The 72,089-nt window shown below is 44.0% G+C and overlaps 3 protein-coding genes across 3 annotated transcripts; 2 read left to right on the top strand and 1 right to left on the bottom strand.

Annotated features, from left to right (window-relative positions):
* Positions 1–33,821: 33,821 nt before the first annotated feature.
* LOC311108984 (proteasome maturation protein-like) lies at positions 33,822–35,916 on the top strand. The gene is made up of 6 exons (XM_084151765.1): positions 33,822–33,872; positions 34,748–34,848; positions 34,968–35,028; positions 35,184–35,285; positions 35,415–35,508; positions 35,685–35,916. Exons 1-6 carry the CDS (start codon positions 33,870–33,872, stop codon positions 35,750–35,752), a joined length of 429 nt encoding a protein of 142 aa, XP_084007891.1. The 5' UTR covers positions 33,822–33,869; the 3' UTR covers positions 35,753–35,916.
* Positions 35,917–40,671: 4,755 nt separating this feature from the next.
* On the top strand, positions 40,672–42,849 carry LOC311109142 (NADH dehydrogenase [ubiquinone] 1 beta subcomplex subunit 4-like). Its single transcript, XM_084151964.1, has 3 exons — positions 40,672–40,886; positions 41,474–41,617; positions 42,683–42,849. The coding sequence occupies exons 1-3, from the start codon at positions 40,710–40,712 to the stop codon at positions 42,743–42,745; spliced, it is 384 nt and encodes a 127-aa protein (XP_084008090.1). The 5' UTR covers positions 40,672–40,709; the 3' UTR covers positions 42,746–42,849.
* Positions 42,850–42,924: 75 nt separating this feature from the next.
* On the bottom strand, positions 42,925–58,136 carry LOC311109141 (homogentisate 1,2-dioxygenase-like). Its single transcript, XM_084151963.1, has 14 exons — positions 57,979–58,136; positions 57,021–57,092; positions 51,488–51,576; positions 50,064–50,169; positions 49,861–49,920; positions 49,650–49,741; positions 47,293–47,327; positions 47,119–47,198; positions 46,885–46,984; positions 46,659–46,783; positions 44,382–44,486; positions 44,067–44,193; positions 43,682–43,863; positions 42,925–43,599 (listed from the first exon to the last, which is right to left on the bottom strand). Exons 1-14 carry the CDS (start codon positions 57,991–57,993, stop codon positions 43,456–43,458), a joined length of 1,332 nt encoding a protein of 443 aa, XP_084008089.1. The 5' UTR covers positions 57,994–58,136; the 3' UTR covers positions 42,925–43,455.
* Between the last annotated feature and the right edge of the window lie 13,953 nt (positions 58,137–72,089).

The following is a 72,089-nucleotide window of genomic DNA, read 5'->3' as shown; positions in this document are numbered from 1 at the left end:
AAGCTTGTGGAAGGCTACCCGGAACGTTTGACCCAAGTTAAATAATTTAAAGGCAATACTACCAAATACTTATTGAGTATATGTAAACTTCTGACCCACTGGGAATGTGATGAAAGAAATAAAAGCTGAAATAAATCATTCTCTCTACTATTATTCTGACATTTCACATTCTTAAAATAAAGTGGTGAACCTAACTGACCTAAGACAGGAATTCTTACTAGGATTAAATGTCAGGAATTGTGAAAAACTGAGTTTAAATGTATTTGGCTAAGATGTAAACTTACGACTTCAACTGTATATTTAAAACCAAATACTTTTACTCTAGTATTTTACTGGGTGACTTTCAATTTTACTTGAGTAATTTTCTATTAAGGTATCTTTACTTTTACTCAAGTATAACAACTGAGTACTTTTTCCACCACTGCCTATTTACTTATAATGCCTGGTGATGTCACCAGGCAAGCCAAAATGTCACCCATGCAAAACTTGCTGTTTAGAAGGTACTGTGTAAATAGATTTTCAACCAGCAACTATCAGGAAATTACATTGATCACATTTTTTCACAGTTTTACAGTGTTAGTTTCATCAGTTGTACAATATGAAGCAAAACACAGGAAAAACAGCATGTTGACTTCACTGGGCCTTTGAGCAAGTCTCTCTGGTCGTTGTGGTAGGATGTGGCCACTTTGGACGGTTCTCAAATTAAAAAGACATTTCCCTGTGGGCCCCTATTGCTCCAACAGCTCTCCCTACAGCCGTAAGGGCTCCCTCAGGATCACAATAATAAATTTTCATACAGTCATAAAAAACTCCTGACTGCTCTTAGTAGCACAACCACAGGTACTAAGAGGATAATGTATGGTGATGTTTCAGCTGGAGGAGAGGTAGGGATTGACAGAGGTAAGCCACAAACCTGACACCATACATGGAGACAGATGGACTGACACATCAATCAAGTGTAGGTGACTGTGGGTAGTCGGTTCAAAGCATTGATCAAACATTGTGGAACTGTCTGTGCTCTGAATATATATAATTTTATCCAAATGTATCCAAATTATCCAACATATCATAAAAACCGGTGACTGAGTGTACAAAACATTAGCAACACCTTCCTAATATTGAGTTGCACCCCCTTTTGCCCTCAAAACAGTCTAGGGGCATGGATTCTACAAGGTGTCGAAAGCGTTCCACAGGGATGCTGGTCCATGTTGACTCCAATGTTTCCCACAGTTGTGTCAAGTTGGCTGGATGTTCTTTGCGTGGTGGACCATTCTTGACACAGATAGGAAATTGTTGAGTGTGAAAAACCCAGCAGCATTGCAGTTCTTGACACACTCAAACCGGTGCGCCTGGCACCTACTACCATACCCCGTTCAAAGGCAAGTAAATATTTTCTCTTGCCGATTCACCCTCTGAATGGCACACATACACATACACAATCCATGTATCTACACTGATTGAAGTGGATTTAACAGGTGACATCATTAAGATATCATAGCTTTTATCTGGATTCACATGGCCAGTCTGTCATGGAAAGAGCTATGTTTTGTACACTGTGTATTTCAGGGGTTTTCAGAGCTAATCTCAAGGCCCGTTTACAAGCAGTACTTACCCCTTGACCTCTGATAATTTAACAGGTGCTCTTTTACAAGGCATCTTAGATGTATAGGAAACATCTGTACAGCTAAATGTAAGGTATTATTGAAGTGTCCTGGCTTGTTATAAGAGTGCCCCCCCCCCCCCCCCCCCCCCCCCCCAACTCCAACCCTGCAGAGCACTACGCAATCCTGACAATAATCAAACAACAAACAAAGCAGAAATGGAGTGATTATCCAGGTCCTGAATCTGTCTCTCAGCCTGTTTACTAACAAATTAAGCCCCCGAGTGATTGTGTCCTCCCTGATTATCCTTTGTGATTACTTTTTTTGGGAGACCATATAAAAACTCAATTATGCTAACTACAAGACGTGCCCTGAATGGCTCTCCCTCAATGTGGCCACTTTAAAAAAAATCAATTCTGGGTTATGAATTGGCCCTGTCTGAATCCCTCCTGGAGATAATGTATTTTTAAAGGCCTGACGGCAATTTATGGATCAGATGACAAGATGGGCTTATGAAGTATGTAAAGCCTACCTGTCTCAGTCTGCCAACTACACCTCACTCACTCACACACACACATACACCACCACCACCTCTTCATTCCAAATAGGTTTGTGGCATCAGTCACAACAGAACTCAAATGTCTTTATTTCTGTCTAACTCTCTCCATCTCTTCCTTTTTGCCCCCATCATTGATTAACCCTGATGTATAGTATAGTACATTTACGTCATTTAGCAGACGCTCTTATCCAGAGCGACTTACAGTTAGTGCATGGCATTTTTTTCATACTGGCCCCCCGTGGGAATCGAACCCACAACCCTGGCGTTGCAAACGCCATGCTCTACCAACTGAGCTACCTCCCTGCCGGCCATTCCCTCCCCTACCCTGGACGAATTGTGCGCCGCCCCATTGTCTCCCGGTTGTGGCCAGCTACAGCAGAGCCTGGATTCGAACCAGGATCTCTAGTGGCACAGCTACGATGCAGTGCCTTAGACCACTGCGCCACTCGGGCGTATAATGCATATAATGCATAGTGTCTTGCATTATATGCATTTGTGGTGTAGGAGCATGTGGTGTACATCTGAGTGTCAAAGAAAGTCTCAATGTGCATGTATTTGTGTCTACTTGTCTGTACCCGTGTGTGTGTGTGTATTTCTCATTGGGGATAATGAATGGCTTCCAGCGATTCGATACAAACAATTATTAGCCTCCTCGCATCATCAATCTCCACAGAGTTATCCTGAACAACAGCAGAGGCACCACCACACACACACACACACACACATACACACAAATCCTGATTTCTCAGCTGGAGAAAAACAGCTAAAAATCAAACCGTGTGTGTGTGTGTGCAAGATGTAAAAATGCAAAAGCCTCTTCGAATCAGCCCAGTGTGGCTGCGTCCTCTAGTGTCTATTCAGTCACATTACAGTGCGAGAGAGAGCGATAGTATCTATTAACTTGCTTTGGCTATGTATACATGTTTCCCCTGCCAATAAACCTATTTTAATTTAATTGAGAGCGAGCGAGAGGGGGGAGGGCGGTATGTCTCCTGTTCTAAAGGTGAAATTCCTTCCAGATTACCTATTATTTACTCAGCGCCAGACTGTAGCCTATTTAAAGAATAAGAAAGTCATTCAAATCCGCAAGTGTAGAAATTAGACTAGCCTACTTTAGGAAGACGTTTAGAGCTCGAAAACGTTTTATCGCAAGTGTAGAAATTTGACTAGCCTACTTTAGGAACACGTTTAGAGCGCGAAAACGTTTTATTGCCTATAAGGCCAAAGCAAATTCTTACTGAATGTCGGTTTGTTTAGAAGTCTGCGTACATTCAGCAAGGAAATGACCCTCACCTTATCTCGGTAGTAACCTTATCTAATCGATTCCCTAACGGTCTTTTGTTTTCAGAAAGTGAAACTCTTCGCTGCACCTGTCCTGTCCAGTTCCCATGCTCAAAGGTGACCTTGGGTCACACCCAAGGGCGGGAGAGAGGAAACCCATTTCACTCGGAGAGTGCCAGGAATGTCGGATCTGCCTCAGGAATGGAGATGTGCGATGTATTTAAATTCCTTTCTGCATTTTTACCGCCTGTGTTTTAAGCCTCCCTCCCGCCTCAATTGGTTAACGGAGGCTAACCAAACGGGAGCCGCCAGCCAGGAAGTCTGATAATGTCAACACATGACACAGCGAAGGTAGAACTCAGATTTCTCCGTGGAGAGAAGGATAGAAAGGAAGAGGAGACAGAGGGGCCAAAGGTTCCTGGCCAGAGAGACTCGAAGAGGACGAAAAAGACAACAGAGTAAGTGTCTTGATTAATTTAAAACGTAGTTTAAAAAAAATAATCAAGCTGTAATTGCTTCTTTGCAAATGATATACTAGGGAACTGTGAAGTCCATACATTTGCAGCAATTTTAGGTCAGTGGGCTGATATCATTCCATATAATTTGGACACGTGTTTGGTTTTACTATTGTTTTGTGTTTTTTTGTTTTATCTTTTAGCCTTCTTGTTCAGCCTAGGCCCACTGCGTTTGAACTTGTATTATTTTATCAAATGCAAGACACGAACTTTCGAGGTGTTTTATGTAACAGTCAGATAGTTCAGCTCTGGTTCATCTGTAAGGGACTAGCTCACACATGCATGCTCCCTGACATTTAAAGTAACTGTCCAGTGTTTCCGATTTCTATTAAATATAACCTATAATTATTTTAAAATATGAGTTAAATAATTTATCTTCCAAAAAATGGTAATGAAGTATTATAAAAAGCAATTTTGGAATGGTGTGGGCATACCCCAACAACAGAATGGTGTGGGCATACCAGTCATAAAGAATATTCATAAAAAGGCGTGGCTTAACGTGACCACGCCCCTGAGTAGGGTACAGATGAAGGGTACTCCCGTTACTCCCATGTATTTAGCCTAACTTTGGCATCATCCTAAGCAAACTACTGACAGTTTTTTGTCATTTCAATAAACGTTTTCAGCAGCATCACGTGTAGTTATTAACAAAATGATTAGCATGATACTTATTCTGCCACTCTAATGTGTTACCCGACCTGCTAACACTGACAGTAAAGCTATTAAAGCTGTCGCATAATACTTACCTCACTGTTTGTTTACCACTAGCTTTTTCGCCAGTTAACTGACATTAGCTGGCTGGCTAGCAAGAGAAGTTAATCTCGATCTAATTTGCTAGTCTTAGATATGCCACGTAACTACTTCCAGTCTTTGCCTGCCCTTGAACGGTCTAGGTATTTAGAAAAGTGTATTATTGTTCGTTTGCCTATTTGTTCTTTCAACTTACCGGAAACCAGCTGTGCAGACAACCCTACCAAATGGCCCAAAGTAGCCTATGGCAATATTTACACCTACTTGGTGGAATTTCCAGGTTTGCACAGGTAATACACATAGCTAGTTAGATACAAATAAGTGTTAGCTAGTGACTTATCATGAATGAAGTGCATAGAACACACAAATGTATTGAGTAACCACAGCTCACGGCTTTCCATCATCATCGCGGCATATAGCATGAAACCATGAGGTTCGTCTAACCTGGTCCTTGGGCAGTTGATTAAACTTAATTTGGTGGTCTTTTCTCCTACTATTGTTCAAACAAAACAGTACGCAACAGTTTTTCTTCATTTTAGCTATAAAAGCAGGGTTAGTTAGCTAACATTAGCTAGCTGAAGAAAGTCTATTGGAATCGGCTCTTTGGCTGATAATCATCATAGACTGTAGCATGGAATGTTCATGCTAATCTGTTCATGCTAACATTTTTATGTTTAGAGTCAGTGTTTTTAGGTATGATGTAGTTTATTGATTAAGACGGCATGGAAGTATGTTAAAAACAACCAACCAAGCATATACAAAATGTTTATAGAATGGAGTAACGGGAGTACCCTACGGCTGTACCCTACTCGGGGGCGTGGTCACGTTAAACCATTCCTCACCGTGTGTATCTATGCGAGTAGACCGCTGATTTGCCAGCTCAGTCAATGAGCCAACATAACATAGCAAGCATTTTTGAAACGGTCTGTTTGAGATACAAGTTTGAGGTGGGGTTTTTGAAGAGTTTTTGCTTTGGCCACAAATATGAGTATAGGACTAGTCAACAACATTATATGGGTATGAGTTAACAGAATATTAACTTTTAAAAGTGAGATTTTCACTGGACAGTTACTTTAAACGTCACCTAGGAAACATAGTTGTGCTGGCAGTTGTATATATCCATAGGCCTCCATGCATGTTCAGATTTGTTCCTTTGCCAAATAAGTCAACCTTCTTAATCCCATACCAATCCCTCTACAAACGGTCAACAAATCTGTGCTATAAAGCATTGACTTTACTGTACAAGTATTGAGTTGGGGTGGGACTGGCAGATGGTTGTGACATTACCAATGTTTGCAGTGAGGTCATAGGCTAACCTATTGCATAGGCGAAATTGACAACAGGTCAATTTGTCCCCCCCCCCCCCCCACAATAATGTATTTGTGTTTCCAGATCATCCTGTGTGAGGAAATAGCAACTTCCACTTATCCTTCCACTTATAGTGTGTTTTCAATATACCCCTCGAGGGCCATAATAAGTCATGTCAAACTGTGTAGAATTGCAGGAAATCTGTTTTAAAATGTCGGACCCCCCCGTCTACTATTCGTCCCCACCAGTATCTACACCACAATTTCGGCCTTGACCTATTGTACAGCTAAATCCCCTTGAAGGCTTAAAAATCCTTCTTTCATCTGTCTCCTCCCCTTTATCTACACTTTTAACAAGTGACATCAATAAGGGATCATAGCTTTCATCTGGTCAGTCTATGTCATGGAAGGACCAGGTGTTCCTAATGTTTTGTACACTCAGTATACATCTGTGAAGATCAAAATGGACAGCCATTATATGGCTTTACAATAAGCTTACAGAAATGTTGATTCATGCAAATCATTTTGAACGTCTTATGACAGGACTATGACCTTTCATGTAGATATTATCTTGCATGTCGTGCTGGGCTTGTTAGACATGAAGAGAAGAAGCCTTGAAGCACATGCATGCAGTTATGGAGTGCAGAGTGGTTTGACCAACTTTTTTATTTACTCAGAACGGAATGTGAAGCTTTCCTTTAGGATAGATGTTTGCTTTGGCTTGAGGTGCTCAGTGCTGTAAGCATGCCAGTTTAGTTTGATCATCGTTTGGAAGATTTAGACCAACCTCACCAGCAACCAACAACAGTGTGGTGTTTCTGTGAATAGAACATGTTCACCTATTTTTCCTTGTTGACATCAATGCCAAGAGTAAAAACATTGAGTGAATCTGCCCTGCAGTTTGTTGAATTTGGCATTAATATCCAGTTAAAGGAATGATTACCACAGAAGAGATCTACTTATAGCATGTCCTGCCACGTTGTCCTGTTATGATACAGAGCTTAGTAAGCCTTACAGCCAAACAAGTCTTTTCTAAAGGAAAGGCGTAACAGCTTGTGTAATGGCTTGTTTCACCCACAGTATAGGGCCACGCCTCTGTATTGGGAGGGAGAAAGAAAATGAAAGAAAGAAAAACAGAAGAAGGGCAGACTGAGAGGCAGACTGAGAGGCAGACTGAGAGGCATACTGAGAGGCGGACTGAGAGGCGGACTGAGAGGCGGACTGAGAGGCAGACTGAGAGGCGGACTGAGAGGCAGACTGAGAAGCAGACTGAGACAGAGAATCCTCGTGTGACTTCCATGCCAAAGACAGCCAGAGGCTTTAAACTGTAGTCACATTGGATTTGAACTTGGCCCATGCTAGTAGCCGCCAGCCAGGCCAGAACAGGACAAGACAGTGTAGTTGAGATGGTAATCACTGCATCTCCCTGAGGTATAGTACTCTCTGGTTACTTTGGGATCTTTCCCAGTGACCAGATAATGTTTAGAATCAGGGTGAATAATCAGATCTTTAGTGGGATTATTCTGACAGGTTGTGATTGGTTACATTAATCTGTGCAGAGACAGAGATCATCAGATAGATGTGTGTCAGATAGTTGCCCTGTAACAGCCTTGTGAGCGTTATGGGCATATTTATGTTATCAGATTTCTGTCTGTGTTGGTTTTTTAGCTGGTTTATCAGTCAGCAGTGTGTGGCTGCCTGGGCGTGTGAGAGTGTTGAGTGACAGGAGCGGATCATTATAAAATAAATCAACTGATTTTATATGTCAGGTAAGGCTGATAGACAGATAATGTGAGTGGTAGAATCACAGTCACTCACCTGCTGCTATTGCCTATGACTGATTGGACCTTGTCTTTATGGTCCTGCTATGGTCTAGTTCCATATTATTGGACTTAGGTTCTGGTCATACCTGGTCTGGTTTCTATGGATACTTAGGTGTGTTGTTCCCTAGGAGACCCCAGGATGTGAGGTGGTCCCAGGAGAAGAATCATCATGGAAATGAAGTGGAAACTGACCAGTGCACTCAGACGCCGCTCAGTGCCAACAGTGTGGGGATAGAACAGACAGGTGAGACTACTCATACCCCTTAGAGACACAGGGGACTAGTGCTGAGCGATTATCAGTTCAATTACTTGAATTCCATTTAGTTCTGTGTTTTTGTGAGCCCAACGCGCCGTTTCTCTAGAGAGAAATCAAATCATTCACGAGAGAAATTGGAGAAATCAATTCAAGAACTATGTGGGCTGAAGGGAGTTGTAGTTTTCATTAAGTAAACTCAACCTAGGTCGGCGCAGAAACTTGGTAATTAAATACAATGACCATAATCCATTGCGCCAGTTTTTTCTGTCTCAGAGACAGATCAGAGAGGAAGAGGCGAAGCGAGAGGTTTCACTCTCGCCAAAATCTGTCCAAAATAAGCCCAATGTGTTTCTATGGGCTTATTTTGGACTTAAGCTTGTCGACTGCCTTCACGCCTTTGGAACAACGACTCCCATTGTTAGGGAATAGACATGAGCATCTCGTCATTGTATATAGATCTCTGGACGGATACACTTTTACGCCTGCTACATTAGGTTAGATACACATAGACCGCATAGACTGCATGAGAAAGGAATGTACACAACACAAGGACAAGAGGCACAGAGACAGTTTGTGAAAGTATACCTTATCTACTTTGAAGAACTAGTAAAATGATTTAGTCAGACAGCTCTGCAGCATACTCAGACAGGCTAGTTAAATAGGATGACTAAAGATTGTACAGTATGGGGAGCACATAACGTTAGATGGCCTGGCTGCCTGACTGCTACTGATGAGATGACTTTAAGGAATGAAAAATAATAGTAATTAAATAAAAACTAAGTAATATACACAACTGAAATATTTTTTATTTCATAGTAATTTCCTATTTCTCTATTGATGTCTACCCAATGTGGACCTGACAGAGCCAATGGAATAATTGAAGTTTTGGCAATTAAATGTTCACTATTTTTGACTTTGTAACGTCATTATTTCATAATAGGTTTCATGTTTTTTTTTTTATAATCGAAATCGAAACAGTGATTCTTTTTTAATAATCGAAAAGAACCGACCTCAAAAAGCACTACACGCTCAGCACTACAGGGGACACAACTGAGAGAACTTACAGCACTGTGCAGTGATATACCTGTCTGCTGCAGATCCACATGGACTGTTATATTAGGACCTATTACCTATTACAGGCGTAGCTATAAACTCTAAAAACTCTAATATCATATGTAATGTTTGTGACCAGAGCTAACTTTGAGGACCAGGGAGGAGAGTCACTGCCAACCTGCAGTTCTGACCAGGAACCCCAACCAGACCTGTTTTACATCCTCCCTCTCCTTCAGACTCTCCTCTCCACACAGCAAGAAACACGACCTGGAAAAACTACACAGGTGAGGCAGAGCATTTTTAGAGATTATACAGTGATGCATTTTTTTTTTATGGCCTTTCTCTTAAAGACACTCTATCCTTCTATCAGCATCTATGTACAGTACCAGTCAAAAGTTTGGACACACCTACTCATTCAAGGGTTTTTCTTTATTTTTACTGTTTTCTACATTGTAGAATAATAGTGAAGACATCAAAACTATGAAATAACACATATGGAAGAAATGTTAAACAAATTAAAATATATTTTAGATTCTTCAAAGTAGCCACCCTTTGCCTTGATGACAGCTTTGCACACTCTTGGCATTCTCTCAACCAGCTTCACCTGGAATGCTTTTCCAACAGTCTTGAAGGAGTTCCCACATATGCTGAGCACTTGTTGGCTGCTTATCCTTAGCTCTGCGGTCTGACTCATCCCAAACCATCTCAATTGGGTTAAGGTTGGGTGATTGTGGAGGCCAGGTCATCTGATGCAGCACTCCATCACTGTTATTCTTAGTCAAATAGCCCTTACACAGCCTGGAGGGGTGTTGGGTCATTGTCCTGTTGAAAAACAAATTATAGTCCCACTAAGCGCAAACCAGATGTGATAGCGTATCGATGCAGAATGCTGTGGTATCCATGCTGGTTAAGTGTGCCTTGAATTTTAAATAAATCACAGACAGTGTCACCAGCAAAGCACCCCCACACCATAACACCTCCTCCATGCTTTACGGTGGGAAATACACATGCAGTGATCAAAGGACACATTTCCACCTGTCTAATGTCCATTGCTCGTGTTTCTTGGCCCAAGCAAGTCTCTTCTTATTATTGGTATCCTTTAGTAGTGGTTTCTTTGCAGCAATTCGACCATGAAGGCCTGATTCACACAGTCTCCTCTGAACAGTTGATGTTGAGATATGTCTGTTCCTGGAACTCTGTGAAGCATTTATTTGGGCTGCAATTTCTGAGGCTGGTAACTCTAATGAACTTATCCACTGCAGCAGAGGTAACTCTGGGTCTTCCAGTCCTGTGGCGGTCCTCATGAGAGCCAGTTTCATCATAGCGCTTGATATTTTTTGCGACTGCACTTGAAGAAACTTTCAAAGTTCTTGAAATGTTCCGTATTGACTGACCTTCATGTCTTAAAGTAATGATGGACTGTTGTTTCTCTTTGCCGATTTGCCATAATATGGGACTTGGTCTTTTACCAAATAGGGCTATATTCTCTATACCCCCTCTACCTTGTCACAACACAACTGATTGGCTCAAACGCATTAAGAAGGAAATACATTCCACAAATTCACTTTTAAGAAGGCTCACCTGTTAATTGAAATGCATTCCAGGTGACTACCTAATGAAGCTGGTTGAGAGAATGCCAAGAGTGTGCAAAGCTGTCATCAAGGCAAAGGGTGGCTCCTTTGAAGAATCTCAAATATAACACTTTTGTGGTTACTACATGATTCCATATGTATTATTTCATAGTTTTGATGTCTTCACTATTATTCTACAATGTAGAAAATAGTAAAAATAAAGAAAAACCCTTGAATGAGTGGGTGTGTCCAAACATTGGACTGGTACTGTATGTGTACAGATAGATTAACAATAACACGGCTCCATAAATCAATGATATTAATGTAAACAGGTTTAACCAAGGTTAATTAGTTCCTTGGCCTGCTGTACTGAGGAAATACTTCAGATTGATTTCTTAGATATACTGTGTGTGTGTGTGTGTGTGTGTGTGTGTGTGTGTGTGTGTGTGTGTGTGTGTGTGTGTGTGTGTGTGTGTGTGTGTGTGTGTGTGTGTACACATACATGCGGGCATGATTCCGCGCGCGCTTGTGTAATATGTGTCAGAGATTAATGCAACTCTTATCAGTAGGAGTCATTTATCAAACACTGTCCCTTAGTAACAGACAACCTTTAACCTGGCTATCTCGTCACCTATCCATGTCAGCCCTTTAGACTGAGGCTACACACCTCTCAGCATCACGTTATATAGTAGCACTGTGGCCCTGTGTGTGTGTGATTTAAGGCATTCAGTTATTAGTTCCTCTGTTCCACTATTGCTAACACAACCGTGCTGAAGATGTCTATATGGTGTCTGCTAAAAGAGGACTAGTAAAGGCCCTTGGCACTACTTTTATGATTTTTGTTTTTTTAACTAAATGTATTTGTATTTGAGTGTTTACCAGCATTTGTAACTTGAGTCTGATAATTATCTGTACCAAACAGTTAATCTGATAATACTTGTGGAATATAAAAACACTTGTTATGTCTCCCAGTTTCTTGAAATACTTTGCAAATGCAACTTATTTCTATGTGAAAACTGAAATGGTCTATTCATTCCTTTTACATTTTAGTAGCTGCTCTTATCCAGAGCAACTTACAGTAGTGAGGGCGTACATTTTCATACTTTTTTGTACTGGTCCCCCGTGGGAATCAAACCCACAACCCTAGCGTTGCAAGCGCCAAGCTCTACCAACTCAGCCACATCATCACAAACCACTTGATGTCTCAATGTACTCAATTACTGTGTTGTGCATTGTTTTTCTTCATGGTGATGGAAAGTACAATACAGTAATGTACATTTACATTAAGTGGTTTGTAAGGATGGTAAATTAATACTGCACAAAAAGTGGTTGTTTTCCATGTTATTTGATCAATACAAATATTTAATTTAATGTATTTAATGTTTTGTGTCTTTTCCCATAACTTTGCACCTTTTGATGTAAATGTTTGAGGACATGGTTTTGTTCTTTCTGGATCCCATTAGAATGACAATAGCAGAGAGAGGGACAATTCCAACAATTGAATCTTGCAAAATACTGTTCTTAATTATACAACTACCTTTTTTTGCCAAAGCGGAGACGCTAAAATTTTTTTGTCTGTGCTACAGACAGCTACATACATCCATATCAGTTTGCTAATACCTCCTGAGTGGCGCAGTGATCTAAGGCAATGCATCGCAGTGCTAGCTGTGCCACTAGAAATCCTGTTTCAAATCCAGGCTCTGTTGTAGCCGGCCGCGACCGGGAGACCCATGGGGCGGCGCACAATTGGTCCAGGGTAGGGGATGGAATGGCCGGCAGGGATGTAGAGCATGGCGTTTGCAACGCCAGGGTTGTGGGTTCGATTCTCACAGGGGGCCAGTATGAAAAATAAAATTAAAATAATGTATGCACTCACTAACTGTAAGTCGCTCTGGATAAGAGCTTCTGCTAAATGACTAAAATGAAATTAATGAAATGTAAAATGTCTAATACTAGTAAAGGCCCAGTGCACTACCTTTGTGAAAAAATATTTTCTCCAAAAATATTTTATTTTTTAATATTTTTTATTCTGATATTTGAGGGGGTGCTGCATCACCCTCAGCACCCCTACTTTCCGCGGCTATGAGCCCAGGTAAACATAAATCATGAAAGAAACAGTGAGAAAGGGAGAGATTGAGGAAAGACGAGGAGGGAGAGAATGAGTAATGGAGGTAAAGAGAGAAGATGGAATGTAGTTGATCCTTTGGATCGGGTGAATGTGTAACGTGTGACGCCTGTAATCTTTACAAAAACATTAACACCCAGGAGGTGTGTCTGTGCATGCTTGTGTGTCTTACCTATGTTAGTGCATTCGGAAAGTATACAGACCCCTTGACTTTTTCCACATTTTGTTACGTTACAGCCTTATTCTCTGCAGATCCTCTCAAGCTCTGTCAGGTTGGATGGGGAGCGTCGCTGCACAGCTATTTTCAGGTCTCTCCGGAGATCAAATCAAATTTTATTTGTCACATGCGCCGAATACAACCGGTGGGTAGACGTTACCATGAAATGCTGACTTACAAGCCCTTAACCAACAATGCATTTCACAAAATAGTTAACAAAATATTTACTAAATAAACTAAAGTAAAAAATTAAATAAAAAGTAACACAAAATAACAATACCGAGGCTATATACAGGGGGTACCGGTACCGAGTCAATGTGCAGGGGTACAGGTTAGTTGAAGTAGTTTGTACATGTAGGTAGGGGTAAAGTGACTATGCATAGATAATAAACAGCAAGTAGCAGCAGTGTAAAATCAAAGGGGGAAGGTGTCAATGTAAATAGTCCGGGTGGCCATTTGATTAATTGTTCAGCAGTCTTATGGCTTGGGGGTAGAAGCTGTTAAGGAGCCTTTTGGACCTAGACTTGGTGCTCTGTTACCGCTTGCCGTGCGGTAGCAGAGAGAACAGTCTGACTTGGATGACTGGAGTCTTTGACAATTTTTTGGTCCTTCCTCTGACACCACCTAGTATATAGGTCCTGGATGGCAGGAAGCTTGGCCCCAGTGATGTACTGGGCTGTACGCACCACCCTCTGTAGCGCCTTACGGTCGGATGCCGAGCAGTTGCCATACCAGGCGGTGATGCAACCGGTCAGGATGCTCTTGATGGTGCAGCTGTAGAACTTTTTGAGGAACTGGGGACCCATTCCAAATATTTTCGGTCTCCTGAGGGGGGAAAAGGTGTTCTCGTGCCCTCTTCACGACTGTCTTGGTGTGTTTGGACCATAATAGTTTGTTGGTTATGTGGACACCAACGAACTTGAAACTCTCGACCCGCTCCACTACAGCCCGTCGATGTGAATGGGGGCATGTTCGGCCCTCCTTTTCCTGTATCAGCTCCTTTGTCTTGCTCACGTTGAGGGAGAGGTTGTTGTCCTGGCACCATACTGCCAGGTCTCTGACGACCTCCCTATAGGCTGTCTCATCGTTGTTGGTGATCAGGCCTACCACTGTTGTATCGTCAGCAAACGTAATGATGGTGTTGGAGTCGTGCTTGGCCACGCAGTCGTGGGTGAACAGGGGGTACAGGAGGGAACTAAGCACGCACCCCTGAGGGGCCCCCGTGTTGGGGATCAGCGTGGCAGATGTGTTGTTGCCTACCCTTACCACCTGGGGGCGGCCCGTCAGGAAGTACAGGATCCAATTGCAGAGGGAGGTGTTTAGTCCCAGGGTTCTTAGCTTAGTGATGAGCTTTGAGGGCACTATGGTGTTGAACGCTGAGCTGTAGTCAATTAACAGCATTCTCACATAGGTGTTCCTTTTATCCAGGTGGGAAAGGGCAGTGTGGCGTGCGATTGAGATTGCATCATCTGTGGATCTGTTGGGGCGGTATGCGAATTGGAGTGGGTCTAGGGCTACCGACGTTAGTGCTACGGGGCGGAAGTCATTTAGGCAGGGTACCTTCGCTTTCTTGGGCACAGGGACTATGGTGGTCTGCTTGAAACATGTAGGTATTACAGACTCGGTCAGGGAGATGTTGAACATTTCAGTGAAGACATTTGCCAGTTGGTCCACGCATGCTCTGAGCACATGTCCTGGTAATCCGTCTGGCCCCGCGGCCTTGTGAATGTTGACCTGTTTAAAGGTCTTGCTCACATCGGCTACGGAGAGCGTGATCACACAGTCGTCCGGAACAGCTGGTGCTCTCATGCATGCTTCAGTGCTTGCCTCAAAGCGAGTATAAAAGGCATTTAGCTCGTCTGGTAGGCTCGCGTCACTGGGCAGCTCGCGGCTGGGTTTCACTTTGTAGTCCGTAATAGTTTGCAAGCCCTGCCACGTCCGACGAGTGTCAGAGCTAGTGTAGTAGGATTCAATCTTATTCCTGTATTGATGCTTTGCCTGTTTGATGGTTCGTCTGAGGGCATAGCGGGATTTCTTATAAGTGTCCTGATTAGTGTCCCGCTCCTTGAAAGCGGCAGCTCTAGCCTTTTAGCTCGGTGCGGATGTTGCCTGTAATCCATGGCTTCTGGTTGGGATATGCACATATTGATGAAGCCGGTGACTGAGGTGGTCACTGGTACTTCCAGCTTTAGTTTTTGCTTGTAAGCAGGAATCAGGAGGATAAAATGATGGTCAGATTTGACAAATGGAGGGCGAGGGAGAGCTTTGTATGCATCTCTGTGTGTGGAGTAAAGGTGGTCAAGAGTTTTTTTTCCTCTGGTTGCACGTGTGACATGCTGGTAAAAATGAGGTAAAACAGATTTAAATTTGCCTGTATTAAGGTCTCCGGCCACTAGGAGCGCCGCTTCTGGATGAGCATTTTCTTGTTTGCTTATGGCCTTATGCAGCTCGTTGAGTGCGGTCTTAGTGCCAGCATCAGTTTGTGGTGGTAATAGAGATAAACTCTCTTGGTAGATAGTGTGGTCTACAGTTTATCATGAGGTACTCTACCTCAGGCATTAGATCGGGTTCAAGTCCGGGCTCTGGCTGGGCCACTCAAGGACATTCAGAGACTTGTCCCGAAGCCACTCCTGCGTTGTATTGGCTGTGTGCTTAGGGTCGTTGCCCTGTTGGAAGGTGAACCATCGCCCAGTCTGAGGTCCTGAGCGCTCTGGAGCAGGTTTTCATCAAGGATCTCCCTGTACTTTGCTCCGTTCATCTTTCCCTCAAACCTGACTAGTCTCCCACAGCATGATGCTGTCACCACCATGCTTCACCGTAGGGATGGTGCCAGGTTTCCTCCAGACGTGATGCTTGGCATTCAGGTCAAAGAGTTAAATATTGGTTTCATCAGACTAGAGAATCTTGTTTCTCATGGTCTGAGTCCTTTAGGTGCCTTTTGGAAAACTCCAAGCGGGCTGTCATGTGCCTTTTACTGAGGAGTGGCTTCTGTCTGGCCACCATAAAGGCCTGATTGGTGGAGTGCTGCATAGATGTTTACCCTTCTGGAAGGTTCTCCCATCTCCACAGAGGAACTCTGAAGCTCTGTCAGAGTGACCATCGGGTTCTTGGTCACCCCCCTGACCAAGGCCCTTTTCCCCCTGATTGCTCAGTTTGGCTGGGCGGTCAGCTCTAGGATGAGTCTTGGTGGTTCCAAACGTCTTCCATTTAAGAATGATGGAGGCCACTGTGTCCTTGGGGACTTTCAATGCTGCAGACATTTTTTGGTACCCTTCCCCAGATCTGTGCCTCGACACAATCCTGTCTCGGAGTTCTACGGACAAATCCTTCGACCTCATGGCTTGGTTTTTGCTCTGACATGCACTGTCAACTATGGGACCTTATATAGACAGGTGTGTGCCTTTCCAAATCATGTCCAATCAATTGAATTTACCACAGGTGGACTCCAATCAAGTTGTAGAAACATCTCAAGGATGATCAATGGAAACAGGATGCACCTGAGCTCAATTTTGAGTGTCATAGCAAAGGGTCTGAATACATATGTAAATAAGGTATCTGTTTTTTAGTTGTAATACATTTGCTAACATTTCTAAAAAACAGTTTTTGCTTTGTCATTATGGGGTATTTATTGTGTGTAGATTGAGGAAACAATCTAATTCAATCTATTTTAGAATAAGGCTGTAATGTAACAAAATGTGGAAAAAGTCAAGGGGTTTGAATACTTTCCGAATGCACTGTATAACCATTAACGGTCTTTCTAATGATGTGTTATGTTTTTCTCTACATTTCCCTGCTGCGCCAGTTCTCAGGGAGCTGTAAGGAACACACCAATAGCTCATGCACAGGTAAACAAGCATGACCATTTAGTGACAACACAACAGTCATGTTATTAATAGTCATTACAGTTAATGTCACCAGTTTGTGTCATTACAGTGTTGCCATTAGCCAACATCAACTGTCATGACTGCTAATGGCATCTGCTATATTAAGTCATTATAACAACAGCGCCATGGAGGCCATATTATAAACGGTTCAATTAAACTGTTGACACATAATCAATGTCAGTTTGAACATTGTGTAATCTGAAAACAACCAACATGAATGCCAGTTTGGAGAGGAGAAAAGTTGTGTTTCTGTGTAAATCTCATGTACTTGGAAATAACCTGTTGGTCCAGTCTAATTATCTTAACATTTCCATGGGAACATGACTCCTGCAACGCTCCAGTTTCAATAAGTACATTATTTGGATTTCAAAGTCAGATTAAAGGCGTTGTCAAACACAAATGCTCTACCACTCAGCCTGCATAGCTTTGGGAGGCGTGGAGTGACATGCCAGAGTATTGACATAAGAAAACCATTACATGCTGCAGTTTGATCTAGGGCCATAGACTTGACATGTTTGACGTTGCATAACTAAAAGCAAAACAGTTCAATGATATATTCTCTTTTTCATGGAAAACCTTTGGCTGTGAGGTTAATGCTTAACAGATCCCTAATTGTTGAAATCAATATAATCTGATTGGAACTTTGAACTTTCTCGATAGGTAAAAGGAGAAGTCTCAGCATCGGATTATTTTATTCCAGCCAATCGCCCTTCAGAGGAAGAGGAAGTGACATCGCTTCCTTTTAAAGAGGAAGAGGATTCCGAGACAGCCATGTTGTCCTCCACGCTGGTGTCGGTTCTCGCCCCACAGTGGAGTGGCCGACTACGCAGGAACAAGCGGGGTGTGGCCGGTACAGACATTGGTGTGGTTGGCACGGCAACCAGTGAGTCTGGACAGGAAACCCAAGGTAGCGGACAGGAAGTGAGGGAGGGGATAATGCTTTTGAAGCCGCAAGTCCCTCTCGAGACAGACTCTGTAGGACAACGGCAACAACAACAGTTTCTGGAGACCCAGAACCAACGTGTTGGGGAGAGGGGGTTGACCCTTGGATCACAAGCCCATGAGAAGGCTTCAACACTGGGTAGCAGCAGAAGCACAATGGGGGGCTGGTATGAGGGAAGCACTCCCAGCCTCAAACTGGACAACCCAACAAAGTCCCCAGTTTCTAAGCCTGTCTCTCTGGATGTGAGTTGGGGGAGGCTGGTCAACAGAGGGGAAAAGGGGGGAGCTGTCTCCCCTGTTACTCCCAGCTCTCCCCTCTCTCCCGACCTGCATGTACACAAGGGAATGTTACAGGCCGGTCGTCAAGGAGACCAGACATCATTGCTGAATTCCAAACCAACAACCAGTAGCCTTCTTTTCTCTCTGAGGAGGCTCAACACTATTGCTAGCTCTACCCACTCAGAGACCAATATCTCCTCTCCAACCAATAACAGGCCCCTCCCCTTACCAACTTCCAATCACAGAGAAGCAAATACACACAGGACACACCTATTTTCAACCTTGCCCAATTACAAAGACACAGAGGGCACACCCTTTACCAAACTACTCCAGACTTCCAGGGCATATCCAAACCCAACCTTCCCCAGCAAGCAGGCTCTTCTGTTTAGTGGTCTAGAGAGACTTTCCCCCTCAGAGAGACCAGATGGAACCACGGTTCCCATCAATGATACTCATCTTCCTTCCTCTCCACCGTCCCAATATGACCACCTGGATTTTCAAAGGAGCCAGTCTCTTCCCAGAGGAACCACCCTGAGATCTACTAGCTGGAGAAATCACATTACTCTGGAGGACAGTGTGTCTAATCCCAGTTCCCCCCTCAGTCCCACTACCACCACCACTATCAACAACAACAACAACACATCCAGCCTCTCAAGCACTTCCAGCAATAATATCACAGGCCCCTCTAGCACCAATGATAACACTGGTGTCAATCTCCAAAGCAGCATCAATAACAACAATAACTTAGTCACCCCCAACAATACCAACCTAAACATCAATACTGTCACTGGCAAACACTCAACTCCGAGCACCCTTATAAGGACTTATGCTCAAGATATCCCAGACCAGGATTCCTATAGAATACTCAAAACTCAGGATTCCCTTAACTCGAATGACCGACAATCACAAAAGCCCTATTGTTTGTCCAATATCTCCTTCAGCTCTAACATCAGTAGCCCAGCTAGCTCGAGCACTTTGAGTAGCCCAATAAAGTCCAGCAAGCCTGATCGCTACAGTAGACCATCAAGTTATGACACCATCTACACCCCTCTGACCGTATTTAGCCCCAACTCCCCCAAGACTCCAACCCGCACTGAAACCAGCGACACTCTATCCTCCCTCAGTAGTCATAGAATCCTTTATAAGTCCCATTCCCCAAACCCCTCTTCCAGACAGCTCTCTGCACAAACCAGTAACGCCCCCACATCCCTCAGTAGCCACAGACCCCTCTATAGTTCCTGCTCATTCAATACCACCAGCTCTATGAGCCAAGACCCACAAAACACCCCAAAATCTCCACCCCCGGTCGTCAGAAGCCAGATTCCCATATTGAGTAACACCCACACCCCCACATCCCAACTGCAGGCACCTAAAACTGCTTACACCCCTACCACATCCCCCCAAGCACTCATACTTAAAACCGCCTACGTCCCCAGTATCCCGACCCCCACCCGCTACACCCGACCGTTGTCCCCAGCCAGCTACACCCCCATATCTCTGAGTATCACCACCACCCAGGCCCCCTCCACCCTTCCCCTCTCCCCACCCAGCTCATCCCCTCTGGTGGAGAGGACATTCAAGGGCAGCCTGGACCTCTCCCCTAACAAACACCAGCCCCCAGTGGAAGGGAGGGTAACAGCACATAGAGCGTGGCAGGAGTCTCTGGAGCCACAACGCTCTGAGGAAAGCAGTAGGAGGCTGTCACAGTCTCATTCACCTCAGAGCCCTCTGTCCCCAACCAGACCCCTCCGTAGTGTAGGGGGTCCCGCCATCTTCTCCTCCCTGAGATCGGGCAGCCCAACCTGGGCTACATCACCTTTGTCTCCCCCAACTCCCAGGACCACCAAACTACAACTTTGGAGGGGAACCTCGATGCACAACTTATCCATAATATCTGATACGTTAGTGAAGGAGGGAGAGCATCTCTCAGAGCGTGTTAGCGACCACACTTCACAGTTCACATTCAACCACACAGGAACCGACTCGACCGCACTAGGACCACAGAGGAAGACCGCTGCTCCTCTCTCCCTTCCCAATTTTGAGAGCTTTTACAAACCAAGAATTAGCTCCCCACCCTACTCCACACTCAAGTCTTCAAGCCCAACACTGGGTGAGGTCACACACACAACCTCACCCCAACCCCTTCTCTCACCCCCTACCTCACCCCAACACTACCCATTCTACAGCCATCACAGGGCTAGGTCACAGAACAGTTCAAAGATTGTTGCCTTAGAAATGGATTGTGTCAACAACAACTCCAAACAGACCAGTCAAGAAAATGTTGAGACACTTGTGTACAGGATTTCTAAAGTTGATTCCTCTGCCATATTGGACAGTATTAGGCCTGCACAGCCCTGTTTTCCTCGACACACCCCAGACACACGAGTCGTCACAGAGATAAAGTCCAATGAACACTCCCGTCTCCCCTCACAACACAGCCAGGTGATTGGAAGTCCCAGCTGTCAATCATACCAAAGCTCCAATGACAGTGGAGCATTAGACACTGAGAAGGTTGTGTGTAAAAGAGAGAGATTCCCTAAGAGTGCAGTGGCTCCATTACAAACCCAGAGCCCAAAGAAAGGCTTATTCTCACTGAGGAGTAAGAGAGACAATGTTGTTGGTACACCTGCTGCCAATCTCCCTAGAAACCCAGAGATACCTCAGACTGAGAAACCAAAGAAAGAATCAGAGAAGTCGCAGAAGGAAAGTAGCAAAATGGACCTGGTGCTGAGTCGACTCCGGCAGACCTTCAGAGTCAAATGTCTTGATGAAGAGAGGAGGAAGAGAACACCCCAGCCTCTTTCTGTCAGAGGAGCCAGTGACAGTGATGTCACTGAGAGTAGTGGTTCTAGCGATCGAGCAGAGGAGGAGAGAAAGGATAAATGGAGGGAGAATGATGAGGTTCTCAAACCTTCAAACTCTTTCTGGGCTGGCAGTGAGCACACATCAGATATGACTAAGGAAAATGAACACTCACAGTTTGAGGGTTTTAAAGACAATGAAGAGGCTAGAAACAGAGACCAGCCTCGTGTTATGGACCTTCCTCAATTTGAGGCTTACAAGGACGAAAGCGTCACTAAACCCAAAAACCAACCTTCTAGTAGAGAGATCAGCCCAACGAGGCGGCAGTTTGACGCTTACAAAGAGGAGAGTATCAGTAGAGCCAGAAAGCAACCTCCTCAGAGAGCCTTCAGCTCCGTTAGGTGTCAACCCTGGGACCAAAGCCGCTCTGCAACCCTCCCTGCCTACAGAACCTCCTCAGGCAGCCCCAGAAACACTTTCTCTGTCTTCCACTTCAGCCACAAGGACTCTGAGAACGACAACGTGTTCCACATTCCCAGGTTTCCTCAGAGGAAGAAGACCACCTCTCTCTGTGAGCCAGGGGACAGAGGGTTCGGTTCCGGGGTGGGTCAGCATGGCAGTGAGGGACGTCTGGCATCCTTCTCCTCCTGTGCTGATCTCAAATACGGTCTGGAGGCTGTGCGTTCCTTCTCTGTGACTTCTGTGCTCTCCAGCCGACCCTCGGGTCCTGGCCGCATCTCCACAGGCCCTAGGGTCAGCAGTGTCAGTGACCTCACTTACCCCGCTCTGACCTTTGGAGAAGAGGTCATGACTTGGGATGACTTTAGGGTCAAAGGTGATTGGACAATACCAATGTGGGACACACACACAACCACTGGCCACAAAACCACAGGTGACAACCAAGCTGTAGATGAGTGGTCCGTCATTAGTGACAGGACATCCAAAAATGAGCACAAAACAATCAAAGCAAATTTTATAAATCCACACAAGGCTAGATCCAAATCCTTACCCAGAAATGTATCCTGGAGTTCACAGGTCACCGCCCCATCTCCGACCTCCACCACTGGCCGCATGTGGAACCCCGACAGCCTGGAGACCTCTCACTTCCTGTGGGATACAGAGGGTCCTCTAACCCCCCCTCCGTCCCCTCCCTGGTCCCCAGCCTCCAGACGCATATCTCGCCCCCCCAGCTCCTCCTCCTCTGCCTCTCCCTCCCCCACAGACAGCAGGGCGTCACAGGACAGCCTGTCCCCTAGGGGGCGCCTACCCTCCAGGGGCTACGTCTCCAACCTGGCAGCCTTCGAGGAGTCCGACTCAGGCTCTGACATGGACTCTGACACAACCACAGATGATGAATACTACTTGGCAGGTGATGGCGGTGAGAAGGAGACAGAACTGTGAGAAGAAATACTGTATGGGATGCATCTTAATAGTCTAAAGTGGGTCTGTCTATCTCCTTTTGGTCTCCTTATATAGAAAGGATACATACAAACCTAGTTATGCTCACTAAAAACGGACTTGTTAAGTGTGCATGGCTGACAGTAAAGACAGCACTGTCATAGTGAACATGATATCATATCACAGGTTAATGTCGTGCTTTTATACTGGGATCCAAAGAGCAGCTTATCACATGAACTCCACACCACATCCAAGAGCATGGCACTTTGTTTGTTTTGTCATGTCGCAGGTTGGTTAGATATATGGGCCTCTCACTCTAGCTATAAAGCTATCCTGTCCTGTTTTAATACTTATGCAGCTATTCTGATCAGGGCCTTTATTCACAAAGCATCTTAGAGTAGGAGTGCTGATCTAGGATCAGGTCCCTCTGTACATACACACATATTCATTGTGATCTGCAAGCCAAAACTGATCTTAGATGAGCACTCCTAAACTAAGACTTGTGAATACGGGTCCTGTTGTGGTAGCGCCCTGCACCCGGTGAGAGGAATACCTACCATACTTAGTTTGACCGGGGTCACATTTCATTGTCAAGTGCTGCTTATCAATACGCTTTAAGCTAGCATGCTATATGATATGCAAGGTAAATATCTTTGAATGTTTTAATTCTCATGGAAATCAGTATTTTCTATTTTGGTTGTCATGGAAGGTTTTCCTGAAATGCGTATATGTGCATTATAAACAGATGATTGTTATTCAACTTTTGTGAATTAATTTTTGTGCAATTCAACAGTTGTTTTGGATCAAGTATATTATAAATATATTGTGGATGAACAATAAACCATTTCTAATTGTGTATCTGCCCCAATGTATTATATTTATATCAAACTGTTATGTCCAACTATCATATCTAACCAAAGACTGTGTGCTGTGACATTAGTGTTTTGACTTTCCCCTTGCATACCTGAATAGTTATGCCTGCCACCAACACCAGAAGAGCAGGCCTACCAAACCACATTCCAACTATAATAATGGACCTAGACTAACAATATTGAACACAAAGCCTTATTACATACTTGCTGCTTTAAATAGTGCATTTAACCAGTGTGTAGGTGGGGCTATTTAGCTATATTTTACTAAAGAGGGTGTTTTCTCAGTATTCCAATTACAATGCTGTTAGAATACCGCGATATAGTCATTTGTCTGTGTGGTTAGCAGGATAGAGTGCAGCTGGTCACAGTTAACTTTGGCCATTTTCTATGATGTCACTTGGAAAGGGCCACACAGGCCTACACACCCAGAACAATGTGAACAGTATTAGACATCTTGACCTCTTCGACCATCTTGGACTTCATTTGTGTTCAGTGTGTCTGTTCAAACTCTGTCTGTTTGTGTCCGTGTCTATAGTGTTTTCCACATTGATTATTAATAGGTAATGCAATGTTATGTATACAACACAGGAGGTTGGTGGCAGCTTAATGGGGGAGAACTGGCTCGTGGTAATGTCTGGAGCGGAATCAGTGGAATGGTATTAAATACATCAAGCACATGGTTTCCAGGTGTTTGATGCCATTCCTTTGGCTCCGTTCCAGCCATTATTATACGCCATTCTTCCCTCAGCAGCCTCCTGTGGTATACAATGTTATGTACAGTGCATTCGGAAAGTATTCAGACCCCTTGACTTTTTCCACATTTTGTTACCTTACAGCCTTATTCTAAAATGGATTTAAAAAAAAAAATAGATTCCTTATCAATCTAAACACAATACCCCATAATGGCGAAGCGAAAACAGGTTTTAGACATTTTTGCACATTTATATTTTAAAAAAAAGGTATTCAAACCCTTTGCTAAGAGACTCGAAATTGAGCTCCAATACATCCTGTTTCCATTGATCATCCTTGAGATGTTTCTTCAACTTGATTGGAGTCCACCTGTGGTAAATTCAATTGATTGGACATGATTTGGAAAGGCACACCTCTCTATATAAGGTCCCACAGTTGACAGTGCATGTCAGAGCAAAAACCAAGCCATGAGATCGAAGAAATTGTCCGTAGAGCGCCAAGAAAGGATTGTGTCCAGGCACAGATCTAGGGAAAGGTACCAAAACATTTCTGCAGCATTGAAGGTCCCCAAGAACACGGTGGCCTCCATCATTCTTAAATGGAAGAAGTTTGGAACCACCAAGACTCATCCTAGAGCTGGCTGCCCGGCCAAACTGAGCAATCGGGGGAGAAGGGCCTTGGTCAGGGAGGTGACCAAGAACACGATGGTCCAGAGTTCCTCTGTGGCGATGGGAGAACCTTCCAGAAGGACAACCATTTCTGCAGCACTCCACCAATCAGGCCTTTATGGTAGAGTGGCCAGACGGAAGCCACTCCTCAATAAAAGGCACATGACAGCCCGCTTGGAGTTTGCCCAAAGGCACCTAAAGGACTCTCAGACCATGTGAAACAAGATTCTCTGGTCTGATGAAACCAAGATTGAACTCTTTGGCCTGAATGCCAAGCGTCACGTCTGGAGAAAACCTGGCACCATCCCTACGGTGAAGCATGGTCGTGGCAGCATAATGCTGTGGGGATGTTTTTCAGCGGCAGGGACAGGGAGACTAGTCAGGATCGAGGGAAAAATGAATGGAGCAAAGAACAGAGAGTTCCTTGATGAAAGCTGGTCGAGAGTGCTCAGGACCTCAGACTGGGGCGAAGGTTCACTTTCCAACAGGACAATGACACTAAGCACACAGCCAAGACCATGCAGGAGTGGCCTCGGGACAGGTCTCTGAATGTCCTTGAGTGGCCCAGCCAGAGCCCGGACTTGAACCCGATCGAACATCTCTGGAGAGACCTGAAAATGGCTGTGCAGGGACACTCCCCATCCAACCTGACAGAGCTTGAGAGGATCTGCAGAGAAGAATGGGAGAAACTCCCCAAATATAATAATATGCCATTTAGCAGACGCTTTTATCCAAAGCGACTTACAGTCATGCGTGCATACATATTTTTTTTTTTGTGTATGGGTGGTCCCGGGGATCGAACCCACTACCTTAGCGTTACAAGCGCCGTGCTCTACCAGCTGAGCTACAGAGGACCACAATACAGGTGTGCCAAGCTTGTAGAGTCATACCCAAGAAGACTCGAAGCTGTAATCACTGCCAAAGGTGCTTCAACAAAGTACTGAGTAAAGGGTCTAAATACTTATGTAAATGTGATATTGCAGTTTTAGATTTTGTATACATTTAATACAAAAACCTATGTTTGCTTTGTCATTACGGGGTATTGTGTGTAGATTGATGAGGGGAAAAAACAATTTAATCAATTTTAGATTAAGGCTATAACGTAACAACATTTGGAAAAAGTCAAGGGGTCTGAATAGTTTCCGAATGCACTGTATGTATGGCTCTCAGGTGACATTGAATATGTATTCAGTGGGCGTAAGTGCTATCAGCAGCGCTCATGGTATTACATGCATGCACCTGCTTGTCTCTGCCGCTACACTTCAAAGTACTTCTCCCCACTACAGCTCAACCTGTCAGCACAACAACAACATTCGAAAGGGCGTCTCCTAATAGTTATTACATAATGATGGGTTATTAAAATTAAAATTAAAATGGTCATTTGAAAAATATTACCTTTCTCTTCTCCCCTCCCATCCTCCCTCATCTTTCCGTCTACCTCACACCCTGGCAAGGTTTCTCGCTCTCTCTGTCTCTCTGTCTCCCTCCTCTCTCTCACATATTCTGGCAAGGGTTCTAGAGTCATTGTTTCCCATAGCTGTTGGGTGGAATGCAGTCTCAGTCACAACATTGGGTGCAGGTGTGTGGTGTTCACTGTTTGGCAGGCAGGAGACAGCTACACCCCAAAGTAAGTGTGAGAATCTCTTTCTCTGTTTCATGTAATGTACAGTACCAGTCAAAAGTTTGGACACCTACTCATTCAAGGGTTTTTCTTTATTTTTACTATTTTCTACATTGTAGAATAATAGTGAAGACATCAAAACTATGAAATAACACATATGGAATCATGTAGTAACCAAAAAAGTGTTGTACAAACAATAGTACGCAAGTATAAACACCATGGGACCACGCATCCGTCACACCGCTCAGGAAGGAGGCGTGTTCTGTCTACTAGAGATGAACGTACTTTGGTGCGAAAAGTGCAAATCAATCCCAGAACAACAGAAAAGGACCTTGTGAAGATGCTGGAGGAAACAGGTACAAAAGTATGTATATCCACAGTAAAACGAGTCCTATGTCGACATAACCTGAAAGGCCGCTCAGCAAGGAAGAAGCCACTGCTCCAAAACCGCCATAAAAAAGACATATTACAGTTTGCAACTGCACATGGGGACAAAGATATTTTTGGAGAAATGTCCTCTGGTCTGATGAAAAAAAATAGAACTGTTTGGCCATAATGACCATCGTTATGTTTGGAGGAAAAAGGGGAATGCTTGCAAGCGTTTAGAACACCATCCCAACCGTGAAGCACGGGGGTGGCAGCATCATGCTGTGGGGGTGCTTTGCTGCAGGAGGGACTGGTGCACTTCACAAAATAGATGGCATCATGAGGAAGGAAAATTATGTGGATATATTGAAGCAACATCTCAAGACATCTGTCAGGAAGTTAAAGCTTGGTCGCAAATGGGTCTTCCAAATGGACAATGACCCCAAGCACACTTCCAAAGTTGTGGCAAAATGGCTTAAGGACAACAAGTCAAGGTATTGGAGTGGCCATCACTAAGCCCTGACCTCAATCCTATAGAAAATGTGTGGGCAGAACTGATATTGCTCTTTGCGAGCAAGGAGGTCTACAAACCTGACTCAGTTACACCAGCTCTGTCAGGAGGAATGGGCCAAAATCCACCCAACTTATTGTGGGAAGCTTGTGGAAGGCTACCCGACACATTTGACCCAAGTTAAACAATTTAAAGGCAATGCTACCAAATACTAATTGAGTGTATGTAAACTTCAGACCCACTGGGAATGTGATGAAAGAAAAAAAGCTGACATAAATCATTCTCTCTACAATTATTCTGACATTTCACATTCTTAAAATAAAGTGTTGAATCTAACTGACCTAAAACAGGGATTTTTTACAAGGATTAAATGTCAGGAATTGTGAAAAACTGAGTTTAAATGTATTTGGCTAAAGTGTATGTAAACTTCCGACTTCAACTGTAGGTTTTCCTCTTTTCCAGGTGGGAAAGGGAAGTGTGGAGTGCAATAGAGATTGCATCATCTGTGGATCTGTTGGGGCGGTATGCAAATTGGAGTGGGTCTAGGGTTTCTGGGATAATGGTGTTGATGTGAGCCATGACCAGCCTTTCAAAGCACTTCATCGCTACAGACGTGAGTGCTACAGGTCGGTAGTCATTTAGGCAGGTTATCGTAGTGTTCTTGGGCACAGGGGCTATGGTTGTCTGCTTGAGACATGTTGGTATTACAGACTCAGTCAGGGACATGTCAGTGAAGACAATTGCCAGTTGGTCAGCGCATGCTCGGAGTACGTGTCCTCGTAATCCGTCTGGCCCTGCGGCCTTGTGAATGTTGATCTGCTGAAAAGTCTTACTCACATCGGCTATGGAGAGCGTGATCACATAGTCATCCGGAAACAGCTGATGCTCTCATGCATGCTTCAGTGTTGCTTGCCTCGAAGCGAGCATAGAAGTGATTTAGCTCGTCTGGTAGACTTGCGTCACTGGGCAGCTCGCGGCTGTTCTTCCCTTTGTAGTTTGTAATAGTTTGCAAGCCCTGCCACATCCGACGAGTGTCGGAGCCGGTGTAGTACGATTCAATCGTAGTCCTGTATTGACTCTTTGCCTGTTTGATGGTTCGTCGGAGGGCATAGCGGGATTTCTTATAAGTGTCCGGGTTAGAGTCCCGCTCCTTGAAAGCGGCAACTCTACCCTTTAGCTCAATGCGGATGTTGCCTGTAATCCATTGCTTCTGGCTGGGGTATGTACGTACGGTCACTGTGGGGACGATGTCATCAATGCACTTATTGATGAAGCCAGTGACTGATGTGGTGTACTTCTCAATGCCATCGGAAGAATCCCATAACATGTTCCAGTCTGTGTTAGCAAAACAGTCCTGTAGCTTAGCATCTGCGTCATCTGACCACTTCCTTATTAACCGAGTTACTGGTGATTCCTGCTTTTGTTTTTGCTTATAAGCAGGAATCAGGAGGGTAGAATTATGGTCCCATTTGCCAAATGGAGGGCGAGTGAGAGCTTTGTAAGCGTCTCTGTGTGTGGAGTAAAGGTGGTCTAGAGTTTTTTTTTCCTCTGGTTGCAGATTTAACATGCTGGTAGAAATTAAGTAGAACTGATTTAAGTTTCCATGCATTAAAGTCCCCGGCCACTAGGAGTGCTGCCTCTGGATGAGCGTTTTCCTGTTTTATTATGGCCTTATACAGTTCATTCAGCGCAGTCTTAGTGCCAGCATCAGTTTGTGGTGGTAAATAGACAGCTACGAAAAATATAGGTAAATAGTGTGGTCTACAGCTTATCATGAGATACTCTACCTCAGGCGAGCAAAACCTTGAGACTTCCTTAATATTAGATTTTGTGCACCAGCTGTTGTTTTTATAAATATACACAGACCGTCACCCCTTGTCTTACCGGAGTCAGCCGTTCTATCCTGCCGATGTAGCGTATATCCCGCCAGCTGTATGTTATCCATGTCGTCGTTCAGCCACGACTCAGTGAAACATAAGATATTACAGTTTTTAATGTCCCGTTGGTAGGATATCCGTGATCGTAGGTCGTCCATTTTGTTTTCCAATGATTGTACGTTGGCTAATAGGACTGATGGAAGAGGAAGATTATTTGCTCGCCGTCGGATCCTTAGAAGGCACCCCGACCTACGTCCACAATATCTCTGTCTCTTTCTCATGCGAATGACGGGGATTTGGGCCTTGTCGGGTGTCTGTAGAATATCCTTTGTGTCCGACTCGTTGAAGAAAACATCTTTGTCCAATACGAGGTGAGTAATCGCTGTCCTGATATCCAGAAGCTCTTTTTGGTCATAAGAGATGGTGGCAGAAACATTATTTACAGAATAATTTACAAATAACGCTAAAAAACATACATAACAGCACAATTGGTTAGGGGGCCGTAAAACGGCAGCCATCTCCTCCGGCGCCATTCTGCTATTTCAGCCACACCCGTTGCTGACAGGTGTATAAAATCGAACACACAGCCATGCAATTTCCATAGACACACATTGGCAGTAGAATGGCCCCCGAAGAGCTCAGTGTCTTTCAATGTGGTACCGTCATAGGATGCCACCTTTCCAACAAGTCAGTTTGTAAAATGTCTGCCCTGCTAGAGCTTCCCTGGTCAAGTATAAGTGCTGTTATTGTGAAGTAGAAACGTCTAGGTGCAACAATGGCTCAGCTGCGAAGTAGTAGGCCACACAAGCTCACAGAACGGGTCCGCCGAGTGCTGAAGCGGGTAGTGCGTAAATATCGTCTGTCCTCGGTTGCAACACTCACTACCGAGTTCCAAACTGCCTCTGGAAGCAATGTCAGCACAAGAACTGTTCATCGGGAGCTTCATGAATTGGGTTTCCATGACCGAGCAGCCGCACACAAGCCTAAGATCCATGCGCAATGCCAACTGTTGGCTGGAGTGGTGTAAAGCTCGCCGCCATTGGACTCAGTGGAAACGCGTTCTCTGGAGTGATGAATCACGCAGTCAGATGGAAGAATCTGGGTTTGACGGATGCCAGGAGAACGCTGCCTGCTTGAACTGTAAACTGTAAAGTTTGGTGGAGGAGGAATAATGGTCTGGGGATGTTTTTCATGGTTCAGGCTAGGCCCCTTAGTTTCACTGAAGGGAAATCTTAACGTTACAGCATACAATGACAATGGACATTTTCAACTCTTATTATGGTGGCGATTTGACAAAATTACAATCATGGTCTTGAATTGGACTCACATTTTTCTGGTCTCGGTCTTGACTCGGTCTTGGACCCCTTGTCCCCCTCCCGGTCTCGGTCTTGACTCTGTCTCACCCCCCCCTCCAGTCTTGGTCTTGACTCGGACTCGATTTGCTCCGGTCTTGGTCTAAAATGTAACGGGAGTGCTCCTAATCTCAGCTTGTTACCTGTATAAAAGACACCTGTCCACAGAAGCAATCAATCAATCAGATTCCAAACTCTCCACCATGGCCAATACCAAAGAGCTCTCCAAGGATGTCAGGGACAAGATTGTAGACCTACACAAGGCTGGAATGGGCTACAAGACCATCGCCAAGCAGCTTGGTGAGAAGGTGACAACAGTTGGTGCAATTATTCGCAAATGGAAGAAACACAAAATAACTGTCAATCTCCCTCGGCCTGGGGCTCCATGCAAGATCTCACCTCGTGGAGTTGCAATGATCATGAGAACGGTGAGGAATCAGCCCAGAACTACACGGGAGGATCTTGTCAATGATCTCAAGGCAGCTGGGACCATAGTCACCAAGAAAACAATTGGTAACACACTACGCCGTGAAGGACTGAAATCCTGCAGCACATGCAAGGTCCCCCTGCTCAAGAAAGCACATATACAGGCCCGTCTGAAGTTTGCCAATGAACATCTGAATGATTCAGAGGAGAACTGGCTGAAAGTGGTGTGGTCAGATGAGACCAAAATCGAGCTCTTTGGCATCAACTCAACTTGTCATGTTTTGTCTCCTGAGTGGCGCAGTGGTCTAAGGCACTGCATCGCAGTGCTAACTGTGCCACTAGAGATCCTGGTTCGAATCCAGGCTCTGTCGCAGCCGGCCGCGACCGGGAGACTCATGGGCGGCGCACAATTGGCCCAGCGTCGTCCAGGGTAGGGGAGGGAATGGCTGGCAGGGATGTAGCTCAGTTGATAGAGCATGGCGTTTGCAATGCCAGGGTTGTGGGTTCAATTCCCACGGGGGGCCAGTATGAAAAAATATGTATTCACTAACTGTAAGTCACTCTGGATAAGAGCGTCTGCTAAATGACTAAAAATGTTTAAAAAATGGAAGAGGAGGAATGCTGCCTATGACCCCAAGAACACCATCCCCACCGTCAAACATGGAGGTGGAAACATTATGCTTTGGGGGTGTTTTTCTGCTAAGGGGACAGGACAACTTCACCGCATCAAAGGGACGATGGACGGGGCCATGTACCGTCAAATCTTGGGTAAGAACCTCCTTCCCTCAGCCAGGGCATTGAAAATGGGTTGTGGATGGGTATTCCAGCATGACAATGACCCAAAACACACGGCCAAGGCAACAAAGGAGTGGCTCAAGAAGAAGCACATTAAGGTCCTGGAGTGGCCTAGCCAGTCTCCAGACCTTAATCCCATAGAAAATCTGTGGAGGGGGCTGAAGGTTCGAGTTGCCAAACGTCAGCCTCGAAAACTTAATGACTTGGAGAAGATCTGCAAAGAGGAGTGGGACAAAATCCCTCCTGAGATGTGTGCAAACCTGGTGGCCAACTACAAGAAACGTCTGACCTCTGTGATTGCCAACAAGGGTTTTGCCACCAAGTACTAAGTCATGTTTTGCAGAGGGGTCAAATACTTGTTTCCCTCATTAAAATTCAAATCAATTTATAACATTTTTGACATGCGTTTTTCTGGATTTTGTTGTTGTTATTCTGTCTCTCACTGTTCAAATAAACCTACCATTAAAATTATAGACTGATCATGTCTTTGTCAGTGGGCAAACGTACAAAATCAGCAGGGGATCAAATACTTTTTTCCCTCACTGTATACAGTGTAGGCCTCCACCACCTAAACACTCAAGTTACCATGAAATATATCAGCTATTTTAGAGTAGGTATAAGAGAGGTGCCACCACTCAAGCCGTAAAAGTGCAGGTTCTTAGTACCAGTCAGCACCACCCCACTTTAACCACTGATCTTAGCCCACCATTTATGGACCCCCCTCTCTAACCCAGTGGTTCCCAACCTTTTTCAATTACTGTACCACCAACTGAATTTTGCTCTGCCCGGAGTACCCTTTAAGTACCTCCTCATGTGCATTTTACCAGTAGGCCTATGGTCTCATGAGTCTTCTCAAATACCCATGTGGATTGGCCAAGTCCCCCCTAAGGGGGTCCTGGTACCCCTGACTGGGAACCACTGCTCTAACCTATGCTCCACCCTGATCCCCCAGTGCCCCTACTTCCTTGTGAGGTTCTGTAACCAGGGAGACCCTCGACTCCTGCTCAAAAACGTCAACCCCAGAGAGGTAGCACCCTATACACACGCACACATTGACCATTATGAATGGTACTATGGTTGTTATTGCAGGCAGATATTATGGATGCTGCAGCAGGAGTCCACATCAGATTCAGACTGGGAAGGGTGAGTTCATTTTGACAGTGCTAAAAAAGCTGAAAAAACACCCATCACTCACAATACAAATAGATGTGTGCATGCTAATGTGAGATTTGTTTGTCTTTCCCCACATAGACCACCTTTCCCCCGAGCACATCGTGGACATGTGTGCCAACAATGAATAAAATTATTTATTCCTTGAGTTGAGGCACAAAATAACCAAACCAACAACTTCTGTGTGATTATAGCATCCCCTTCTGGTCAAAGGGAGTAATAACTCTCTGTCTCTGTCTCTGTCTCTGTCTCTGTCTCTGTCTCTGTCTCTGTCTCTGTCTCTGTCTCTGTCTCTGTCTCTGTCTCTGTCTCTGTCTCTGTCTCTGTCTCTGTCTCTGTCTCTCCCAGATAAGCGGCTGGTCCCGTCCTAGCTGGAACCTTGTGTTGAGTTCTCAGGGCTGGGGCAGGAGGACAACCAAGTTGGCACCTACAGCAGTATCCTCCACCCCCTGGTCTCCAGCCTCATGAAGTCAGAACACTCCAAGGCCAATCTCTCTGACGGACTGAATGGCTGGCTGACTGACTGTACTGTATCGCTGACTAGACCAGAAAATTGCAATACAGACTAACAGAGACTACTAAACCATGACCCCTATGCAGTGAGATTCAATTAAATGTGAAGAGAAATAAAGCGAAGTGTTGAATGTCACTTTGTGATATATACTTTTAGTCCTACATTTTGGAGCGTAAACTATGTATTTTCTACACCACTGTTTTACAAACTGTAATGGGTCTAAGGACATCAGATGTAGTAGGCAAGCCAGATACAATGTGCTTCTAAAGATTATCCCTATTCATCTTCAAATTATCACTCAAAGAAGGACACAAAAATGAGGGGGCACCCGGATTTGAACCGGGGACCTCTTGATCTGCAGTCAAATGCTCTACCACTGAGCTATACCCCCATGGAGTAATAAGTGAAATATATTCATATATAAAGACACATCTGTCTAACTGTGGCTGTTGTGTATAGTATTATAAATTATATACGAACACATGTAAACGACAACACTACAACAGTTTAAACTGCAGCATACGTTGTACTTTCCTTTTTATTTCCTTCTACTTGCCTGGTTGTATTCGGATGTGTCGTAAAACTAACGCGACCCCAACCGGAAGTTTTGTACTGAAAGTGAAAACAGCCGCATCACAGCGACAATGGTAGCAACATTTGTTGTTTAATTATTACAGTAAATGTGTAAAATTGATGTTTGTTCTAGATAACTATATTGTTTATAATACCAAATCATCGTGGGGTTCTGGGCCTTTACTGCTAGCTGTATTTGTAGAGACGTTTTGATTTTGATTAGTCACTCACTAACAGGAGCTAGCTAACGCTAACTAGCAGCGATGATGTAGCCAACGTTAGCTAGCTACCATTAGCTATCTATCAAGCTATCTCTGTTTGCGTCAGTCCCTTTGGTTAATGTATCTAACTTAAGCGAAAAACAAACCAGAAGTGGGCGAAGCAAGCAGAGCGAGGCAGGTGGAAAGGAAGGGACAGGCAGAGTAGTGACTGTATGCTAGAAGGATAGGCCAAAGCTCAAATATTATTTGCTGATAGCGATATTGTTTCCATAAGTTGATGAATTTGTCTAAGTTAGCATGTATGGTAAAGCCTCAACCCTTAGCTACCTCTTCCAATTTAAATGAGGCCGGGAAAAAACGGAATAAGGACAAAGTGTTTTGTTTTATGTGACTACAGGGCAAGCGGTAACACACACGTTCTAAATGAGTGAGGCATCAAAGCCGACAACCCCAATGCATTCAAAAATAAATCACTATGAAAAACAATGCATTCGAAAATAAATCACACACGCTTCGCACGACACCTTTGGTGAGTTTAGGTCATTAACGTTAGCTAGCTAGCAACATAGCAACGCGCCAATCATCATCTTCCTCTGTCATTTGTTTCGTGGCAACTATCTAACAATGTAGCAACTCGCTGAAGTTAACTCAGTTGTTTGAGTTGCCGTAAACAGTGTTACCATGCCTCTGCTATAATTCTAATCGAGTTGTGTTTTGTTAATCTCCAGAATACCCGTGGACTCAGATCACAGCTGAAGGACAGTGTACCGGTGACGGGCATGGGTCCCCAGGTTGGGGCTTATGGCGTTCAGGACACACTCAGGAGCGGGTGAGAGTACTGTCTCTGTGTTGGACACTCATTTAAGTCAAAGTATGTAGCTAGCTAACTATCCGTTTTAGATATATAACTGACATTTGCACCTCTCCCTCGGTTTCTCTCTCTCTCAGATTCAGCAGTGTGAAAAATGAGCTTCTCCCCAGCCATGCGTTGGAGCTGTCAGAAAAGAATGTGAGTGACCAACACATTTGACACACAAGGTGTGCTACAGCCTAGGCATCTTTCCTGGGAGCTAATACAAATCTTCGGGTCTCATACAGCATTAATGTCCCAACCACCTCTGCTACTTTAGCTCCAGTATTGAGTGTTTTCTCCTCTCCCTGCAGTTTCAGCTGAACCAGGACAAGATGAACTTCTCTACCCTCAGAAACATCCAGGGCCTCCACGCTCCCCTTAAACTACAGATGGAGTACAGGGCAGCCAGACAGGTATATACAAACTCTATCTCACTCACAATAGCGTATCTCTGATGTTCATTGAAAACAATGAACAGTGTCTGAGCAATTTCAAAAAATACCTTTCCCACTTATCCCTTCCCTCTTTCCTCCCCATCTCAGATCCAGCGCCTGCCGTTCCTGCAGAGCTCACACCTGGCTCTGGACACTCTCAAAGGGAACGATGAGAGCATCAGCTTTGAGGACATCCTCAACGGTAAGTCACACACTAACAATAGGTTTTCTACAAAGGAGGAGAACAGAAAGATGAGATCAAGAACTAAAGCCAACAGGGAACACAGTTGAAGTGAAACTGATGAGAACTCACTGCCATGTTGTTTTTCTGATGCGAAAATGTTGTGAGTTCACCATTTTGTGTCCATTTCCTTGCAGATCCAGCCCAGAGTGAGATGATGGGCGAGCCCCACGTCATGGTGGAGTATAAGTTGGGCATGATGTAAGAGCCATCCAACACCAGGACGTTTGTTTTTACCCTCTGTTAATTAGTTACCGTGTGACAATGCATCTGCTTTAGAGGTGGTCACTCACTTCCTCATATGTGAGACAGCACTCAAGACTTTTGTATCATTGGATTCCTTTGTTTCTAATAAATCCTGTAACTCAACCATGATGGTGTTGATTTATTACGGGTGTGTGGTAATGTTTTTGTATGATTGCTTGTTCATTTAATTTCTAGAAATACACACCTAAGCACACAACGTATCAAGTTTTTTTATTGTTAATACAAAGGCAATATTTGTTGCACTGAGCAATGGTTAGTGGTCCTTATTTGATTCGTTGATTGTGTGTAGGTTTAACTCTTCAACGATTCATCTTATCCATCATGACCACACTAATCTGTCTGTCGGATGCCCCTGACAGTACGTACTCTCCCTTGTAGTCAAAAACAACACTGCACAGTGCCCTCGTGCTTCAGCACACACGCCACATAGGACACCAGATCCACCACCCGGTTGCTAGACTGTGGCCCTGTCTCTATGGTGAACATGTCTGCTGCCCTCCTGACTTCACATAGCATGACAGCACCACAGGAATCGCAGGTCGCAATCAGCTCTCCTTCAGGAAGCCCCCACAGCCTCCAGAGCTGGTCGTCACTAGCCGAGGCAACCAATAATTTTCAAGTAATTTGAGTTGCTACTAGGTATAGCTGTGGGAAGTAGGGGTGCTGAAGCACCCCCTGAAAAATGTAAATAAATATACTGTATATACAGTGCATTCGGAAAGTATTCAGACCCCTTCACTTTTTCCACATTTTGTTACGTTACAGCCTTATTCTAAAATTGATTTAATTATTATTTTTCCTCATCAATCTACACACAATACCCCATAATGACAAAGCAAAAACATAAATACCTTATTTACATACGTATTCAGACCCTTTGCTATGAGACTCGAAATTGAGCTCAGGTGCATCCTGTTTCCATTGATCATCCTTGAGATGTTTCTACAACTTGATTGGAGTCCACCTTTGGTACATTCAATTGATTGGACATGATTTGGAAAGGCACACACCTGTCTATATAAGGTCCCACAGTTGACAGTGCATGTCAGAGTAAAAACCAAGCTCCGAGACAGGATTATGTCACGGCACAGATCTGGGGAAGGGTACCAAAACATTTCTGCAGCATTGAAGGTCCCCAAGAACACAGTGGCTTCCATCATTCTTAAATGGAAGAAGTTCGGAACCACCAAGACTCTTCCTAGAGCTGGCCGACCCGGCCAAACTGAGCAATCGGGGTAGAAGGGCCTTGGTCAGGGAGGTGACCGATGGTCACTCTGACAGAGCTCCAGAGTTCCTCTGTGGAGATGGGAGAACCTTCCAGAAGGACAACCAGCTCTGCAGCACTCCACTAGTCAGGCCTTTATGGTAGAGTGGCCAGACGGAAGCCACTCCTCAGTAAAAGGCACATGACAGCCCGCATGGAGTTTGCCAAAAGGCACCTAAAGGACTCTCAGACCATGAGAAACAAGATTCTCTGGTGTGATGAAACCAAGATTGAACTCTTTGGCCTGAATGCCAAGTGTCACGTCTGGAGGAAACCAGGCACCACTCATCACCTGGCCAATACCATCCCTACGGTGATGTATGGTGGTGGCAGCATCATGCTGTGGGGATGTTTTTCAGCGGCAGGGACTGGGAGACTAGTCAGGATCAAGGGAAAGATGAACGGAGCAAAGTACAGAGATCCTTGATGAAAACCAGCTCCAGAGCGCTCAGGAACTCAGACCGGGGCGAAGGTTCACCTTCCAACAGGACAACGACCCGAAGCACACAGCCAAGACAACGCAGAAGTGACTTCGGGACAAGTCTCTGAATGTCCTTGAGTGGCCCAGCCAGAGCCCGGACTTGAACCCGATCTAACATCTCCGGAGAGACCTGAAAATAGCTGTGCAGCAACGCTCCCCATCCAACCTGACAGAGCTTGAGAGGATCTGCAGAGAAGAATGGGAGAAACTCCCCAAATACAGGTGTGCCAACCTTGTAGCGTCATACCCAAGAAGACTCAAGGCTGTAATCGCTGCCAAAGGTGCTTCAACAAAGTACTGAGTGAAGGGTCTGAATACTTATGTAAATGTGATATTTCAGTTGTTGTTGTTTTTATACATTTTCTAAAACGTCTAAAAACCAGTTTTTGCTCTGTCATTATGGGCTATTGTGTGTAGATTGATGAGGGGGGTAAAAAACAATTTAATCCATTTTAGAATAAGGCTGTAATGTAACAAAATGTGGAAAAAGTCAAGGGGTCTGAATACTTTCCGAATGTACTATATATATATATATATCTGTATTGCAGCACCCCCACCCCCAAACTACTTCCTGCAGCTATGCTACTAGGGAAATAATAAAATGACTGGATACATAAAGGGTGTGCCATGACATCCAGTGGTGTAGAGGAGGGTATACACAGCATACCCCCACATTCTTCAGTGGACATTGCCTATATTCCCTTCTTAATCCACACTGATATGTATCAAAGTAGTGTAGTGGAAGTATATGCCATATCAATGAATAAGGCTGGAACAGATCAGAATGTTTAGCTTAAAATGTTGATAAATTATTATATTTTCTTCACATTTTAGGCCCAGAAATGTACACATGGCGGTAGGCCTAGGCTTGAAAGTTCCAAAATGCAATTGCGTGAAAACACTGTTCTAAAATACACACCGCACATGCGAGTTTCAGATGGAAATATCCGTTAGAAATGTTGAAAGGGGGATTTAAAGATGCAACAACTATCATGGGTTGCTAATATTACTAGGATAATGGCTTTGGCTGCTAGACAATGAAAGACATTTTAAAGAAAACCAATAGAACAGGATAAGACATGAGTAAGTCTTTATTTATTTTTTAATTGCCTCCACCTGTCTATGGTGGGATTTTGGCTATAGGCTACTTTGAAGCAAGGTAAGAGATGCCTCATATGAAGTAAAACGTCTAGGTGTCAAACAATTAAGGAAAAGGGAAAATATAGCGATGCTGTCTTCAGGTAGATGGAAAGGCTTTCCCAAAAACATTCTCTATTAAATGTTAACTAGCTACAAAGTAGCCTATTTTGCTTCAATCCAGTGCCCATTTCTTTTGCAAACACTGCTAACCAAACAACAGTGCTAGGTGCCTGCACACTTGAATTAAAAGGCAACTAAGTACACTCAAATCTAAATTTCTTAGATTTTTTCCCAGACCTCAAAGGTGGTATCCTGATGTGGTTCAAGCATTGTCATGGTATTAGAACATACCATTTTGGTGTATTTCTGTTTTTTAAAAGTGTAACGTTGAGAGCGAAAACCTGAAAAAAATTGCAACATTTGAAAGGTCAATTTCTGACTCAGTTGACAGCCTAATGGATCTGTTTCAATAGTAGGCCTACTATTAGCCTACTTGCACAGCTTGGGTTGGCCTGACTGTGTTCAATATGGGATTCATGATTTTAGGTCATTCAGAGTGTATGTCACACAGTTTCTCATATAATCTTTCACACAGGGCACCTTTCCTTCGCTGGGCGGCGGTTTGGAAATGTTTTGGCAAAATTAGAGTATACCCACTTCTCCAGGCAGCACTACACCACATCTCAACATCATCCTCTTACCTCGGCGCGTTTTTCAGCTCGCTGTCAAGAATATGGTTTTGCACATCTGGAACTAGCCCCACATCCTCCATGCTCAAGAGACATTTGTGCGCCATCTCGTTCCACTCGGTTTGAAAGCAATCCATCGTTTTGTTCATGCCCATTCTGACGAGGAAGTTGCGTAGAAAGTCGTCCACAATTTCGTGCATGCAAGAAACTTGGGGCTTGGATGTGTCAGGGTTTTGCACAATGGACGCAGCAGTCACCGTTGCCTCAATCCTCATCCACCCTATTCGATGTCAACCTCTTCGTATGGAGAGTCTATGGATATTGTAACGGACTCAAGGTAAAATATATCGGACTTTGATGTTTGGAAGTCTTTGTGTACATTTTTCGCCACTCGAAAGTTGACAGTCCCGTGTGGAACGCCTCGAGGAGCTGATGGCCATACTGTTGGCCTTGCAGTGGGTGGAGGAAGTTAAGCCAGACAGAGTAGTTATTTGCTCTGACTCATGCACAGTGTTAATGAGTCTCCAGTCCTTTAGATCACGTAGCAGACAAGACCTGCTTTATGAGGTGCTACAAACCCATGGCAGGATCAGACAGATGGATAGACAGATAAGATTTACTTGGGTCCCAGCCCATGTGGTGGGTGGAGGGGATGAAGCAGTTGATGTACTGGCTAAACAAGCACTTAGTAGTGGGGATGTTGTAGTTTCAATGAGCAAGGCAGATGGGGAAAAGACTGATATGGACAGTGATGGTGCAGAGATGGCAGGAGCAGTGGAATAGTGATACTAAGGGCAGGCATTTATTTCAAGTACAGAGGAAAGTCGGGGAGGACGGCAGGAAGGCACAGAAGAGAGGAGGCTATTTTTTACAAGAATAAGATCTTAAATGTGATAGGAAAACATCCAACAGGAAAGTGTGATTATTGCCAGGAAACAGAGACCGTGGAGCATGTATTACAGTTTGGGCAGGATCAGACGGAAAGAGAGAGGATGAGATCTAGTATGAGGAAGAAGGGGATACAGGAAATTAGTTTAAAGAGTATATTGAGTAGAACGTCATTAGATATAGTCTCAAATATTTTGTTATCTTTTTTTAAGAGCAACGGGGCTGGCAGGTAGGATTTTGTTTCACACTGTCTCTGGCCCACACTCCAGTATAGTAGGTGGCGGTAATGCACCATAACGTTGGATGCCAACCGCCGATAAAACCCACTGAAGAAGAAGAATGGCACGCTTTGTGTTTCCATGGGAAACAGAATTGCTGGATGAGATAACGCGAGATTTTGCGACAATCACGTTGCCTGTCTCTTCTCACAAACATGGCGGACTACCGAGAAGCGCCCTTGGCCACTCGGCCAAAAACATTGGACCCAGCTGAATATTTCAACCTTTCGCTGGACCAGAGACGTGCCGAGGAGGAGAGGGCTGGTTTAAGGGCTCAGCTGAAGAGACAATATCAGATGCAGCTGAACAACCCCCACAGAAAAGAGCTTATTGTAAGTACAGAGGAAGCTAACATGCAAACGTTAGCTAACTTGCTAATGTCAGACCCACATTTCACCCAGGGTAATGCTAACGTTTGGTAGCCAGCTAGCATTCGCTAGTCAGACTAAAAACCCGAGCCGACAAGATAATGTTGTGCCTGCATTCGGCATTTGAGCTATTCAGCAAATGCCATCTTATGTTTATCTACCTAACTAGCTAATTTACTAATCTAACATCAGGCAACAGCACAGGAAGTTTTTGAGAGTAAGTTAGCTAACGTTAGTCAAGCTGGTTATATGATGCCTGGCGTTCGCTAGTTTAGTTGATGTGACCTTGATGTTAGAATTTCATAGTCATTTTGCTATTTAAACTAATTTGGGTTGCATTCAGTAACATGTATTCTGGGGGGAAATTACTGTTTGTGCATTCAACCGTTTCTGCCCTGCATAGTAGTTGACTGCAATAAGACTGGCACCAACTCTCAAAGAATGGCCATCATTATTGACATCAAATGTTATTAGTCACATGCGCCTAATACAACAGGTGTAGACCTTACAGTGAAATGCTTACTTACATGCTGCTGTTTTTTTATTTACAGGAAGACCCTGCCTTGACACGCTGGGTGTACGCACGTACCAACCCCTACAACCACTTCAGAGCCACCAAGAAGACGTCACTGCTAGGTGGGCTCTTCGGAGTAGTGCCACTCTTCGTCCTGTACTACGTACTGAAGACTGACAGGGTATGGATGAGATGACACAACCCGTTATCCTACTCATTCCCTGACATTAGGTGTCTATTCCAAATCCACCCTAGCCTCTATACTAAGGCACTTTATTTAGATAAGGGATTGGATAGATTTTACATTTACATTTTAGTCATTTAGCAGACGCTCTTATCCAGAGCGACTTACAGTTAGTGAGTGCATACATTTTTCATACTGGCCCCCCGTGGGAATCGAACCCACAACCCTGGCGTTGCAAGCGCCATGCTCTACCAACTGAGCTACAGATTTGAGCAATATGGTGGACATTCCTCCCATCAAAGGGCTTGGTGAAGTTATTGCCATATTGATCATACTGAAGTAGTCCTGTGCCTTGGGTTAGGGGTTGATTTGCAACTGTTGTGTGGTGGGCTGTAGATTGATCAAACATGTAGATCTATCTTTAGTTTTTTTACAAAAAAGTTTGGGAGAAACCTTAAAAATATTGTCAGACAAAGCTTCAAAGCGGATTCGCTCCCCATAATGCAAAAATGATCACTTTACCATGTCAATGAGCTAAGATGAATGAACAGAGTGACTTAATACTGGCTCTGAGGTCTCATACATCACTGCTGTATTAGGCTACATTTGTGTCTGTTCAATAGATTACTTTAGTGGGCACAGTCTGATGGCCCTGTATGAATGTAGTAGGCCTACCTAACTATAGTCAGGGGGAAGAATATGTGCTGCTCATGTCTAAGCTCATCTTCTACTCTACTCCGCCACCGTTCTCTGTAGTGTCTGTGACATTTTAGTCTGAATGGCAGCCCTTCCTTCTCCCTCCATTGTTATTGAGATCCTCTCCCTGAATCTGTGCCTGAATCAGAGAGCGATGTCACAGAGACCTGGGTACTGAGTGTGCCATTGTCACACTGCTGTAATTCCTCTGCTATTTCTCCACTGAGAGGAAGAAAAACGACCTTGTATTTATTCATGAGACATTCATTCATATTCTAAGCGGTGGAGGATGAGGAGGTTGCTTAGGTGATGATGCCATCTCTCTGTTGCCATGGGGACCTCACTAACCCTCTCCTCTGTCTCCAGGACAAGAAGGAGGAGCAGATCAAAGCTGGGACCTACGACCGCAAGTTCAAACTCGCCTACTGAGTTTGCTCATCACGGACGTCCAATGTAAAGTGTTGTAGAGATAATGTCAGTGTGTATCTATTATTGATAACTGAATAAAACTTCCTTCATTGTTTAAAACAAAATGAGTGTCTGCCTGTCATTACAAACATCAAAGAGCTATGAATGACATGAGCAGCAAAGTGATGAAAACATGCTAATAAGACTTCCAGGGTATTTATTCATTTCTGTCCAGTACCATTTTTTATCAATGAACTGGTCAGTCAAAGAAATGGGCATAGACCAAATTACCCAAGCACTCAATATTATGCTGTGAGTGATATGTAAGGGATAATCAACGAGAGGCTATGTGTTCTAAGGAAAAATAATGAACGACGTGGAAGGTGTGTTCCACGACGCACTAGTTTAGCTAACCAAACCATCAGTCCTAGCTTGCTATTTTGAAAATCGAATTCAACAATGCCAAAAATGTCTTCAATTCGACTTTTGCTATCAAAAGCAGCTCAAACATAGAACATGTAAGAATTAACTAGAGCCATTGAATTCTACCTGATATACTGTGCGTTAGGGAAATAATGCAAGCTCCAGAATGCCCTTCAAGCCAATCAGAAATGAGTATTCAACAATGCCATTATATAAAATCTATTGAGCCACAGTTTAGTGGTATTACATTAAATCCTAGATTATCTTCTGGGTGATCTAGGGGAAACAATGACTGTTCTGCCTCTGCTCTACTGTTTCCTGGGCCTCCAGTTGGGGTCAAAGTGTTTGCGGAGCGGCTCCCAGCACTGCCAGTAGCTCTTGTCCAGTCTCTGACACGTCTCTAGACCCCACTTAGTTACCGCCATGCTGAACGACGACTCAAACATGAAGGCCTGAGATGGAGGAAGGATGTTACTTGATGTCCCACTCTGATATGTACAGCTGTTTAAGAATTGTGATCACATCATGTGTTACCATGGTCCCCTCGGCCACCCTCTCTGGTTTGAGGGGAGCGGTGCTGTTCTTCTCGAAGCAGTCTCTGTCAGGACCGTGAGGGGTCATCATGCTGTGGAGACTGCCCCCTCCTGGCTGGAAGCCCTCCTCCTTGGCCTCATAGTGGCCCTTGATCAGCCCCATGAACTCACTCATACAGTTCCCTGGAACACAGACAGGGGGTGCTCTGACATAACACAAACACACTACTACAAAACACACAAAGAGACCAGGGTAAGGGTAGTCACTAGAGTGGCATGCTAGAAAGGACAAACGTGTCGGTAACATCAGAACTAAAGACAAGCATAAGAAGTAGCTATTTAGTTATTCTTTCTGAGGGTAAGGCTTAGAAGTGTGTGTATCATACTGTGGTAGTAGGGGGGTCTGAATGTGTGGTCGGCCACTCCCCAGCGCGGGGGGAAGATGACAAAGTCAGCGATGGCGACTCCTGGACGAGTGGACTTGGCCGTCAACACTGTGAAGATGGAAGGATCCTGGTGCAGAGATGGAGGAGAGGAAGGATAAGTGTGCGTGCTTGTGCGTGTGCACGTGTATGCATTTGTGGGAAGATCTCAATTGCATACTCCTGGCATCCTCTCCTCGTCACCTTCTCAAAACCCATTGGAGGAGAAGGTCAGAGGGGAGGGACCTCTGGCTTTCTGCCTGTGTGTGAGGTTCTCACCGCATGATCGAAGGCCACACAGTTGATGACCATGAAGTTCTCCAGGTTGTATTTGTACGGTGTGTAGTTCCCGTGCCACGCCACCACATTGAAGGGAGAGAAATCCTACAAACACACACAAGAAGAAACATAATAATAAACAAATGTATAGCAGGGAACGCGGTAGCAGGGGTGAGGCAGCACCGCCTGGTCTACTGCACCTTTGAACTTGAGATATAGCCTTACCTAAAGCCAATGTTCATTTTAGGCTATTGAAAAAAAAAACAGCCGTAAAGCTACATGAAAAGAAGAAAAAAAGAACTCAAGGGTGATTTAAAACACGGTGTACCTCTTTTCCTTCTCTGCTCTTTTTTTAATTTACCCCGTTCTTTGTGATCCTCAGCACCAGCAGGTATTATGCAGTAATTGGCTTCACTATCAAACTTTCAGCGCCCGTGGCGCAGAGAGAGGGGGGAGAGGGAGACGGTGTAGAGATATTTCTTTATCTTGATTGTTAAAACCAGAGCAATTTTATATAGCAGTGCTGTTCTGATAATGTCACTGTGAAAGAGATATTCAATGGTAGCTCTAAAATCAATATAATTCATTACAAGCTGTCTTCAGGGCTGACCCATGTACCTTGTCACATGTGCGCAAGCACACACACACACATTCTCACACACATATATTCTTCCTACTCCCACAGACATAAACCATAAAACACACACTAGCATACAGTTCAAACACACACACACACAGTCACCATACACCCAGGGGGTCTAAGGACCCCAAGGCAGGTAATCTCTTGGGCATTACAGTTCCGGTGATAACTCTGGCAGACTCGATTAAAAATGTAGCACAAGATAATAAAAACACACACACACAAAACACAAACATATTGGCCCAGTCAAGCAAATAATAAGTTAATTTGAGCAATTTCATCTCTCTGCAGGAGGACCAAACAGCAGGATGAGATGCAGCAGAGATGGAACCTGCCCCCCCCCCCCCTCCACTTCCAATCTGTGTGTGACACACACACACTCCCTGCAGTCTCAGGTTAGGTGGGGGGAAAGAGCAAGCCCCAACACCCAGTCTGACCCCAAAGAGGGAGACACAGAGAGAAAGAGAGTGGTGGATGGAGAGAGGTAGAGAGAGGTTAACGAAAGAAAGAAGGGTCCGGTGTATATCCCATGCATATATCCCCTCTAACAGGTGTTTCCACAGTTACCTCCCTCACACACACATTAACACAGAGACACACGCATCCTTTCGCCCTGTCTCCTTAAAATCCCCTACTGTCAGACAAAATGAGTCGATCCAATTACCTGCTCGACAGGACGCGTTCAGAGCAGGGCGGGAAATCATTCCCCAGTGAAATATGCTGAAATTAGTGCTTAACTCAAGCAAGGTTTTCTCCCCTGAAAGGACAGGCAGGTATCTGGCGGGAACTCCTGGACGAGCTAACTAATTATTAGTGATTAAGGCTGGTAAGGGAGCCGAGACTGGAGCCTGCTGCTGAGCAGAACAGTCAGGCGTTTCACATTAAATCATTTGGGGATGGCAGTTTAATGTTAATGTGCAGCTAACCGCTAATAGAGCCCAATAGCAGTTCTGTATTAACTCGCAGCTAACTGCTAATAGGCCTCACTTTAATAGTCTGTACAGCTATTCTCAGGGCCCGATTCAATCAGATCCGCTTTAGCCGACATCCGCATAGCTGATGTTTGGACAGTGTCAAAGGTAGAACTGCTTTAGAGCTGTCAAATCCACAAGCAGCTCCCGGCATTATACCTAAAGCAGACGTTGCCATTGGCTGCACTGAGTCACATTAAGAGAAATCCCATGCAGCCTTGTTTACAAGTTCGAACACTGGAATGTGAGATGTAATCTACACCTTGATTAGGCTGATAGAAATCCTCATTAATTCTATATAGCCTACACTTTCTTGTTCTGAACTTCTAATGGGAGTGGGATGGGTGTGGCTTAATGGCAATGATCACAAGAGCAGCTGCTCACCGATTTGACAGCTCCAACGCAGTTCCACCTCCGACACCGCCAAAACATCAGCTATGCGGGTGTCAGCTATCTGATTGAATCTATGCCTCAGTGTTGGGATGGCTAGCTAAACGCTAAAATTAGTGGTGTCCCATGTATACATTACAAGCTACTATCATGAATTATAATGCAGTGTATTGTAATGTCTGTGCAAGAACATGCACATATGCTCCCAAAGACACACACGTGTGTACTAACGCACATAGCAGAAATAAGCAAGCATGTCCCCACACACACACACACCTGTTGGCTGGAGAAGAGCTTGCCCTGGTACTTGTTGATAACAGTGTAGCCTGTGGCTACCTCGCGGTCCTCATACCACGCCACCGGAGTTACGAAGTCCCTGGGATTGGCCAGTCCGTTGCCCCCTAGTAGGACGATTGGTTCACAGATGTTATGGTGTTGAAAGGTGAGAGGATTAAAGTCAAGGCGTTGACATGTGGAGGTAGAGAAGGGGTGTCACACACACCTATGGGTCCCAGGTCGGGGAGCTCAAAGTGCGCTCCGTACACCTCCAACACGTAGCCTCTGGTCTCCCCGAACACATCCACACTGAAACGCATTCCTTGCTGCAACACACAGGGGACATGCAGGTGAGGTGATGGACAGGTGAGGAGGACGGGTAAGAGAGTCAGGTGATGAGGGAGAAAAAGGTAAGAGGATTCAGGTGAACAGCAGAGATTGAAAGGTGTTGCCGTCTCACCTGGATGACACAGATCTCGTTGGGTTCCACCATCATCTTCCCAAACTCTGTAGTGACCAGAATCTCACCCTGCTGGGGCACTACAAGACAGAGGAAGGTGGGAGAGTACTTAAGACTGCTTATGTTATGTTGTGTTTATGTGTACTTCAAAGACCAAATACATATTTGACTGACCAATGAGAAAGTCTCCATCGGAGTTGTTGAAACAACTGAAAAGCAGAGACTACATTATTAAAAATTTGATATTGGGCACAGAGTTGTAAAGATCAATGATGGGAGAGATCAAATCGAGTATGTACTACTGTACAGTTGAAGTCGGAAGTTTACATACACTTAGGTTGGAGTCATTAAAACTTGTTTTTCAACCACTCCACAAATTTCTTGTTAACAAACTATAGTTTTGGCAAGTCGGTTAGGACATCTACTTTGTGCATGATACAAGTAATTTTTCCAACAATTGTTTACAGACAGATTATTTCACTTGTTCACTGTATCACAATTCTAGTGGGTCAGAAGTTTACATACAGTGAGGGGAAAAAAGTATTTGATCCCCTGCTGATTTTGTACGTTTTCCCACTGACAAAGACATGATCAGTCTATCATTTTAATGGTAGGTTTATTTGAACAGTGAGAGACAGAATAACAAAAAAATCCAGAAAAACGCATGTCAAAAATATTATAAATTGATTTGCATTTTAATGAGGGAAATAAGTATTTGACCCCTCTGCAAAACATGACTTAGTACTTGGTGGCAAAACCCTTGTTGGCAATCACAGAGGTCAGACGTTTCTTGTAGTTGGCCACCAGGTTTGCACACATCTCAGGAGGGATTTTGTTCCACTCCTCTTTGCAGATCTTCTCCAAGTCATTAAGGTTTCGAGGCTGACGTTTTCCAACTCGAACCTTCAGCTCCCTCTACAGATTTTCTATGGGATTAAGGTCTGGAGACTGGCTAAGCCACTCCAGGACCTTAATGTGCTTCTGCTTGAGCCACTCCTTTGTTGCCTTGGCCGTGTGTTTTGGGTCATTGTCATGCTGGAATACCCATCCACGACCCATTTTCAATGCCCTGGCTGAGGGAAGGAGGTTCTTACCCAAGATTTGACGGTACATGGCCCCGTCCATCATCCCTTTGATGTGGTGAAGTTGTCCTGTCCCCTTAGCAGAAAAACACCCCCAAAGCATAATGTTTCCACCTCCATGTTTGATGGTGGGGATGGTGTTCTTGGGGTCATAGGCAGCATTCCTCCTCCTCCAAACACGGCGAGTTGAGTTGATGCCAAAGAGCTCGATTTGGTCTCATCTGACCACACCACTTTCACCCAGTTCTCCTCTGAATCATTCAGATGTTCATTGGCAAACTTCAGACGGCCCTGTATATGTGCTTTCTTGAGCAGGGAGACCTTGCGGGCGCTGCAGGATTTCAGTCATTCACGGCGTAGTGTGTTACCAATTGTTTTCTTGGTGACTATAGTCCCAGCTGCCTTGAGATCATTGACAAGATCCTCCCGTGTAGTTCTGGGCTGATTCCTCACCATTCTCATGATCATTGCAACTCCACGAGGTGAGATCTTGCATGGAGCCCCAGGCCGAGGGAGATTGACAGTTATTTTGTGTTTCTTCCATTTGCGAATAATCGCACCAACTGTTGTCACCTTCTCACCAAGCTGATTGGCGATGGTCTTGTAGCCCATTCCAGCCTTGTGTAGGTCTACAATCTTGTCCCTGACATCCTGACAAACGTTTCGGGTAGCCTTCCACAAGCTTCCCACAATAAGTTGGGTGAATTTTGGCCCATTCCTCCTGACAGAGCTGGTGTAACTGAGTCAGGTTTGTAGGCCTCCTTGCTCGCACACGCTTTTTCAGTTCTGCCCACACATTTTCTATAGGATTGAGGTCAAGGCTTTGTGATGGCCACTCCAATACCTTAACTTTGTTGTCCTTAAACCATTTTGCCACAACTTTGGAAGTGTGCTTGGGGTCATTGTCCATTTGGAAGACCCATTTGCGACCAAGCTTTAACTTCCTGACTGATGTCTTGAGATGTTGCTACAATATATCCACATAATTTTCCTTCCTCATGATGCCATCTTTTGATTTTCCCATGATGTCAAGCAAAGAGGCACTGAGTTTGAAGGTAGGCCTTGAAATACATCCACGGGTACACCTCCAATTGACTCAAATGATGTCAATTAGCCTATCAGAAGCTTCTAAAGCCATGACATAATTTTCTGGAATTTTCCAAGCTGTTTAAAGGCACAGTCAACTTAGTGTATGTAAACTTCTGACCCACTGGAATTGTGATACAGTGAACTATAAGTGAAATAATCTGTCTGTAAACAATTGTTGGAAAAATTACAAGTGTCATGCACAAAGAAGATGTCCTAACCGACTTGCTAAAACTATAGTTTTTTAACAAGAAATTTGTGGAGTGATTGAAAAATGAGTTTTAATGACTCCAACCTAAGTGTATGTAAACTTCCGACTTCAACTGTATATAATGGTATCATACAATGGAAATATACACACACCTGTCAATCATGGAGATGTTGCAGGTGAACATGTGGATGCCGATCCCGTTGCGGGACTTGGCGTCTCCTGCTCCACATAGGGTGTGCAGACCCTAGGATTGACAGATGGGAGAACCAATCAGACCCAGGAAAGAAGATAGGCTGTACCAGAAACAGCTAATCGCTGTCATGGAAAACCAGAGGGTTTAATGATGGAGGGTTAATGTCTTACTGTCACAAAGTCCACTTTCTTTTCTGAGGATTTGGGGATGGTGAATGGCAGCCATCGTAGCTAAGAGTCAGAAAAAAACATTTCAAAACCACATTTCTCAGTTTCTTCCTCCTAATCTCTCTCTAATTATCTCCATTGTCTCACTTCCCAAACCCTGGCCTTTTCCTTTCTCTCTCTCTCGCTCTCTCTCTCTCTTCCTCTACCTGGTTAGGGTCAGGTTCCACTTCATCCCACTTCTCTGTTAGGCTCCCACAGTGCATTGCGGTGTAGGGCTTGTGACGGACAGATGGCAGGATACGGTAGAACCAGCTGGGAAACAAGGAAATGGAGTTAGGAAAGAGAGAGAGAATGTCTGTGTATGTTCATGATTAAGTGTCTGAATAATGTTTATTACATTTGTACATTTTAGTCATTTAGCAGACGCACTTATACAGAGCTATTTTCAGGAGCAATTAGGGTTAAGTGCCTTGCTCAATGGCACATGGACAGATTTTTTTCACCTAGTCGGCTCGGGGATTCAAACTAGTGACCTTTCGGTTACTGGCAGGGTTGGGGAGTAACTGATTACATGTACAAAAAAAATGTAAATGTAATCAGTTACCTTACCAGAATTTTGTTTTGTATTACATTATTGGATTACATTATGACACCTTTCAGTTTTTTCAATAACATTCAATTCAGCATTTAAAAAAGGCGCAAGTTTACATTTATTCCACCACAGCGAGTCTGACCACAAGTCAGAGACCACTATGATGACAAACCAAATGCCTTTGATGGATTGTTTTTTTGTCTTCTTCTAATGCCTCTTAAGGGGAAAGTAATCAAAAAATAACTGGAAGTAATCAGATTACATTACTGAGTTGGGGTAATCCAAAAGTTACTTACTGATTACAATTTTGGACAGGTAACTAGTAACAGTAATGGATTACATTTAGAAAGTAAGATACCTAACCCTGGTTACTATCCCAACGCTCGTAACTGCAAGGCTACCTGCTGCCCTATATCTGGTGCTAACATGCGCCCTTTGTCTTAATCTTGTCACACCTACTGATTGTGCCAACATTTTTAGACAGGTGTAGATGATTAAAAGACAACTTGTGATCTGATTGTTATCATATCTTCCTGACCACCTCCAGAGGTAGTCAGGCACGCATTGTGTTTGGATATCAATCAAGTGTAAATAGATCTGGATGGTCAAACTATTTAAATCATCATTATACTGGCCTCTAAAATCATTGACAGGCAGCATCATTGACTTACGGCATCAGTAATTGTCTTAAAATAAATGAATTCAGAATATCTGTCAAAGAATTTGTATACAAGGAGGCACCAGCTAATATGGTCTCATGCTGACACAGTGGATGGATGAGACATATTTTAATACAATGTGTAGACGTGACAAACCTTGATCAGATAGGCTGCATCAAAAGACCAATTAGTAGCAAAAGATCAGAATTGGGCTGCCTGTGTAAACGCAGCCATAGTGATTAGATCTTATTGATCAGATCACAAAACTCACATATTAGCGGCAGGTGTAAACGAGGCTTCCGTGTAGGCCTATGTATTAAATCTGAGCGATGAAAGAGAAGGAGAAGTTTCTGTCAATCACTATGCAATGACTGGATACCTCCTCTTATTGGTTGGCCGTGGGCAGGTGAAAGCGGAGCCGGAGAGTTGTTCAGCGTAGAGACCGTAGGGACACACCTGAGGGTTGTTCTGGAGAGACAACAGAGCTGGGTTCAACATCCTAGAGGGGGGTAACGTACACTGGTGTACCAGACACCCCCGCAGCCCCCTGCCTACAAGCTCTGGGGGCCCATGCACCTGTCATCGGTGTCTATTATTATTTTTGTATTTAATAAATAATTTTGACAGTAACCCCTCCAAAAAGTAATTCATAAACCTTTTTAATTTCCATATGTACTAGGAAGCTAAGTACAGTTGAAGTCGGAAGTTTACATACACCTTAGCCAAATACATTTAAACTCAGTTTTTAAAAATGTCTGACATTTAATCCTAGTAAATATTCCCTGTCTTAGGTCAGTTAGGATCACCACTTTATTTTAAGTCGCATTCCCAGTGGGTCAGAAGTTTACATACACTCAATTAGTATTTGGTAGCATTGCCTTTAAATTGTTTAACTTGGGTCAAACGTTTCGGGTAGCCTTCCACAAGCTTCCCACAATAAGTTGGGTGAATTTTAGCCCATTACTCCCGACAGAGCTGATGTAACTGAGTCAGGTTTGTAGGCCTCCTTGCTCACACACGCTTTTTCAGTTCTGCCCACAACTTTTCTATAGGATTGAGGTCAGGGCTTTGTGATGGCCACTCCAATACCTTGACTTTGTTGTCCTTAAGCCATTTTGCCACAACTTTGGAAGTATGCTTGGGGTCATTGTCCATTTGGAAGACCCATTTGCGACCAAGCTTTAACTTCCTGACTGATGTCTTGAGATGTTGCTTCAATATATCCACATAATTTTCCTTCCTCATGATGCCATCTATTTTGTGAAGTGCAACAGTCTCTCCTGCAGCAAAGCACCCCCACAGCATGATGCTGCCACCCCCGTGCTTCACGGTTGTGATGGTGTTCTTCGGCTTGCAAGCACCCCCTTTTTCCTCTAAACATAACGATGGTCATTATGGCCAAACAGTTCTGTTTTTGTTTCATCAGACCAGACGACATTTCCCCAAAAAGTACAATCTTTGTCCCCATGTGCAGTTGCAAACCGTAGTCTGGCTTTTTTATGGCGGTTTTGGAGCAGTGGCCTCTTCCTTACTGAGTGGCCTTTCAGGTTATGTCGATATAGGACTCGTTTTACTGTGGATATACATACTTTTGTACCTGTTTCCTCCAGCATTTTCACAAGGACCTTTGCTGTTGTTCTGGGATTGATTTGCACTTTTTGCACCAAAGTACGTTCATCTCTAGGAGACAGAACGCGTCTCCTTCCTGAGCGGTATGACGGCTGCATGGTCCCATGGTGTTTATACTTGCGTACTATTGTTTGTACAGATTAACGTGGTACCTTTAGGCGTTTGGAAATTGCTCCCAAGGATGAACCAGACTTGTGGAGGTCTACACATTTTTTTCTGAGGTCTTGGCTGATTTATTTTCATTTTCCCATGATGTCAAGCAAAGAGGCACTGAGTTTGAAGATAGGCCTTGAAATACATCCACAGGTACACCTCCAATTGACTCAAATTATGTCAATTAGCCTATCAGAAGCTTCTAAAGCCATGACATCGATTTCTGGAATTTTCCAAGCTGTTTAAAGGAACAGTCAACTTAGTGTATGTAAACTTCTGACCCACTGTAATTGTGATACAGTGAATTATAAGTGAAATAATCTGTCTGTTAACAATTGTTGGAAAAATTACTTGTGTCATGCACAAAGTAGATGTCCTAACCGACTTGCCAAAACTATAGTTTGTTAACAAGAAATGTGTGTAGTGGTTGAAAAACGAGTTTTAATGACTCCAACCTAAGTGTATGTAAACTTCCGACTTGGGCTCCAAGAATGTGACTGATCAAAGTACCTCAGGCCTTGGAAAATAAATAATTGAACTGATTGAAAGTAAGGGGATATCGGTGAAGAAATGCCGTTGTCAAGTCTATGATGTCTCCAAGATGGGAGAGGGCGTGAGGACAGCTCTTGTCATGTAGGTTATACAGGACAGTTGTATTATTATTATTTTTATCAATTGTTTGCTGATTGTTTGCTGTTGTATCAAACATTTATTTTACAATCTGCAATGTTTGAATTTCTAACTTTAATTAATGAACAAGTAGGCCTAATTAAATTATTGCCGCCAGCCAGCAGTCTAAATCATGGCAGCCTTGCAAGACCGCATAGGCTATAGCTTCCTGAAATGTTAGGCTTAACATGAGAAAATGACGACCAAATAGGCATACCAATAAACATTTATCCATTAGCTAAAGCAAAGCTATAGGGTACATGCCCTGGCACCACAGAAAGCCATATCATCTATTTGATAGGCAACCACATAGACATGTAGCAATTTCAGCACCATTGACAGCTATTGGGGCGCAGCTATATACAGGGGCGCAACTTTCACTGGGGACGGGGAGACATGACCCCCCCCCCCCCCCCAGTTGTATTATTGATACAAAATGCGGCACTGGTGTGCTTTAGGACCATGCAGACGCCTCAGAGCGGTTGGGTAGGCTGTTTTCCGGTTTTAGACAGCTGGATTTAGGACCGCATGGACACCACAGAGTGTGTGGACAGGCTGGCTATGTGAAGGCAAAGCTTCTGAAAGGCTGGTGTATAGAACCAGCATGTGAGAGATGAACAGAGGCAGCTGCTGTCTGTGTATGTTGTACTTTTTCTCAGAGATGTAAAAGAAAGCAGAGCAGAAACTGGCTACTCTTTAGTTGACTGATCTAGCTGGCAAAGTAACTGCTGTTTGACAGAAAAAAAATGTATTTATTCCCAGCGCTGAGCTAGTTGTGTAACTGACATGTTACGTTAGCAAATGTTTCAGCCCCTCTCCACTGAAGTAAATGAACTACTAGCAGCTAGTTTAGTTAGCTAGCTAGTAGCTACCGCAGCCTGTTCAGCTCTAGCTAGCCTCTAGCTATCTGTCAGGTAGCAGTATCTAACAGCTCTTGTGTGTATGGATATGTTTTGTAGCCTTTGTTTTGTCCCATTTCAACAGAAGTAAATGTGATGATGTACCATTGTACCATTAGTTGGCTAACTTTAGCTAGCTAGCTCACTAGCTCACTAACGTTAGCTATTATTTTTGCTTCAATCACTCTAGACCTGAATCAAACGATGAAACCAGCAGCCAAACGATTGAAGACTGATATTCTGACTTTTTTTCAGTGCAATGTGAGTTTTTATTAGTCAGTATAGCAATGTAACGTTGTTGATCTGTCAGTTTCCCTAGCTAATTTCCTACTTTTCACACTGATACGGTATAAACAGCTCTACAGTCTTCACTGTCATGGTGCACAGTCAGTACACAACCCTATGCTCATCATGTCTTAGCAGAATCAGATGGTGACAGGTGTCCATGCAGGGTCAGACAGCCAGGGAAGACCAATCTACGGCACTCAGGTGAATTTTGCAGTATATTATAACAATCACTGAATGGATACAAAGTTCCATCTTGAGTTGATGGGTAGGCTACAGTCTGGGATCTGGGAATAATGGTCATTTCAATTATTGAACCATTGATTATATTATTGGATAATATAATGTATAAATGTACACCAAGGTAATTCTTTGTCATGCCTCATCTGAGCAGGATCAGATGGTGACAGGGGTCTTACCAGGGTCAGGTAGCCAGAGAACCTTTGCAGACACAACACTTTATTCTCTCTGTGCAGCAAACACTGGACAAGCAAGAAGCTTAAAAGATTGAAACTATTTTAAGGCGGTCTGACAAACATCTAAAGTTGATTTACAAACAGTTTCAAGGGTTGATAGAGCCTTTTCCCAATAAGACAAAAGGGGACATATTTGCATATGTTATAGTCTTTTGAAGGCTGGCTGAATTCTGGCAAAGAGTATGTTATTTTATCTGAGCATGTCTACAGATTCTCCCTTCACCCTGTTTTTGTTTGCTTGGAAATGTTGATCCTGGAGACTGTTATCAGAAGAATCGGTGTAACCTAGCATTGATAGCGGTTAAGAAATGCATTGCCATTAATTGGACGGTTGGTTATCCTCCCGCAATGGATGGCAGAAATGTCAAGTTATGTATCACTAGATTTTAATTATTACAAGATTAAGGGTATACTGTGCAATTTTCATAAGGTCTGGATGCCTTAGATGGAATACTGTTCGACAAAAGGAGTCTGTATTGAAAACATGCCTACATCAGGGAAGATACCTATTTAGGCAATCCCTAGCTACTGGGCTGCTCAGTCCTGGCCCTGAGGGTCTGCCGTACTGTTGGTTCTCACTCTGGACTTGGCCTAACACAACTGAAACCAATAATGAATGTTTCACTAAGATCCTAAAGCTGAGTGGGGTGTGTTGGGTTGGGGCACTGCAGGGCCGTGGACCCCTAGGGGCAGGACGGGGTGACCAAGCTATATTGTGTGCAAAAAGAGCTCTACTGTACTATTAGGTCTATGATGTGAATTATATGGAGGATGTACTGTTTCTGGGTGTTCATATGTAGGTGTATGTGTGTTTTTATTAAACGTATGTTTTTCAAACCTTTCCCTTGAGACATAAAAAAAAGATGGGAAGGAAGTTGTTGGGGAGAGAGTTGAGTTACTGACAAGACTGGTGGGGGTCTGGCGTGTAGGTGGCTCGGGCTGGCTGGGCGGTCTGGCTGAAATTTGATATGGAGGATGTCTTAATAAAGACAATCAAAAGTTGTCTTTGTACTTTATTTGTAAGAGTTGTTCATTTGTTAGGCTATTGGTTAAAGGTGCAACACAATATTGATTATTGAAATATCATTGATCTAGTTCAGTCTTATCAATCACTTAAAACATATTTAATAATGATCTCTTACCTAGCTTGATGACTGTGGACATTTTTGCTTACATTTTGTTCTAAATAGAGACAGCTAGAAGGGCCATGGGTCTAGATTGACCCTGTATAGACCTACTTTGTAAGTGTCTGTCTGGCTGGGGGGGGGGGGGGGGGGTAACTCCGAACTTGCGGGGGTCCAGAGAAACTGCCTTATGCCGGTGGTAATGTGGGTGTGAGGGGGTGTTGCTGGATAACAGATGAGGGGTATAGATGGGTTAGCTGACGTCACAAAAACAATGCCCGCACTTCAATGGGGCAGAAGTCTTTGTGTTGTTGTGATTATGGATGGCCAGATAGCTAGCAACAATGACAAGAAGCTACCATGTGGGGAATCGTAAGTGGCTCATTTCAGCTCGTTGTATATTATTACTGATATCATGTCTTGTTTTGATGTGTTTTGACTGATGTCATGTGGTAATATGGCAAAAAATCACAAGCTAACCAACAACTGTAACAATGTATATATTTGAGAGACAACAAATGCTCATTGTGCAAATGTATGTATGTTTTCAATAAACATTGGAGACGAAATATAGTTTACATGTTGTCAACAATCTAAGCCAACCCCATCTGTTTTGCCCATAGTTGTGCAAGAGTTGGTTTTGTTGCTAAGCAACCAACCCCTCTATGGAATGTTACCTGTCCTTCAGGTAAGGCTCCTGGACAGCGAGGGTCTTCAGAGGAGAACTCATTCCCAAACCCACTCAGGTACTGGAAGAGAGCAACATATTAGGGGACAGACAGTTGAGTGGACAGTGATAGGCCTAGTCTTTAAAAAAAATACATATTGGGTGATATTGTGACATGATAACTATACTTTGATTGGCGTCAATGTTGAGTCATGCTACTTGTGTCATCTGTTTGCATACTTGACACACAATGCAAACATACATGACTACTCTGATAGGCATGCAACTCCACAGGACGACCCCTCTTACTCTCTTCTCTGCTACACTAGGAACTTGGCCCGCGCACGAACCTAAAAATGGTGCTGAGTCATCGCGCGGTCTGCAAAAGCGCACGGGTCTGTTTCCAATAATGTACGCGCACACGTGACCTACATTCCTTACGGAGTAGGCTACTTTACTTTGTGGGGAGAAGAATGTCTGAAGTCTCAGTAAACAATACAGTGGTAATAGAATATATTATATAAATGTCAACTGACGTTAACTGATAACAGACACACACTGCCACTGTGTTTAGCCTACAGCGCTCAGAACTCTGCGCTCCACAAGCCGCTTGGGCACAACATCTGGGCAGCTGCTGAATCCAGCCCGATGATTGGACAGAAGGGAACGCCCCTTCAGCGCACCGCTTGACAGCGACAGTAGGCTACAGATGTATAGCTTACACACAGTTAAGTCTTGCATATTGTAAGATTTCTGACATTAGTTGATGCGATTGATAGCTCCATGACCCATAAAGTAAAACATTCAAATGACAGAAGAATAAAAATTATTATCGTTCCTACATGTAAAAATATATAATGAAGAAAACAATGAATGAAAAATAACAGTCAATCCCCGCAATAATATATAACCTGAACATTGCTTAATCATAAAAGGAGGTAATATTTACTGAAGTTCTGCCTCCTTACCTTGAGCCCAGCCATTGTGCTTACTTATGAAACTGTCCAACTGGAGCAAATACGTTTTCAATGTCCAACACCCTTGTTAAAACGTATAAAAGTTATCTCCAAACTTAACTAGGTTAGCTCCCTATCCTATCCGCCACACAACCCCCACGTCCCGTGATAGAGTGAAGAAGAGAGGAGGGCTGGATTTATGCTCTTTCTCAATATGGCATCAATTAGGACCAGACTCGGTCCGTGACGTATATGGAGGGTTCTCTCTGAGAGAAGGGGTTGGTTATCCAAAGAAAAAAACAGAAAGGGATGGAGAGGCTGAGGTCGGGGGGCTCAAAAGTGCGCAAACAAGGACCAAAGTCATAGCCAATGCAAATACAACCAACCCCAAACCACCTTTTAGATACAACATGGGTCCAATGGACATGATACGTTTCACGGTTTCCTGTGCTCCAACCACACTGACGGCTATGGATGCACTGGGCTGATGGTGATGCACATAGAAATATAATTAATATCTATGGTGATGCACACCAGCGCACTGAAACCAACGAGATGATGACCCCGGTAGACCTACTTCACTAGCTGGCGATGTTGGAAAGGACAAAAGTGGCAATATCGTCAGGCCTGTTGAGCATGTGGTATATCAGCCTGGGTATAGGCCTATGAATTATTGAACTTGGTATAGCCTAAGAATCAGGAATATAGGCCTATATCATTGTGGATAAAATCGAAATGGACAAGCAATCTGTGGTATAGAGATTTTGAAATGATTTATTATTTTGATCTGCTTGATAGCCTATGCACCTGCCTACACACTGGGCAAAACTGGTTGAATCAACGTTGTTTCCATGTCATTTAAACCAAAAACATAAATGTGATGACGTTGAATCAACGTGGAAACCTGATTGGATTTGCAAAAAGTCATCAACTTTGAACCTACAGTAAATCCAATGACATGGTGACATGGTTGTGTTGATTTCACGTTGAATTCATGTTAGTTGACAACTCAACCAAATGTAAATCAAAATTAGACGTTGAAATGACGTCTGTGTCCAGTGGGTAGGCCTGTCTAGGCCTATTTGTTTATTCATAATACATTAAATGGATATTACATGTAAACATGCAATCGAATTGTCATTTGAACAACATACAATATACAGAATAAAAGACGAAAAAAATCTACATTATTCCAAATGTATTCAGTTCATTTTGTCAAAAGGAGAGGACCAAACTGGGCGCACATAATCTCCCAGCAGTATAAAAAATAATCATTTTCCCTTTCTCATTCTTCCTCCCAATCCACTCTCTTGTCTATTTCTTTTCTTTTTGGGAGGTGTCGGACTAGGGTAAATGATGGCAATTCTCATAGCGAGTCGCAAATAAACTCTGTGCGGCAGAAGTAACTGTTCTCCAGCGAGGCGTGCAGTTGTCGCGGGCGCCCCGCTGCGAAGCAATTAGGGTGCTGCGTCGCAGACGAGAAAGCCCAATTGCGAAAAATATCGCGACCCAGTCTGCGGAAATTGATCTCCTCCTTGGATGGAGGGGAAAAAAGTGATTTTAATTTCGCCTCCGAGTTTGATGATAGAATTCTAGAGTATTTGTCACCTCTCCGGGTAGGCCTGTGTGTTTTAAGAGGGGCTGAACGACTGAAGAATGGAGGAAAGTAGCCTATTCCATCCAGACGGTTGTATCTATGCATGAGTGAGTGGGTAGTAAATGGTTTGTTATTAGAGGCCTGCTGGACTCAATGTCTTGATGGGAAATGGCATCCATATCTTAGCTCACCTGCTACAAACCCCAATCCACCCACCCAGCACGAAACCATAGGCCTACACACAGTGCATCAGATTGTCTGGACCAGTCTGCATTTTGACCCGATTGAAACAGAATAATATTTAATGAAAAATATTTATTGTTGTCTGTCACTTGTTGTCTGTTACAGTGGGGGAAAAAAGTATTTATTCAGCCACCAATTGTGCAGGTTCTCCCACTTAAAAAGATGAGAGAGGCCTGTAATTTTCATCATAGGTACACGTCAACTATGACAGACAAAATGAGAAAAAAAATTCCAGAAAATCACATTGTAGGATTTTTTATGAATTTATTTGCAAATTATGGTGGAAAATAAGTATTTGGTCAATAACAAAAGTTTCTCAATACTTTGTTATATACCCTTTGTTGGCAATGACACAGGTCAAACGTTTTCTGTAAGTCTTCACAAGGTTTTCACACACTGTTGCTGGTATTTTGGCCCATTCCTCCATGCAGATCTCCTCTAGAGCAGTGATGTTTTGGGGCTGTCGCTGGGCAACACGGACTTTCAACTCCCTCCAAAGATTTTCTATGGGGTTAAGATCTGGAGACTGGCTAGGCCACTCCAGGACCTTGAAATGCTTCTTACGAAGCCACTCCTTCGTTGCCCGGGCGGTGTGTTTGGGATCATTGTCATGCTGAAAGACCCAGCCACGTTTCATCTTCAATGCCCTTGCTGATGGAAGGAGGTTTTCACTCAAAATCTCATGATACATGGCCCCATTCATTCTTTCCTTTACACGGATCAGTCGTCCTGGTCCCTTTGCAGAAAAACAGCCCCAAAGCATGATGTTTCCACCCCCATGCTTCACAGTAGGTATGGTGTTCTTTGGATGCAACTCAGCATTCTTTGTCCTCCAAACACGACGAGTTGAGTTTTTACCAGAAAGTTATATTCTGGTTTCATCTGACCATATGACATTCTCCCAATCCTCTTCTGGATCATCCAAATGCACTCTAGCAAACTTCAGATGGGCCTGGACATGTACTGGCTTAAGCAGGGGGACACGTCTGGCACTGCAGGATTTGAGTCCCTAGCGGCGTAGTGTGTTACTGATGGTAGGCTTTGTTACTTTGGTCCCAGCTCTCTGCAGGTCATTCACTAGGTCCCCCCGTGTGGTTCTGGGATTTTTGCTCACCGTTCTTGTGATCATTTTGACCCCACGGGGTGAGATCTTGCGTGGAGCCCCAGATCGAGGGAGATTATCAGTGGTCTTGTATGTCTTCCATTTCCTAATAATTGCTCCCACAGTTGATTTCTTCAAACCAAGCTGCTTACCTATTGCAGATTCAGTCTTCCCAGCCTGGTGCAGGTCTACAATTTTGTTTCTGGTGTCCTTTGACAGCTCTTTGGTCTTGGCCATAGTGGAGTTTGGAGTGTGACTGTTTGAGGTTGTGGACATGTGTCTTTTATACTGATAACAAGTTCAAACAGGTGCCATTAATACAGGTAACGAGTGGAGGACAGAGGAGCCTCTTAAAGAAGAAGTTACAGGTCTGTGAGAGCCAGAAATCTTGCTTGTTTGTAGGTGACCAAATACTTATTTTCCACCATAATTTGCAAATAAATTCATTAAAAATCCTACAATGTGATTTTCTGGATTTTTTTTTTCTCAATTTGTCTGTCATAGTTGACGTGTACCTATGATGAAAATTACAGGCCTCTCTCATCTTTTTAAGTGGGAGAACTTGCACAATTGGTGGCTGTCTAAATACTTTTTTCCCCCACTGTATATGGCCTAAAGAATACAAAACTTCATCACAACAAAACAATTGTCTTGAAAGAAGGCCTTGCCATAGGCTATACCAAAGACTAAATATCTCCTCTCCCCAATGCACTATGCAGAAAACATCCACATCTGTACACACACACACACACAGTCACACCCGACAGCTCCACTTAACGCTGATGAGATTTGCAAGGACATCCAGTATACCCTCTCTGTTTCTCCTGCTCTGATAGTAAATGTGACTTAGCTCTCTCTCTCTTTCTGTCTCTGTCTCTCTCCTCCCCCCTTCTCCCCTCTCTCTCATTCTCTCTTTCTCTTTTTCTATCCCTCCTTTTCTCATATCCCCTTCTCTCTTGCTCAACCTCTCTGAGTTGAGTCTCTTCTGCGTTCTACATCACTAATGCTATGCAAATGTTTTAATATAAAGATAAAGACTGTTGCGGTGCGTTATGCTCTCCTGGTTCATGCCCTCAGGTTTCCACGACGATAGTTCTAACCACAAGCGCATTATTCAGGAGACATTAAACGGTGCCCTCTCTGACACACACACAAACACACTCTACACATGCCTTTTAGCACCGGCTCCCAGTTTCTAACACATCACAGTGTCACAGAATAGAAAATTACACTCTCCACCCACAGAGAAAATTGCTTTGGAATTGCTTGGTTATAAAGATGTGCTTTAAGAGGTAGAGAAAAAAGACAAGTAATACAAAAAAAAACACAGCACACAAACATAATTACTTTAGCGCTCTGTGGACAATTCGTACTGCTGGTTAATCAGTGGATTTACCAATTATATATCAGAAGATATTTGTGGAGTGTGTATGTGTAATGTGTGTTGTTGTTGTGTGTGTGTGTGTGTGGGTGGGTGTGTGGGTGGGTGGGTGTGGGAGCGTTTGTGTGAATGAGAGAGCAAGAGAAAAGAGGAAATGTTGAATTACTCATGAATGTATTACTTATCCATCTCGCCAAACTAAGCAGAAATACAATCATCGCTGCTTAGTGAACTGTCTGGAAGGCTTCAGCTGATTGCCCTCATGAGGGTCAATCAGGGGTCACACTAGGTTAAAGTCAAAGGTTAAAGCTCTTCCTGAGTGATGAAAACAGTGGAGGAAGGTGTCTGGTGTCGCCTTAGTCTTGATGAGTCAAGCAGAGGAACTGGAGAAGAAGAAGGTAGAAGATGAGATGGAGGAAAGGAACTGAAAGAGAAGGTAAAGCGTATCACCACCTGTTATGGAGAGGGATGGAGATAGAGATAAATGATTTCCCTGATAATGGTTTTGGCACTAAGTCTCCTACCAATGAACTATGATCAGACTCTAAAGGACAGTTAGGGAGGAAGGAAAGCCACAACAAACGACATACAGAGAGAAGTAGAACAGAGGAACAGGGATTAACCAAGGACACTTGAATTGAATGTTCAGTCCTGTCTCTCTCTCTATCTCTCACTCTGTCTATCAGTGAGTCTGTTAAATCCCACCTTTCTTGACCCCTGGGCGACTCCCACAGGGACAGAGAGAGTGTGCAGTTATGACTTGCTTACTGTGGGGGGGACTGTGTGCGCGTGTATGTGTGTATTATCTGTGGACAGAGAGCCTTCTTCGCTGCAGGGTGTTTGGGGCTTGTAGATGGGACATGAGTGTGTGTGTGTTTTTGTGTGTTTGTGGTGTGTGTGTGTGTGTGTGTGAGTGTGTGCATCTGTGTGTGCATTTCTTACTTCCTAACCGCGGGGTGTGTGTGGGGCCAGGCGATGGGAGAGGAATAAATCCCAATAGAGATTGCAGGGCTGCGCTGTCCCCCACTGGGCACTACCAGACCTGCAGGCCGGGATCGAAGAGCTGTTCTCCCACTAAATGGTCCAGAGGGGCCGCAGAACCGACCTAACCAAACCCCACACACTGGGGCTGCCTACGACCTAATGATGGTGCTACAGACACACACACACACACACACACACACACACACACACACACACACTTTGATACACACACAAATATACTCACACACAACACACAAGCACACCCAAACCCACAGAAAATGACAGACACTCCTCAAGTCTTCATCCCACTTCATGCCACTCAAACCTCTGACACAAACGATACCAATGCAATGCACTGCACCCTCACTCACACTCACACTCTCACTCTCACTCTCACTCTCACTCTCACTAACACTCACACTCACACTCACACTCACACTCACACTCTCACACACACACACACACACACACACACACACACACACACACACACACACACACACACACACACACACACACACACACACACACACACACACACACACACACACACTTCCCTCTGACAGCCATGCACCCCTGACCATTCTATTCTCCATCAAAATGTAACAATATGATACAGTTGAAGTAGGAAGTTTACATACACTTAGGTTGGAGTCATTAAAACTCGGTTTTCAACCACTCCACAAATTTCTTGTTAACAAACTATAGTTTTGGGAAGTCGGTTAGGACATCTACTTTGTGCATGACACAAGTAATTTTTCCAACAATTGTTTGCAGACAGATTATTTCACTTACTATTCACTGTATCACAATTCCAGTGAATTATAAGTGAAATAATCAGAAGTTTACATACACTAAGTTGACTGTGCCTTTAAACAGCTTGGAAAATTCCAGAAAATGATATCATGGCTTTAGAAGCTTCTGGTAGGCTAATTGACATCATTTGAGTCAATTGGAGGTGTACCTGTGGATGTATTTCAAGGCCTACCTTCAAACTTAGTGCCTCTTTGCTTGACATCATGGGAAAATCAAAAGTAATCAGCCAAGACCTCAGAAAAATAATTGCAGACCTCCACAAGTCTGATTCATCCTTGGGAGCAATTTCCAAACGCCTGAAGGTACCACGTTCATCTGTACAAACAATAGTACGCAAGTATAAACACCATGGGACCACGCAGCCGTCATACCGCTCAGGAAGGAGACGCGTTTTGTCTCCTAGAGATGAACGTACTTTGGTGCGAAAAGTGCAAATCAATCCCAGAACAACAGCAAAGGACCTTGTGAAGATGCTGGAGGAAACAGGTACAAAAGTATCTATATCCACAGTAAAACGAGTCCTATAACGACATAACCTGAAAGGCCACTCAGCAAGGAAGAAGCCACTGCTCCAAAACCGCCATAAAAAAGCCAGACTACGGTTTGCAACTGCACATGGGGACAAAGATCGTACTTTTTGGAGAAATGTCCTCTGGTCTGATGAAACAAAAATAGAACTGTTTGGCCATAATGACCATCGTTATGTTTGGAGAAAAAAGGGCATGCTTGCAAGTCGAAGAACACCATCCGAACCGTGAAGCACGGGGGTGGCAGCATCATGCTGTGGGAGTGCTTTGCTGCAGGAGAGACTGGTGCACTTCACAAAATAGATGGCATCATGAGGAAGGAAAATGATGTGGTTATATTGACGTTTCATCTCAAGACATGTCACGGATTCAGCCGAGGCTGCTCCTCCTCTTTGCTCGGGCAGGCTTCTGCGTTCGTCGTCACCGGAGTACTAGCTGCCACCGATCTATGTTTCTGTGTTCTACTTGTTTTGTCTTCATTGTACACACCTGGGTCCCATTATGTCTATGATTTGTTTTCCTATTTAACCCTCTGGCTCCCACTGTGTTGTGTGCGTGTTTGTTCATGTTTGGTTGTCGTCTGGTGAGCGGGTTTGTTTCCTCTCTGCGTGGAGGTTATGTTCTTTACTTTACCTACGAGTAAAGTACGTTTTTGATTAGCTCTGTGTCCTGCGCCTGACTTCGTCCTACCGCATCACACTGACATCCTGACAAGATATCAGTCAGGAAGTTAAAGCTTGGTCGCAAATGGGTCTTCCAAATGGACAATGACCCCAAGCATACTTCCAAAGTTGTGGCAAAATGGCTTAAGGACAACAAAGTCAAGGTATTGGAGTGGCCATCACAAAACCCTGACCTCAATCCTATAGAAAATGTGTTGGCAGAACTGAAAAAGCGTGTGCGAGCAAGGAGGCCTACAAACCTGACTCTGTTACACCAGCTCTGTCAGGAAGAATGGGCCAGAATTCACCCAACTTATTGTGGGAAGCTTGTGGAAGGCTACCCGAAACGTTTGACCCAAGTTAAACAATTTAAAGGCAATGCTACCAAATACTAATTCAGCGTATGTAAACTTCTGACACACTGGGAATGTGATGAAAGAAATAAAAGCTGAAAGAAATAATTCTCTCTACTATTATTCTGACATTTCACAAAATAAAATGGTGACCTAACTGACCCAAGACAGGGAATTTTTACTAGGATTAAAGGTCAGGAATTGTGAAAAACTGAGTTTAAATGTACAGTGGGGAAAAATAGTATTTAGTCAGCCACCAATTGTGCAAGTTCTCCCACTTAAAAAGATGAGAGAGGCCTGTAATTTTCATCATAGGTACACGTCAACTATGACAGACAAAATGAGATTTTTTTTCTCCAGAAAATCACATTGTAGTATTTTTAATGAATTTATTTGCAAATTATGGTGGAAAATAAGTATTTGGTCAATAACAAAAGTTTCTCAATACTTTGTTATATACCCTTTGTTGGCAATGACACAGGTCAAACGTTTTCTGTAAGTCTTCACAAGGTTTTCACACACTGTTGCTGGTATTTTGGCCCATTCCTCCATGCAGATCTCCTCTAGAGCAGTGATGTTTTGGGGCTGTCGCTGGGCAACACGGACTTTCAACTCCCTCCAAATATTTTCTATGGGTTTGAGATCTGGAGACTGGCTAGGCCACTCCAGGACCTTGAAATACTTCTTACGAAGCCACTCCTTCGTTGCCCGGGCGGTGTGTTTGGGATCATTGTCATGCTGAAAGACCCAGCCACGTTTCATCTTCAATGCCCTTGCTGATGGAAGGAGGTTTTCACTCAAAATCTCACGATACATGGCCCCATTCATTCTTTCCTTTACACGGATCAGTCGTCCTGGTCCCTTTGCAGAAAAACAGCCCCAAAGCATGATGTTTCCACCCCCATGCTTCACAGTAGGTATGGTGTTCTTTGGATGCAACTCAGCATTCTTTGTCCTCGACGAGTTGAGTTTTTACCAAAAAGTTCTATTTTGGTTTCATCTGACCATATGACATTCTCCCAATCCTCTTCTGGATCATCCAAATGCACTCTAGCAAACTTCAGATGGGCCTGGACATGTACTGGCTTTAGCAGGGGGACACGTCTGGCACTGCAGGATTTGAGTCCCTGGCGGCGTAGTGTGTTACTGATGGTAGGCTTTGTTACTTTGGTCCCAGCTCTCTGCAGGTCATTCACCGTGTGGTTCTGGGATTTTTGCTCACCGTTCTTGTGATCATTTTGACCCCACGGGGTGAGATCTTGCGTGGAGCCCCAGATCGAGGGAGATTATCAGTGGTCTTGTATGTCTTCCATTTCCTAATAATTGCTCCCACAGTTGATTTCAAACCTAGATGCTTACCTATTGCAGATTCAGTCTTCCCAGCCTGGTGCAGGTCTACAATTTTGTTTCTGGTGTCCCTTGACAGCTCTTTAGTCTTGGCCATAGTGGAGTTTGGAGTGTGACTGTTTGAGGTTGTGGACAGGTGTCTTTTATACTAATAACAAGTTCAAACAGGTTCCATTAATACAGGTAACGAGTGGAGGACAGAGGAGCCTCTTAAAGAAGAAGTTACAGGTCTGTGAGAGCCAGAAATCTTGTTTGTTTGTAGGTGACCAAATACTTATTTTCCACCATAATTTGCAAATAAATTCATTAAAAATCCTACAATGTGATTTTCTGGAAAGAACATTCTCAATTTGTCTGTCATAGTTGACGTGTACCTATGATGAAAATTACAGGCCTCTCTCATCTTTTTAAGTGGGAGAACTTGCACAATTGGTGGCTGACTAAATACTTTTTTTCCCCACTGTATTTGGCTAAGGTGTATGTAAACTTCCGTAACTGTAACTGTGGAATGCTGAAAAGGAAGATGGGGAAAGGGGGGAGAGAGAAAGAGGGGAGTGGAGGAATAGAATGACTGGCATCATGCCACATCGCTGGGCACAGCGTCTGACCACCCTCCACACACACACACACAGCCCAGACTGTGCCATTACGTGTCCTATCCACTCCGGCCATTTTGTGGCGGCCCGGGGAGCTAATTCCATCTGAGATGAAGTGTCTGACAAGCCACTGGGTAGCTGCCGTGATCAGGATCCAAAGCCAGCAACACTCAACGCCCCTCAGGAAGACATTGCGACTCTACATGCCTCATTACCAGCTCACAAGGCTCACAAGACTCACCCGGCGGCCATTTTGTGCCAACCGCAGAGTGTCTGCTACCCAGTTTCCCTCTGGAGGGTAATAAGATGCCTGAGGTTACTGAAGTAAATACAGACATGTAAGAGCGATCCACTTAAATGTTTCCAACTTTGTCTCGTTTATCATAATGGCAGCTTAGAAGACATCCTAGAACTATAGGCGAAGATTTGATTAATGCTGCTACTAGGCCTCGTACTGTTGGACTCTTGATGGTCCTTTCTCTTCAACATCAAGTTTCCTCATCTACCTGATATGCTACCAACCTCGGCCACAAGTTTGTGCTAAAATCACCCAATTCAATCAGGTTATGAGGGCCTTGAACCCATGGCCGCGTGGGAACACATCAAAGTACCTGGGGCCCTTGTGCCCATGCAGCTCCAGCTACAAATGTGGCCCACCTCCAAAGCCCTCCAAACATCTTCAATCTGGCCTCAATTAGTTAAAGTAGAGGTTTTGTTTGGCCCTGGCCTCAGCCATGGAAAGAGCACACAAGTCTGAGTCTTTAGGTCAAGCACCAGTGGAAATCACAGCAGTGGAAATGCCCCATTATTACCGAGTCTGACCACCTTGTTTACCCCACACACTCTGCTCAATCCAGATCCAAAATGACCTAAAATGTTTTATCTTTTGGCATCTGCAGTGCCAACTCTGAGAGACTGTTTAACTTGAATCAAAGCAGCTGAAAGCTGGGATAAATCTCCAAGGGTTTAGGCCTATTAACACATCTCCAAAATAGGCCTATCACCTGATTAGCCATTTTCTTATCAAATGCATTTTTATCACATTATAATGCAATTTATCCTATCACACCGATTTTTTTCTATAATTTACATAAAACTCAGACACGGTCAGATAGCAGTGAGGTCCTTAATTTTGCCTAATCAACCATCATTTGCATCATGCCATCCACCACATTATTGCTGCTAACTGAATAAATGGACTTCTTCAGACTTGAGTGGGAGAGGCACATTTTGATAAGCTCATAAGATAATTAATTTGCATACATTACTTTGATTATCTCATTAAGGGGAGAGGCGATTCTTCTGCACCAGCAATCAATAAAAGGGCAAATGCACACAAGTTCATGAGTTCAATCACCTTTGCGTCCCCCGTTTCGAGCTTGCCTCATAGTGGAGAGACAACAGTATCAGCAAACATGGTCTATGGACTTATAACAGCAAGTGGCTCGAGTGCCTTGATTCATGCGAACAAAGCTGAGCGGAGAAAATGGGGTCGCCAGATTGCTGCAGTGCACATGCCTGACCTATCCACCCACAGTGGATGTAAGAACAGGTCATTCCACGGCGCATGTTCATTTGCAATTCCTTGGAATCGACAGGAAGGGCCCTGGGTAGACCCCGCACACATCTTTCCTGGTCATCTGTAGAATGTAGGCCTAGAACGCCCCATAGAACATAGAACGAAATCATGCACACAACTAAGTCTACTTGTGCTCCTTGGGCTTCCCAAAACAGTAGTCCATTAATAGGTGACCACACATATCGCTGTAGATATGCTTAATGACCCCAAAGTCTATTTTTTATTGTCTTCATATTCTGTGATATTGGAGTATGGTTGGTTGCAACATATTTCATGAGCTAAATGTTTTATATGCATGGGCCAAAACACATTTGTAACATAAAGGCCAGCATGCATGGGCTCTTCTGCTAACAGGCTTTTCTTAAGCAGAGTGATGGGCCCTGAGTGTATTTTTACTTAATCATTGAGGAGAATGAAGCCTAATCTTGGGGTTGAAATATTGAAGTCATTAATTATTTTCCTTATATAAGGGACTAATTATCCAGTCAGTTGAGTGAAATTAGAGCCCTTTGTTTTTTATCAGACCACATTATGGTTGGAAATTACCGATGATGACTGCATGTGCTGACGACTTTGTTGTTCTGATCATTGCCTGTCATTCTGAACCTCGCGCTAACAAAGTCATTAAATTGACTCCCTCGCGCTCTCATTATGCGGGACTGTTAATAACCGCTAATTAACTTTGCTTACATGCGCCTTTAAAAGCCCCAAGCCCCCTCCGTATCTCTCTCTCTCTTTCTCTATATTTCTCTCCTCCTGCTAGCCTTCTCAGGCAGAGCAGCATCCAATTATTTAACAGCGAAAGAATGAAGATAAGACACCAGCAGCGGGGCCACGACACTGGAACCTCATGTGGGTGTATAACCTCACTGGCTCATATTCGTGTTGCATATTCTGTCAGATTCTATCTGAACACAGGCTTTACCAACATGTCACTATGAGTGTGTTTACATGCACATCCCAATTCTGATCTTTTGTTTGACAAATTGGTCTTTTGACCAATCAGATCAGCTCTGAAATAGATCGGATGTGAAAAGATCTGATGTGATTGGTCAAAACACATTTTTGATGTATGGTATCCTTGGGACATCCCTCCCCCAATTGAAGGTGACGTTTAATAGGGATAAAGTAAGAGTAAGGGTTAGGTAAGGATTATGGTTAAGGTTTAGGGTAGGGACATCCCAAGGATTCGGTAGCACTAACAATAAACGCAGCCTCTGCTGTGAGGTTAGAGAGAGAGAGAGAGAGAGAGAGAGAGAGAGAGAGAGAGAGAGAGAGAGAGAGAGAGAGAGAGAGAGAGAGAGAGAGAGAGAGAGAGAGAGAGAGAGAGAGAGAGAGAGAGGAGAGGGAGAGGGAGAGGGGGGAGGGAGAGGGAGAGGGAGAGGGGGGGAGGGAGAGGGAGAGGGGGAGAGGGAGAGAGGGTTGGTTGGTTACAGTAGTGCCTGACCTGATAGACCTGAAACCTGTGTTGACCCCATGGCTTTAGGGATGAAGTCAAAAGTGCTTGCATTCAAACAATTTCAGCTTATAGGCTATACACAAAATATCCATGTGAAACTCGGGCCTAGTAGCATATGCCAGATATTCACAGTACATATAATGAACATGAGACCTGCATCAGAGACATTCTACAACCACGCTTCCCCAACATAACATACATAGAAGGCTGTTGCTTGCCTCGAAGCAAGCATAGAAGTGATTTAGCTCGTCTGGTAGGCTCGTGTCACACTGGGCAGCTCGCGGCTGTGCTTCCCTTTCTAGTCTGTAATAGTTTTCAAGCCCTGCCACATCCGACGAGCGCCAGAGCCGGTGTAGTACGATTCAATCTTAGTCCTGTATTGACTCTTTGCCTGTTTGATGGTTTGTCGGAGGGCATAGCGGGATTTCTTATAAGCGTCCGGGTTGGAGTCCCGCTCCTTGAAAGCGGCAGCTCTACCCTTTAGCTCAGTGCGGATGTTGCCTGAAATCCATGGCTTCTGGTTGGGGTATGTACATACGGTCACTGTGGGGACGACGTCATTGATGCACTTATTGATGAAGCCAGTGACTGATGTGGTGTACTCCTCAATGCCATCGGAAGAATCCCGGAACATATTCCAGTCGGTGCTAGCAAAACAGTCCTGTAGCTTAGCATCTGAGTCATCTGACCACTTCCTTATTAATTGAGTCACTGGTGCTTCCTGTTTTAGTTTTTGCTTATAAGCAGGAATCAGGAGGATAGAGTTAGGGTCAGATTTGCCAAATGGAGGGCGAGGGAGAGCTTTGTACGCGTCTCTGTGTGTGGAGTAAAGGTGGTCTAGAGTTTTTTTTCCTCTGGTTGCACATTTAACATGCTGGTAGAAATGAAGTAGTACTGATTTAAGTTTCCCTGCATTAAAGTCCCCGGCCACTAGGAGTGCTGCCTCTGGATGAGCGTTTCCCTGTTTTCTTATGGCCTTATACAGCTCATTGAGTGCAATCTTAGTGCCTGCATCAGTTTGTGGTGGTAAATAGACAGCTACGAAAAATATAGATGAAAACTCTCTGGGTAAATAGTGTGGTCTACAGCTTATCATGAGATACTCTACCTCAGGCGAGCAAAACCTCGAGACTTCCTTAGTATTAGATTTTATGCACCAGCTGTTGTTTACAAATATACACAGACCACCACCCCTTGTCTTACCGGAGTCAGCCGTTCTATCCTGCCGATGTAGCGTATATCCTGCCAGCTGTATGTTATCCATGTCGTCGTTCAGCCACGACTAGGTGAAACATAAGATATTATAGTTTTGAATGTCCCGTTGGTAGGATAACCGTAATCTTAGGTTGTCTAATTTATTTTCAAATGATTGAACATTGGCTAAAAGGATTGATGGAAGAGGCAGTTTACTCGCTCGCCGTCGGAACCTTACAAGGCACCCCGATCTACGTCCACGATATCTCTGTCTCTTTCTCAT

The sequence above is a fragment of the Coregonus lavaretus genome, assembly GCF_964263955.1.
Source record: "Coregonus lavaretus genome assembly, chromosome: 34".
Classification (NCBI taxonomy): Eukaryota; Metazoa; Chordata; class Actinopteri; order Salmoniformes; family Salmonidae; genus Coregonus; species Coregonus lavaretus.
This window is presented reverse-complemented; position numbering and strand designations above follow the sequence as displayed.

Bases quoted from the DNA above. Each gene is read 5' to 3' on its own strand.
- LOC311108984 (XM_084151765.1), top strand. The intron at 35,286-35,414 runs GTATATACAAAC...TCCCCATCTCAG, and splicing joins AGTACAGGGCAGCCAGACAG to ATCCAGCGCCTGCCGTTCCT. The intron at 35,509-35,684 runs GTAAGTCACACA...ATTTCCTTGCAG, and splicing joins CTTTGAGGACATCCTCAACG to ATCCAGCCCAGAGTGAGATG.
- LOC311109142 (XM_084151964.1), top strand. From the start codon at position 40,710: ATGGCGGACTACCGAGAAGCGCCCTTGGCCACTCGGCCAAAAACATTG. The intron at 40,887-41,473 runs GTAAGTACAGAG...TTTTATTTACAG, and splicing joins CCCACAGAAAAGAGCTTATT to GAAGACCCTGCCTTGACACG. The intron at 41,618-42,682 runs GTATGGATGAGA...CTCTGTCTCCAG, and splicing joins ACGTACTGAAGACTGACAGG to GACAAGAAGGAGGAGCAGAT.
- LOC311109141 (XM_084151963.1), bottom strand. The intron at 49,921-50,063 runs GTAGAGGAAGAG...TCTGACTCTTAG, and splicing joins TGGAACCTGACCCTAACCAG to CTACGATGGCTGCCATTCAC. The intron at 46,985-47,118 runs GTGAGACGGCAA...TGTGTGTTGCAG, and splicing joins ACGAGATCTGTGTCATCCAG to CAAGGAATGCGTTTCAGTGT.